This window comes from Polyergus mexicanus, unplaced genomic scaffold, assembly GCF_030449975.1.
Source record: "Polyergus mexicanus isolate NDT 795.1 unplaced genomic scaffold, iyPolMexi1.0 SCAF_24, whole genome shotgun sequence".
In the NCBI taxonomy this organism is placed as follows: domain Eukaryota; kingdom Metazoa; phylum Arthropoda; class Insecta; order Hymenoptera; family Formicidae; genus Polyergus; species Polyergus mexicanus.
The window spans coordinates 3,683,035-3,755,123 of NW_027223344.1; the positions used below are offsets into that span (position 1 = coordinate 3,683,035).

Genomic DNA, 72,089 nt, shown 5'->3' on the forward strand with positions numbered 1-72,089 from the left:
TGGCCCTTTCTACAGCATTTAATTGTGCTGGTGTGCCTTCGAATGCTCTTGTAGGCACAATTTTTGGCTTCCTCCCTAACAGCACACCGCTGTTGTGTAGACCTCCCCCTGTTCAAAGTCTGCATCGGTCAAAATTGCATGTGCAGGTTTTACATACGCGGCAGGTACGGTTTCTGCCACTCTCAGAGCAAACACTTCAGGTAGTGCCTCTGTGTCCCTGCTTGTATCCCAGAATGCCGCGTCTGCCTCTCTGGCTGGTTGTTGTGCCATTGTTCGCTATAATCTCCTTCACGTTGTATGTATAGGGTTCTTTTCTTTGTTTTGTTGGTCTTTTATTTAATGATTTTCTGATCTTGGCATAGTTGGGAGTATTTATAATTTCTTTGTGTAGATTTGCAGGTTGGTCTTTGGCTGGTATTCCAAAAATCTGTCCATCAGGCGTAGCTATTGAGGTTATGCATATGATGTTTGATTTTCCATCTGCAGTCGGTTTCACAGCAAAATCAAACCTCAATTTTTCCATGTTTCGTGAAATATTTGCAGAAAATGTTGTTTTATAATGTGTTTTCACTCTTGGGTTAATCGGAAAAAATGAAACAAAGACGTAATTGCGTTTCTCTGTAAAACGAAAGTAATATTTATGTACAATACTTACAACATTTAATTAATTACAATGTCTGTTAACAAAAGATTCACTCACCTGTAAAACGAAAGAAACAACATTTAAAGCCTTTATTTCAGGTCTTTTTATATCTTAACAAGTATAGAAAATATTATCCTTAAGAAAGCGTCTATTGTTCACCCTCATACCAACCCACTCTCTCCTTTTATTAAATGTCCCCATTCTCAGTCGTGACATCTAGTAGGCTTTGTCGACAGCGCGGCAAAGACAAACTTAAAGAAAAAGCTCATATATGAGTGAAGTGGTTTTCTTTACATCTACCCCCTTCGAAAGAAACAATTACAAGTGACAATGTACGTAATTGTTCATTTACTAACAAACACTGGAGTTAGCTTTGTAATGTGGTAGAGGTTTGATTCCGCTTTCTTGTGTCCGGCATCAACTTCATAGATTGAACTTGAAATCTTTTTCAGAATTTTGTATGGTCCAATTCTTAATTCATCCATTTTCTTCCTGTTTAGTCGATTTCCGTTTTCCACGTAGACTCTGTCTCCCACTTCCAATTTGTATTCTTCTCTATGCAGGTCGAATATTTTTTTATTATAATTGTGAGATTTTATTGTGTTTTCAAGAGCTAGTTTCCTATCTCTTTTCAGATCTTCTTTTGTACATTTTGATTTTAATTCAGGTGGTAGAATATTCACATTTTCGCCTTCTAAAAGGTATTTTGGAGCAAACTTCGTGACTCTGTGTTCTGTTTCGTTATATATTTTCTACACATTTCTGTGCAATAGTAGACCATGCTGTTTTTTTTTCACTTTCATTTATTTTACATCTTATCTTATTTACTAAAGTTTGATTTAGCCTCTCATTAAGCCCATTTGAAAATGGTGTATCCACCGCAGTGAAAAGTATTCTTATGTTTTCCTTCTTCAGAAATTCTTTAAATTCTTTGGAATTTATGCCAGGGTATTGGTCCGTTAATATCATATCAATATTGTAACTTTGTGTCACATTTTTTATTAGTTTAATAAAATCACTGGAGCTTTGATTTCTTGATGTGAAAATATAAGCATATCTTGTGAAGTGGTCAACCAGAAGATGTAAGTATTTTTTTGTCGACCGTGATCCTCCAAAGCCTCCAATGGTATCAATAGATATAATTTCAAATGGGCATGTTGCTGGACCTAAATGTGACATTAAGCCATATTTTGACTTCCTCCTTGATTTGTTTTTTTATACAAATTTCACATTCATCACAAGTTTGTTTGATGTTTGCGATGATATTCTTTGCTGTGTAGAATGGTGTTATTTTATTTGTCATCTGGGTTCTCCCAATGTGGCAGTAGGTATCGTGGACATCTTTTATTAAAATTTTGCTAAGTTCTTCTGATAGTATGATTTTCTTTCTTCTTTTATTCTTTCTGTAGTAAATTTCATTTTCCAATATAAGTTTTCTATTTTGTAGGTCTAGATTTGTGTGTTGGTCATTTTTTATATCTTCTAGGTTTATGAGATTTACTACTTTTAAAAAGTCGTCAGTATTATCATAAGGTTCTAGAACTGGATTTCTGCTTAAACAGTCTGCTTCTTGGTTTGATTTTCCTGGGTTATATTTTATTTTAAAATTATATTGGGATAAGTAATACGTCAAATCCCCTAGTTCCTCATCAGTTCTAGCCTTAATATTCATATTTTCTAATGGTTTATGATCCGAGTATACCATAAATTCTTTTCCCATAAGCCAGTGCTGCCAATATTTCACTGCTTCTTTTATTGCCAGACATTCTAGATATATTGCCTTCTTCTTTTTTTGAGCTTCAGTTAATTTTTTTGAAAAATAAGCAACTGGCTTATTGTCCCCGTTTTTATCTTCTTGTTTCAACACCGCTCCCACTCCTTTGATACTAGCATCCGTATAAATGTTTATTGGTAGTTCAGGGTCAAAGATATTCAGAATTGGTTCTGAACATAGCAATGTTTTTATTTTATCAAATGATTCCTGACATTTTTCGGACCATATGAATTTCACATCTTTCCGTAGTAAATTGTGTAACGGGTCCAGGATAATCGCACTGTGTGGTACAAATTTATGATGAAAATTTATTTTTCCTAGGAATTGACGTATATTTTTTTTTGTTTCTGGAACTGGAAAATTTTTGACAGCGGTTAAATAATCTTTTAGAGGTCTGATTGAATTGTTTTCTATTATGTGACCTAAATATTTGGCGTAGTTATTTGCAAAACTACATTTCGAAAATTTTAGTCTCAAGCCTTCTGTTAATATTGCCTCTAGTAGTCTTGATAGATGTAGTATATGTTCTTTAAAAGTTTTCGAAAAAATTAAGATGTCTATAAAATTTACTGCAAAACCAGAGAGTTTGTATTTTTTTATGATGTTGCTCAATATTCTTTGGAAAATGGCTGGAGCAAAATCTTTAATCCAAATGGGAGACACGTCCATTGAAAATGGCCTTCTTGTGTAACAAATGCAGTTTTGTATTTATCTTGAATCTTCAAAGGAATTGACCAAAATGCTGAATTTATGTCAAAAGTAGAAAAATATTTACAATTTACAGTTTTTACCATTAAATCCTCAATCAACGGAAAAGGTTGTGATTGAGGGACCACAATTTTTTTTTTTTTTTTTTTACAAGATTAAATGTGTTGTGTATATGTTTGATTCATTCCCCTATCGTTCCAGTCTCCTTCTTCTTATAGGTGGCAGATCTTCGTCCTCTTCTTCTGCAAACCGTCTCCTCTGTATATGGATGCCTAGTTTTACCAGGTTCTCTACCGTGGTTTCATCTACTCCTGTTTCCATGTGTAGTGGTTTGTCTGCAAGTTTGTCTATCAGACCTCTTGAGATGGTTGTTTGTACATCTGTCATCTTGTAACGACCTTCCAAACCTAGCTCCTTATTGTGAAGCGCTGTGCTCACAGCCGCATAATAGAGGTCTGGGTATAATCTGTGATTAAGCTTTTCTACACCTGGTAAGGGAAATACTCTTATATAGGGATAATTTTCTTTATATTTGTCCTTTAACTTGTCCACCTCTGTCTTTTGGTCTACTGCCTGTTGCGCTATGGGAGCCAATGTTATAGCTCTACTGGCAGATGTTATGAATCCAAGCATGACTTGAGTCGACTTTAGGCCAAAGTCAGTAAGAATCATTCTCAGTTGATCAAGTACACTTTTCACCAAGGCTGGACGGTCCTCATGTCCGGGGCCCAATGCCAGTTTTAAGAGGAGTGTTCTTAGCTCACCCCTAGGTTTGATCCATTCTTGCCATTTGACTGCCTCGCTCATCATGCCTCCTAGATGGCGAGCCATCTCTGCTCCTGGTGCAAATATATTGGTGATGCCATTAGTGGCACATATTGCCTGCCACCTCTTTGTTAGGTAATCAGTATTCACAGCTGGTCCTGTTGTTCTTACCTCTTTGACTAGGGTTGCAAGACCTGTCATACCGTAAAACACCAACATCTGATCCGCAGAGGGACTTGCTTTGGCCCTTTCTACAGCATTTAATTGTGCTGGTGTGCCTTCGAATGCTCTTGTAGGCACAATTTTTGGCTTCCTCCCTAACAGCACACCGCTGTTGTGTAGACCTCCCCCTGTTCAAAGTCTGCATCGGTCAAAATTGCATGTGCAGGTTTTACATACGCGGCAGGTACGGTTTCTGCCACTCTCAGAGCAAACACTTCAGGTAGTGCCTCTGTGTCCCTGCTTGTATCCCAGAATGCCGCGTCTGCCTCTCTGGCTGGTTGTTGTGCCATTGTTCGCTATAATCTCCTTCACGTTGTATGTATAGGGTTCTTTTCTTTGTTTTGTTGGTCTTTTATTTAATGATTTTCTGATCTTGGCATAGTTGGGAGTATTTATAATTTCTTTGTGTAGATTTGCAGGTTGGTCTTTGGCTGGTATTCCAAAAATCTGTCCATCAGGCGTAGCTATTGAGGTTATGCATATGATGTTTGATTTTCCATCTGCAGTCGGTTTCACAGCAAAATCAAACCTCAATTTTTCCATGTTTCGTGAAATATTTGCAGAAAATGTTGTTTTATAATGTGTTTTCACTCTTGGGTTAATCGGAAAAAATGAAACAAAGACGTAATTGCGTTTCTCTGTAAAACGAAAGTAATATTTATGTACAATACTTACAACATTTAATTAATTACAATGTCTGTTAACAAAAGATTCACTCACCTGTAAAACGAAAGAAACAACATTTAAAGCCTTTATTTCAGGTCTTTTTATATCTTAACAAGTATAGAAAATATTATCCTTAAGAAAGCGTCTATTGTTCACCCTCATACCATCCCACTCTCTCCTTTTTATTAAATGTCCCCATTCTCAGTCGTGACATCTAGTAGGCTTTGTCTACAGCGCGGCAAAGACAAACTTAAAGAAAAAGCTCATATATGAGTGAAGTGGTTTTCTTTACATATATTTTTGTGGCCTATATGCTCTGCGCGGTGGAGACTGGTCTTCGTCGTCGTCATCCTCGCGACCTCTCCTTCTTATGTGTATGCTTAGTAGGGCTAAGTTTTCTAATGTAGTCTGATCTATGCCTGTCTCAACATGCAAGGGCATGTCAGCGTGCTTTTCTATGGTTGCTCGGGAGATAGTGGTTTGTATATCCGTCATTTTATATCGCCCTTCCACCCCTAACTCCTTATTGTGTAGTGCTGTGCTGACAGCTGCATAGTAAAGATCTGGATAAAGTCGATGATTGAGTTGTTCTGCACCTGGTAAGGGTAAAACCCTTATTAAGGGATATTTGTCACCATATCGGGCCTAAAGACCATCCACAGCTCTCTTGAGGTCTACAGCTTGTTGAGCTATAGAGGCTAGGGTTATGGCCTTACTTGCTGAAGTTATAAAGCCTAGCATAACTTGTGTAGACTTTAAGCCGAAGTCAGTTAATATCATACGTAACTGCTCCAGTACACTCTTTACAAGAGCAGGACGCCCCTCATGGTCAGATCCTAGAGCGATTTTAAGGTTGGTATGTCTAAGCTCTGCACGCGGATTGATCCACTCCTGCCACCGTTCTACTTCCCTCATTATCCCTCCAACAAAACCTGCTGCTCGGGCGCCTGGTGCAAATCTATTGGCTACACCGTTCGTGGTACAAATGGCTTGCCATCTCTTAAGAAGGTAGTCTGTATTGACAGCTGGGCCGGTGGTCCGCACCTCCTTTACTAATGTGGCAACTCCCGCCGTTCCATAAAAAACAAGCACCTGGTCAGGGGGCTGGCCCTGGCATTGGCTAGGCTTTCTGCTTGAAGGGCTGTGGGCTCAAAGTTGCGCACAGGTACTATACTAGGTTTAACACCCAGCAACCAACAAACAGCAGTTGTGACTGCTTCTCCAGGCTCAAGCGCAAGGTTCGTTTACGACGCCAAGTAGTGGAAATAGAATATCAGGAGCGAGTGGATCATCGACTATTGACGTAAAAATAGATTGGCTGGTAAAAGTTGTAAAAGAAATAAAAGATGAAACAGCATGTAAGAAGGAAATTAAAATGATGGTCAAGGAAATAGTTCGTGAAGAATTGGGAAATGTTAAGCAGGAACTGCTAAAAGAGCTGAAAAGAATGATACAGGGAGAAGTAAGTGGATCAACAGGAGGAATACAAAGGAGCTATAGTGAAGCGGTTAAAGAGAAAAAAAAAGAGAATGTTATAATTATCAAACTCAAGATTCAACAACAGAGTAAAGTTACAAAAAGTTGATAAAAGAAAATGTAGATATCAAAAACATGGCGATGGGAATAACGAAGCTAAAAAAAGGAAGCAAGGGGACAGTGATCATGGGTTGTGAAACTGGAGAAGAAATGAAAACGTTGAAAGCCACAATGCAGGACAAACTAGGAGAAAATTTCAAAGTTACGGAATTACCACAGATGAAGCTCAAAATAAAAATTATCAATCAAAATTATCAATCAAAATTATCAAGAAGAAATGAGATTGGAAGATGATGACTTAATAACTACAATCAAGAAGCAGAATAGAATTGATGCAATAAATGATGGATTCCAAATGCGAATAGTGAAGAAAATAGTTAAAGAAAAAAGAAATGATAATAATCAACTTAGAAGAAAAGAAAAAGAGAAGGTTCGATAATAATTGAAGTAGATGAAGAAACGCATGAATTGATGTTAAAAAAAGAGAGACAAATCAATTAGTATAAAAAAAAAATTGTTTTGAAGAAAATTATTTACAATGTATTTTTTTAAACAATTATTTGTGTTTTTAGGCACTAATTATTTTGTCTTATTATTCTGTACATAGAAGTATTACAGTAAGATTATCAAAAACTAAATATTTTACGAGATATTTAATTTTTTATATCAAAATATGTCAGAATAAAATATAAAATAACTCAAAAAGTACTTAATAAAAAAATACTTTATTATAGTGTTTTAGAAAGCTCTCGATGTCATCTACAAGAATACTAAATAAAAAATGGGGGTTTCCATTTAATATTTTAAAGTTGACCTTCACATGACCTTCAAATGATTTTCCAAGGTCAAATCATTGTCACCATCTTATGGCCCTCTTGAAGCCACACAACTTTTGTTTGAAACATTTTTCGATTTAAAGCAGTGTTTCTGAGATATTTGAGTGGGTCCTTTAAAATGGGACACCCTGTATATATATACATACATACATACAATGGCACAATACATATAGATGTATTATAATATATAATAACATTTATATGTACAACAATGTATACATATATATATTATATATATTATATATATAAATTTTTTTGATTGTGTAGATAAATGTTTATATATATGTAACAGATTTACAATAATATATTTTTACAATATTCTAAATATTGCAAATATAGAATGGATCCCTCCATCGTCTGTTCCCGTGAGAACGCAACCAATATATAATTTTTGTCGTCTCTCCGATTATGATTTGCAATGGAGTTATGATTTTACGAGTATCACGATACATTTTTTGAATGCATTAATAATCCTTTTTTTTTAGTCACGATGGGGAAATCCTCATGGATACCTTGGGTTCTCGAGGAAGGACCCAGGATTATGTCAGACTCCTACTGACTAAAACCCCACCGGGTGATCTTCCCGGTTACTTGGTTTCCCCCCCCCCCCCCTTCCCCCGGGAAACTAGCTTCTGCACTATTTCTTGGGAGGGGGCGGGTGGTCCTAAACACACTGGAAAATGCAGCAGTTTATTACCTTCTATGATTTTAAAGAAGTGTTCTCTCATGCATTTTACATTCTTGGAGTATTTTTGTTCACAAGGATTGCCTCCTAAAGCTATAGTTGTGGCAAAAGCTGCAGCATAAATCCCACAATTTATGCCATCAGGTTGTGTTTGAACTTTTTCAAAAATAATGTTATCTTGCTTTATTGTAGGATAACGTAGATGTATATAGTTTTTCTCCTTAGCTACCAACTTATCGTATTTACAGCCGGGTAGGCTATCATATACGCAAAGTTTGGTGCCATTAAAGAAAATACATCGCCAGTGATCACTACAATGATTTGTAAGCTTTTGTTACTATCACTGGCTGCAATCATATGAGGGAACTCTAGATATTGGACACTTTGCGTTTCAAAGTCGGAAGTTTCTCTTACGACGCGTAAAAATCGATCTAATAATTCGTCGCTTATTTTGCTAGCTATAGGCAAGATATTATCCTTCACGATAGAGAGAGAAGCAATCAAATTTAAAATTTTTTTATGTCTCTCCATATCATCTTTCGTAATATCATGTTTGTTATTTGAATAACTAACTATGATACAATCATCATCTTGCTCTATATCTATAGCAGCAGCAATAGCAATATTTGCTGCTTCTATAGGCAAAACATTAGATTTAAATCGCTTTCTTTTCTCGAGAAGATCTTCATTTTCTATTATATTTTGTCGAATATTTTTTCGGCTAATTATTTCTTTAGCTGCTTTTTCTTTAGCTTCTGTTATAACGGATCTCTGATTGGCATATGCTTATTATGCCGACTATCCACGATTTCTGGAAGCATGCATCCGTAGTAGAAACGTGTTAGAAAAAGCAGCATTTCATTTTTCCAGAACTCATTGTCTGTACTAATGTGCAATATTTTTATGCTTTTTGGCGTCCAAACAGCAAAAATGCAATATTCTCGCTCTGTTATGTTCAATTGGCCTTGAACTTGATAAAAATATCGGTGATTCCGATTCATTTTATGTGGATCTTTTTTATCAAAGATACCTTTTAAAAGAGGCAATGTCTTTATGGCTTCTTCTGCTGTCAAATGCTCAGCCGACAGAGGACATTTAATTTCCACAAGACCATTTTCTTCAATAAGTCCGTCAGGAGAAGCACCCAAGAATGAATTTTCATTATCAATGAACAATCCGCCAGGTTTTATTTCATTATTTAATTTCATGGCCAATTCTTTCCTTGCTACATCTTCCTTATCGCGACCATATTTCATGACTTCGGTATCAATGACGGAGGATATAAAATGTTTTTTACAGTCAATGCGCAAGACGTTGTCGGTCTCATGCGACATACAGTTCCAAAATTGGATGCTGTCAACATTTCACGTCTCAATGATAACCATAATTCGGACTTATATTGATTTCTGGTCTCGAATTCAATTGTTTGCCAATTTTTTCCATTTTCGAACAACTTTTCTATATGACTTAGTCGCAGTTGCTCGAATATATCGGATGGGTGATCCGGTCTTTGCGACTGCGGACCGTAATAACGATCTGTTGCTGATTCTCGTTTGAATTTTCTTTGCCTTCCCTGCGCTTCTCGAGATTCTCTGGTTTTTGCAACTTTTATTTGTCGTCGCTTTTCCAGATTCTCGACAATAGGCGGAACAATCTTACACATGCTTTGATGTAATTGTGTAAGTACTTGTTGCGTATTATATTGAACAACTGCTCCTGCAATTCTAGCATCGTAGGAACCTCGTTTACCAAAATTAATACGTTTTCCGCCAATTTCTTTGCAGTGTAACGGCAGGGCCGTTACTACAGCAAAATATATATATGTATATACGATAACATGTCCGCCTCGCTTACTCTACCCTACTCTACCTATCCCGCTTGCACAACCACCGCGCACGCTCTCTCGCTCGCGCGCATGCCACACGCACCATCCCGCTCACACTAGGCGCGCTATCTCGCTGGGCATGCGCTCTCGCTCTCAACTCGCCTTATCTCGCTCACGGTCCCCACGCGGAATCGACCCCACTCCCGGGCCGACAGTATGGTAGAAGGCCCCGGCCGGCCGAGGCATCAAGACCAGATCTTGTCCCGACATCCAGCTCCCGATACCGACCTGACCAGTACCTACTACCTCCTCGGACTAAGGTTTCATTTAGCCCTGTCGGGTTTCGCCGACTCCTGTCACCGCTCCTCGGTCTAAGGTTTCTCTTAGCCCTGTCGGGTTTTGCCGGCTACTGTCACCGCTCCTCGGGCTAAGGTTTCTCTTAGCCCTGTCGGGTTTCGCCGGCTCCTGTCACCGCTCCTCGGGCTGAGGTTTCGCTCAGCCCTACCGGGTTTCGCCGGTTTCCGTTGCCAAGGCCGGACCCTACGTGACACTCGGGCCTGTCGGCAATACCCACCTACCTAGCCTAACCGTAGTAATAAGCCACCTGTAGATATCGCGTCGTAGCCTTAAGACCGTTAGCCGTAAGTCCGCTAGAAATAAGCCTGCTAGACCTAAGAGCCTGCTAGTTATAACCGCGCCGTAATCTTAAGCTCGTCTGTAAATAAAGCCGCACCATCGCGATTAAGCCGCGTACCGCCTTACGTTTCTCGCCGCGTACCGCTTTGCACGCCCGCGCCTGACACCAGCTTTCTGCCGACCGCACGCTGACCAACATCGCCTGGCCCTGCACGCTACTTTGTACATATCTTTATTTAAATAAACTATTTTTTCTACTTATATTGTGTTTCGTAAGCTTGAGTCTCCCTTCCTCTCGAACCCGGACACCGACGAGCTGATCCGAGCGTCGAGCGAGGTTACCACGTTACAGCAGATTATCGAATTGAACGATTCTGCAGGGTTATTTGTTAAATTTAACAATAAGCTCTCGGAGTAAGCGCTGAGATACATGACAGCAGTCTCTATTTTTGGATAGAAATCATGTAATTTTAGAAACGGTACAAAATTTTTCTTTATCTCATTGCAATTCTCTTTGCATATACCGCGTGCTTCACATCGCTTATGTTTGCCAAAAATATGACTAGGAATATTCAAAATATCTTTCTGCAATTCCATAGCCAGACAATGTAGAGGTTGCCTTTCTTTTCTTTGTCGAGCGGCTGACTCTATTACCTCTTTTCGTATTTTTAAAATGTTGCTTTTTACAACATTTCGCACTTGTACAAAGCCACGCTGTCTACACATTTTTGGCTGAGTCATCTCTGCCGCACCTTTCAGCTTTTTGCACAAGTTGCGAAGCAAATGATTGGTGCATTCAATTTTTTTGACAGTCACCATATGTTCACGGTATGGTTTGTTATCAATAATGGCCTGATATACGCTACTGTCACCATCGGCAACAACTGTTTTATATATCAGTCCATGCATTTTGAGACTACATTTAAAACTTTCTACGATGGCATCGCTCTCCATGCTTGTAGAGGTCGCATTGCGATCAAAATTTTTATAGCATTTGTGAACTATTGATTCGATACCTTTTTGCTTTGCTACATCACATAGCGTGCAAAATTTATTGCGGATACCGACGAAGAGAATCTTTCTGGTGCGGTAACCAATTATGGCTCCAATACCGGAAAGAGAGTCGTAGGCATTGCCATACGATCTCTTCATCCAACTACCATCCGCTACGACTGTTATGTACGGAATACCGTTTATAACTTCGTTTCTCTCGAGAGCGAGTTACTTTTCAACTTTGCCAGCCATTTTCATCTCTTCCATGGCTGTTTTTTTAAAGTCATCGACTAAATTTTCCCTATATTTGATATAGGTTTGCTCGGACATGCAAGGAACATTTATAGCTGCACACAACTCTTCGAGCTGGGCATAACCAATACCCATTGTAACAGTTCCTGTTACAGCAGCCGTATTAGTGTCCATTGTTTCCGACTCTGTGGGTTCTGACCAGAAGTTGGCTTCATATTTGCACATTTGGCATTTGAAGAACAACTGAGTCATTAACCCACGGCGATGAGAATTTACGAGTTTCCAATCTTTAAATTGGCACTCTATTCCTTGCATATGATTATCAAAGGTTCTGTGGATTTCATTCCACAGAAAACCAATGTCGACAATGCGACGGCCTTCAGGCTTTCCTGGATACGATTTGTATCCAGAAGGCTCTTTTCCTTTAAATTATTGTCATCTTCGCAAAATTCAACATTTTCACACATACCTGTATTTGAAGTTGACTCGAGGCACTGCGTTCTTTGGGTACTAATTATCGAATCCATTATATCGGGAAATACTTCAACCGATTTTTGCAAATTTTTAGATTCGTTAGTACCCTCAGTAATGCTAGTGTACCGGGAGCCATTTGCCTCTTGGGTTAGCTTCAATAATTTTCGCCTGCAAAGAAAAATTAATGGATAAATATTTTTTAAAACATAGCTACAGAAATAAAATATTATAAATAATATATATTATATATAATTTAATATATTTTAGAAAAAAAATAAACCTCTGAAAAATAAGTACAGTCTTTTGTTTATACATTTTTTTATTTAAGTGTTATTAAAAATTAGTTATATAATACAATAAAATGTTTTAACAACATAAATTCCTCTAAAATATTTTATAACCAGCATAACGCACATGCAAAACAACCAGCTCACGAATTGATCGCCTCTGGCATAAATTTTTTAACACACATGCACATCGCACCTAGTGTGAAATAACAACCAGCTCACGAATTGATCGCCTGTGGCATAAATTTTTTAACACACATGCACATCGCATCTAGTGTGAAATAACAACCAGCTCACGAATTGATCGCCTCTGGCATATATTTTTTAACACACATGCACATCGCATCTAGTGTGAAATAACAACCAGCTCACGAATTGATCGCCTCTGGCATAAATTTTTTAACACACATGCACATCGCATCTAGTGTGAAATAACAACCAGCTCACGAATTGATCGCCTCTGGCATATATTTTTTAACCAAAGCGAACATGCAAAACGCATTTGGTGTTAAATATTCTTAAAACTACCAGCTCACGAACTAACCGCCTCTGGCTAACTAACTACTGCACTAACTACTATTATAAAATACAAATATAATAAATTTTCAATAAAAAATCAAAATAAGCAAAAGACTGCGTTCTTATTTTTCAGAGATTTATGTAATATATTGGGTATTACTTATATATATATACTGGATGGCCCATTTTAATCCATCCAGTCGAATATCTCAAAAACCAAGCCCGGAAGAGAAAAATGTTTCAAACAAAAGTTGTGTGGCTTCAAGGGTGCCATAAGATGGTGACAATGATTTGACCTTGGAAAATCATTTGAAGGTCATGTGAAGGTCAACTTTAAAATCTTAAATGGAAACCCCTTCACGTGACCTTCAAATGACTCTTCAAGGTCAAACCAATGGTACTATCTTATGGCCCCTTCGAAACCAAACAACTTTTGTCTGAAACATTTTTCTCTTCTGGGCTTGGTTTTTGAGATATTCGACTGGATGGATTAAAATGGGCCACCCAGTATATATATATGCACACACACACACACACAATATACATAGCTTATCTCGCCACCTCCGTACAATTATGTATTCTAGGGATAAAACAGGGTCAAAAATTGAAATACAAACATTTTTTAGTTGTAATGTTTTGAGTTATAAATGACCAAAGTTTACTATAATATCGCATACATCTCGCGCATTCAGATCCGTAACTACATATATACGTGTACTGATCTGTCATTTGTTATTGATTTTACAAATCAGGTAATCTTGATTTTTATTGCACGGCTGATTTTATTGTTTTTTATGTGTATGAGTATTATGTTATGCAATTAGCTGATATCAAACTATACTTGTACGTAAAATATTTAATTTTTTGTTCAATAATAATTTCAATTATTGATTAATTATTATATTATTATTTGACCAAGTTTTGTATAAATTTATTTATTCATTTTATCTGTCAGCAATAGGAGATGACAGATCAGTATGTGCATAAAGCTTGGATATGAATTGTATGCAATATTATTAGCGAATTTTAATCACATAATTCAAAAATTATTGCAATCTTCATATTTTTGTATTAGTATTTGTGACTATTTTATTTCTAGAATGCATTATGTATATGGAGTTTGTGACCATGTACATATATATATATATATATATATACATATATATATATATATATATATATATATATATATATATATATATATATATTGTAACCGTATATTTCTTTTAAAATTATTTAATTAATAATTAATAATTATCTATGCGGCGGGCGGTTCTCCGATGCCCACGGTACACCTTCGGCGCGTATTCCGAATATCGATCTCGCGATCCACAAAAATTCCCGGAATCACAAATAAACTAAGTTGGGCGCCAGGTACGGTAGGCCGCACCATTCACGAAAAACGCAACACCAAAAATAATCGCGCGATCGATAATTAACGCGACGGCAAAATTCCGCGGCTATTCAGTATACCCGAAATGGTAGAGGGGGGGGGGGGGTCGGGGAAGACGGGAGAAATCTTGAGAGTCGAGAACACGGGAGCCAAAATGAGCATTCGGTCGGTTAAAACAAAGATAACAATAATATATTTAAAATGAAAGAAACAAGAGTATAGAGTAGTTCGTATAAATAATAGCCTGGAATGACAGTAAGTATGTTACAGGCGAATAAGATATATTATCTCCGCGGAGATCGGCACGACCGTGCGCAACAGTATCAAATTACCGGGCGTCTTACGCGCTTTAACTCGACTCTTCGGCCGCGAGGATTTCCGCCGTACGAGACTTAATTAGGCCGCGACAGCTAAAGAAATCTCTCGAATACGCCGGTAACTACTTTACGCACGCTCGTGAATCCGCTTCGATATAATAGAAAATACTAGATTACGCGACTCAAATCGGTCCGTTGGTCCGGCTCGCGGTAAGCCGATATATGTCTCGATAACAATGACGGTGACCTTTGCGTTGAAATGCCCAATCTCTAGCTCGAATGACTCGCGGAAACTAATAGCGGGCTCAAAGACACCCGATAGATTTCTTGTACGAATTTTTAGGATTTCGCTTTCTCCTGACTCTAATTTCTTACAATACTTACAAACACGCGCTAACAATACACAGAAACAATACGGAAACTATCGATAACGACTGTGGTGTACGAGTCGTGCGGCGCAATACTTTGCGCGAGTCGGAATATCGATCGCGTGAACGCAAAAATCCCGATAATTTACAACGTATTATACAGACTAACGCGAAAATAACACTAACGACTGTCGGCGGCAGCGAAGTGAATAGAGAGAGCCTATTTTATCTAATTCGGATGAGCGACATGTGCCCGTCGGCCGTGCGACTTAATTTACCAAAAATATTCACCAAATTAATCCACTAAAACGCGTGGCTCGACAACTATTTAGGGCGCGACTCATCCGAATTAATTACCTACAGTTATTCGGCAACAAAATCGGGTCGACGACGCTCGTCCCACCGGCCGGAAGTTCTCGGTGCTTCTCTTAAGCGGTTCGGTCTTTCGCTCGCTCCTGGAAAAGCCTGCGTCTTCTCGTACAGCTCGCCGAACAGTGCCGAGCGAGAGTCCTGCAGGAGACACGTCGGCGCGATAAATCGCTATCGCGCCACTTGTGGCGCTTTCGCGTTACGCAGGGCCGTCTTGCGGTCCTCGCGATCCTTGTTGTCCTCACGGCCGTGTTGGTGGATCCTCGCTCCGAAATTTCCTAAATCGGTTGTTGATTGGCTGACAGATGCGGAATTTCGGCAGCGTCCGAGCGGTTCTCCTTCCTATTTCGAAGAATAGGTCCATGGTGAAGAATCCTCCCGCCGCTCCGTCCTTGGGACTCCCTCGCTTCGCGCGGGTGGAGTGGCCGCCCCTTCGGCCGGTTCCTTCCGGTCCTTCGCTTCTGTCCCTGTCATTGTAATATTAAATTATCGGTAGCGAGGTATATTGGCCACCATGAATGTGGTTAATATCGAAAGACTACGACCTGATGTCTCCTGTGTCCTGGACTCCCGCTCTTGGCCGTCGCTCTTCTCTCTTCTTCTCCTTCCGCCGGATGGGATCCCGCCGCTCGACCTCGTACCGACAACTAATTCGCGGGCTCATCTCGAGCTTACATTTTCGCTTTTTCCAACCGAAAGTCAGATCGCGCTGATCTGACCATCGGGCCGCTCTCTCCCTAAATTAGGAAGACGCAGGCCCCCCAAAAACCGCCCCCGATCGGGCCATTCGGCCCTTGTGACGGACGTCCCAAAAACGTCACGTCACAATATATATATATTATCAGATAATAACTAACAAGTTCAACTCGGTATTGAATTGAATTACTTATTATATTTTTGTTTTAGACATGTTGATATTAAAAAGTTGATAATTAGAAGTTGGGAACTTTATACAAAAATGAAAGTATATATATATATATATTTTTTAATTTTTATATATATTTATATGTTATTAGTATTTTATTAGTAACAAGATTGATTAAAATTTGATAATTTATCAATTAATTATTGTATATAAAGTAAGTGAAACTTTAAATGCTCGGTTATCAATTATTAGACGCAAAGAATCACAGGCGATCATCTAAATCGTAAGTTGTAAAGTGAAAGTTATTACATTTTGGAAAATACTGCTTAAAAATAATTTGATAAAAATTTATGTTATTTAATATTTCCAGAATTATTCCATTGCAAAATTTAAATCTCGAAATTTTAAGGGACACCTTGTATATAGCATATAATGTGTAATATACAAAGATAATACAATTATTATTAATTATACAGAATAATCTATATAATTCATTTTATATAATGTTTCGTAAAATATAAATCATTTTATGTATAAAATTAATTTAGCAATATAAAAACAGTGTTTTTATTCGGTTATAGAATATTAATTTATAAAGATAAACATTTATAAAGATGTGCATTAGTTTTCATTTTCATCATAACGCGATATCTATAGCAGTCAGTACGTAAGTATGTATGTATCAGGCAGTAGGTCGGCTGTACGCACACATACATACAAACAGACGTACGCGATCATATCAGTGCGCGGCAGCTTAGTCTCAGTTCGTCGCGTATGTTTTGTACATACGCGTAACAAGAGATTATCGCTCAACTGTTATAACGCGTTATAACACGTTAAAGTGAAAAAACTGCGTTTTTGTGTTTTTAATTTATAATATATAGTGTGTCCACATAATGGGACAAAAGTGTAGTGAGAAACGCTTGCCTCTCTCTGTCCGCAGACTTTCTTTAAAAAAGATAAGGGTCACAAGGTTAGTATTATTTATATATAAGGTAAATGTAATACAGATTGACTTGCGTGAAGTTGGCACCCGATTTTAACCAAGTCAAATGTTGAAATTTGTTTCTCATAGAATTTCGCCTGCAGGTGATTGCAGTAATAATTGTTTTGTTTGCAGTTGAAATATAAATATGATAGCGATTTTTAAATGACAGTAAGGAATTAATTTATAATTAGAGCCCAACTGGGCTCAACATCAGATTATAATCTAAAATCGTTTGTAATTGTTTGTGGTACAAGAATTATAAGAAAATCTTTATATCGATCATTCTATTCCGTTGACATTTGATCTTTATATGTACTGACTTGCTATGCGGTGGTTGATTCTTATTTATTTGACTGTTGTACCATTTATCTATTAATTAATTATTTATTTATTTATTATTATTTATTATTATGTATTTATTTATTTGCGATCATTGATTTATAATATTATGTAAAAGTTATCTATTAATTTTGTTTCGCGCTGAAGAGAGTCTCAAAAAAGACTAAAACATTGGCAAATTTTATTTACATATAATTTTCTATTGTCAATAAATCTAATTACGTCCTACACACTGCGCTTGCTCCTGATTGCCTACTTTTTGTTAGTTAACATTTCGTAGTTTCACTAATTAATTTGTTGGTAATTTATTTATTTATTTTTCAACTATAAACAAAAATTCTTGTACTACAAACAATTACAAACGATTTCAGATTATAATCTGATGCCAGTTGCGCTCTAGTTATAAATAAATTCCTTACTGTCATTTAAAAATCGCTATCATATTTATATTTCAACTACAAATAAAACAATTATTACTGCAATCACCTGCAGGCGAAATTCTATGAGAAACAAACTTCAAAATTTGATCTGGTTAAAATCGGGTGCCAATTTCACGCAAAAAGATTGTACCAACACTTGTCATTGCGTAAAACATAGTAAACTGAATGTAAAAGTCCTTTGCTCTACTCGCTCACGAGAGTTGGCACAATTTTGTATTTTTTATATATATACATGGTGTCCCATCAAAAATGGGCACCCTATTTAATCTTATAAATTAAAAATATTAAATTATAACAAATATTTATGAAATACTTTATTGCGAGCATAATGATTGCTAACAAAAATGAAAACGAAAAAATATGCATAATATTTTTTTATTAATATATCAATATTTCGATAAAATAAAAGTTATACTCTTTCAAATACAATGATGTATAATGCTAATATTTTACATATGTTTATATTTTACGAGTTTTACCGGTTTGAAATCTCGTAGGTGACATATATCTTTTCATTTTTGACGATGCGATAAGTCTATTTTCTGCCTCATTTTTATGATCAAATGACAACGTGATATACGTCAATCTGTAAGACACGAATTAGAAATTAAGACACGAATTAGAAAATTATTTACGTAAAAAATTCATTTTATACAGGATGTCCCACCAAAAGTGGCAACCTTCTTTTATATTTAAAACTAAAAGAGGAAAATCATAACAAGTAAATTGTTTAAACCGAACTCTATTGTAAGCGTATTTGTTTACAACAATTATCTGTGTTTATGAACGGAGAAATGTGCATAATTTTTTCATAATGATATTAAATTTCAATATAAAAATAATAATAATAATCATTGTACCACTATTGCAAACGGATACAACAATGTATTATTTAATTTAAATATTTTACACTCCAAGAGTTTTATTGGCTTGAAATTTCGTGGCCAACATTTACCTTTTCGCTTTTGGCCCCACGATATGGCTAATTTCTAATTCGTGTCTTACAGATTGACGTATATCACGTTGTCATTTCATCATAACAATGAGGCAGAAAATAGACTTATAGCATCATCAAAAATGAAAAGATATATGTCACCTGCGAGATTTCAAACCGATAAAATTCGTAAAATATAAAGATAATATATAAAATATATTAGCATCACACATCATTGTATTCGTCTGAAAGAGTATAACTTTTATTTTATCGAAATATTGATATTAATAAAAAAATATTATGCATATTTTTCCGTTTTCATTTTTGTTAGCAACCACTATGTTCATAATAAAGTATTTCATACGTATCTGTTATAATTTAAATTTTTTAATTCATAAGATCAAATAGGGTGCCCACTTTTGATGGGACACCATGTTTATATATATATATATATATATATATATATATAGATTCTAATATCTATGTCAATCGGCTATTTTGACGACGATTTCTACTAAGCATTGGCTACTTCAACGACTTCTGGCTACTTTGACGATCGTCGTCAAAGTTTTAGCAAATTAATCGTATATTTCGACGACGTCGTCAAACTTTACTATAACTAAGAATTAGCTGTTTTGACGACATTGTATACTTTGACGACATTGTATTTATTTATTAGCGATTTCGACGACGCTGAAAAAAATATATTAAAAAGAAAGAAATATGACTTTAGATATGATAACCTGCGATTTACTTCATCTTAATTTTTCATGATTTGATAAGTTACGTGTCGCACAGAAATATAAAAATATTAATTTATTATTAAATATGATTAAGGAAGTAAATCCCGTTTCATGTTGCAAATCTATATAGAATATTTTTCTCGCTCATTTATTTTTTAATTTATGATATCTTTTAACATTTTATATATACATCAGGGGCTATTTTAATCACAATGCATGTATTTCATTAATCACAGATTTCTTAATCATCGAAAGCGTCACACTTACTGACGTATAATTTATTTTATAGTCACAAATGATGATTTTTGTTTTTCAAACTAATTTCTAAAAACATTTATTTTCGCAAAAAGATTCGCAAAAGATTCCTGTAACTAAAATTAAATTTTTAATATAACGTTTATATTTGACATATTTAATAGAAAACTGCGAAATCTTAATCATAAGTACGTTGACATTCAAATAAATGCTTTTAGTACGCATAGCATAAAAAAGAGACAATCATGTCCTTCGCAACTATAATGCTCGATCAATTTTTTAAGTGAAGGAGGCATGCTATGAACATTTCAATATGGCATTAAATTCGGTGTTCGTGATATACAATAAGATAATCATCTGACGTTATTTAGTTTCGTGAAATGTAAAAATTATAATAAAATAAGAGGTAAATCACAAATAATAAAAAGAAAAAAGTAACAAATGACCATAAAATTCGAACTTGAGTTAAAAATTCTCGTAGAGCGTGATAATCGTAAAAAATGATATCTATGGGAGTTAGGTACATAATATTTTCTGATATTTTATTGTAATCTTATCATGATTTTATTTTATATTTTGTATATGATGCTGAATGAGCTACATAATCACACATATGTAGCTACATAATATGATATCACGCATATATATATATGTATATCTTATATGCTGTGTCCATCAGTGTTACACCTCTGTAATTCTTTACCTCCTTCTTTTCTCCTTTTTTGAATATGGGGCATATTACTCCTTTCTTCCAGTCCTCCGGTATTCCTCCTTCCTTCCATATTTTCTTTATCATTTTCCACATTGCTTCTCCTATACTTCTTGGCATGTATCTCCACACTTCATTTTCCAAACCATCCTCTCCTGGCGCTTTTCCTTTCCTCAATCTTTTCAACTGCTTTATCAATTCCTCTCTTGTTATTTCATCCTCTTCCTCTTCTTCTCCCCTTTCCGCTTCCTTTTCCTCTAATACTGCCAATTGCTCTTCTCCCTCCAGTATCCCCATAAAATGCCTTTTCCATTCTTCCTCGCCTATTTCTTCGTTTATCTCTTCTCTTCTTTTTCTGAATCTGTTTATATATTTCCATGCCTCTTGTTCTGACTTGATCTTCCCTATTTTTTCCTCTTCCTGTTTCTCATATTCTTTTTTCTTTTCTTTGCACCATTCTTTGTACTCTTTTCTCATCTTTATATATTCCTCCGTTTCGCATTCTCCCTTCCTCCATTTTCTCATTCTCCTTCTTAATTCTCTCTTTTTGTTTTTCCATTCCTTGTCATGCCATACTCTATCTCCTATCTTCCATTTATGTCTCCTCTTCTTCTTCTTTGGTATTGCTTCCTCTACTTTCTCTTTTATTTCCTTCCATAATTCTTCAATCCCCTCTTCTTTACTGGTCCACTCCTCACAGCTCCTCAAGTATTCTTCCTTTGTTTCTTCTTTCCATTCTCTTCTTTCTATTTCTTTCTCCTCTTCTATTTCTTTTTCTTCTTCCCTTGTTCCATATAATGTCGCTTCCAACGGTACGTGATCCGAGTCCGTTCTTTCTCCTATTTTCAGACTCTCTACTTCCTCTGTAGCCTCTTGGTTTCCTATTATATAATCGATAACTGATGTTCCGTTTTCTCCTATATATGTCCATTCTCCTTCTTCTCCTTTGCTTCCATTTAAAATCACCCATCCTCTTTCTTCAATTTCACTTATTAGTCTTCTTCCTTCTCCGTTTATTACCTTGTCCTTCGATTTTCTTTCTCTCTCCTTTTTTACCGCTTCGTTTATCCAACCTCCTTCCTCCCCTGTTCTGGCGTTCCAGTCTCCTCCTATTAACAATACGCCTTCCTCGTTCTCTTCCATTCCTTCTGAAATTGTGTGCATTGTTTCTTTTACATTCTGACTGTACACTGTCATCACTCTCCACTCTCTCCCGTCATATCTTATTCTCCTTTCCACTATGTTGTCACTCCATTCTTTGTATTCCAAGGTCGTTATCCTTTTACTTATTCCTGTTATAATGCCTCCTTTTGCTCTCCCTTTTTTGTTTTCTCTCTTTGCTGGTCTACACTTCCATTCCAGATTTTTCGGCAGTTTGTCCTTTATTTTATTCCATCCCTCTTCCTCTATCCACGTTTCCATCAACCCTACCATCTCAAATCCGCTTAAGTATTCCCACACCTCTTTATCTTTATTTGTAACTCCTGCTATATTCCAAAAACACATTCTTGCCCCTTTTTCTCCTCTTCTCTCTTTTTTCTCCTTTTCCTATTGCCTTCCTCTTCTTTCTTTCTCTTCCTCTTTCTCTTCATTTAAACAATCTTCCTTTTCGTTCCATTTAAACCATTTTCCATTTACACTTATTTTCTTGTACCCTATTTTCACTTCCTTTCCTTTTTCTTTCTCCTCTCTGGCCCTCCTTCTTAATCTTCCTTGGATCTCTCTTTCTCTCCTGGTTAGGTCATCGTCTATATATATTCCTCTATCCAGATTCTTTTTCCTCACCATTATGTTTCTTTTCATCTCCCATTCCTCTACTGTCACTACTATCCCTTTCTTTCCTTCTCTCTCCTTTATCTCATATGCTTTCTCTACCTTTATTTCTACTCCCAATTTTTCCTTTACAAATTCTTCTATTCTTTTCTCTATATTTGTTTTTTCAATATTTATTCCTCTTATAACTATGTTCTTCTTCTTTTCTTCTCTTTCCTTCTTTTCTTGTACCATCTCTAAATTTTGTATTCTTTCTAGCATCTCTTTCCTTTCTTCTTTCCACTTCCTTCTTTCCTCTTCTCTCGCCTCTCTTTCTTCTTGCATTTCCTTTAATATATTTCCCATTAGTTTCTCCATTAGTTTCTCACAGTGTTCTCTCATTTCTGACACTGTTTCCTCTTTAAAAATTCTCATTATTCCTTCTATCCTCCTTTCCATTTCCTTCTCCGGATCTCTGCTCATTCCGAAATTTTCTAGTGTTTTTTCTTTTTGTTTATTTTTACTTCCCGTGGGCCTACCTACCTTAGCTGCCATCTATCTCTTCCTCTACGCACTCCGACCTTCTTTACTGCTCCCGCTTCTCGCACTCCTCCACCTTAATGGTTGCTGTCCTAACCTAAAACCGCCTTCTCTACTTTCCTCTTTTCTTCTCTGCTCTTCTTTCACCTCCTCTTTTCCCTCCACTTCCTTGCTTTCCTTTTGTCACCCTCTCTCTCACTTCACCCTATTCTCCGTTTTTCTCCTCTTCCTTCCACAATTATCCCCTCACTTTCCTTCCTTCTATAACTACTCTAACTTTCCTTCGTCACTCTCCAACCGGAAGTCTATTCATGTCTTATATAGAAATAATATATTTTACATATCTACTTTATCTTATATCTTATGTGATATCTTATACGGACAAGATTCGCGGATGATAAAATTTATGGAACTATTCCAATTGTAAGTCTCAAATTTATTTATATTTTTATCTGTTATATTTATATATTTATATTACATTCTTCATTGTATTTATTCATTATATTTATTCATTATATTTATTCATTGTATTTATTCATTATATTTATTCATTATATATATATATATATATATATATATATATATATATATATATATATTTCATTCTTAGAGTCTTTGTTGTTGACAATTCTATATAGAAATGTGTGATACATTAAAAAAGAAACCTAAACGAAGCTTTTCAGAAGCTTGGCTTAGTGATGATCGATTTAAATTTTGGATACGCAAAGTATCATTTGACGATAGCCTTTTCCATTGTATTATATGTAATAAAAATTTTTCGTGCGGTTTATCGCACGTTATAAGACATGCGGATTCTGCGTGTCATAAAGAAAATGCATCATTATTAAATAATAACAATATAAGTTCAAATACGATCATACGAAAACGTTTTAAACAACAATGGTTAGAGATCGATTTGTTTAAGCCATGGCTACGCGAAGTATCAGATGACGTTAATTCATTTTTCTGCGCGTTTTGTAATATATCTGTTATTGGTGGTTTGTCTCAAATCTATCGTCACGCAGAATCCAAGCAACATATTATAAAATGTAAAGAAAATGAAACAAACAAATCCAGTGAAGATATGAATGTGAACGAATCACTTTTGTCATTTGAAGAGCGAAAGAAATCAGCAGAAATTCGCTATGCCGCGTTAATTGCTGATAAAAATATTTCGCATCGAACGGCAAAAGATATTCTTACTCTTTTTCAAGAAATAGGAAAAGATTTTAATGTTTTGAAAAATATGAGTATGGGCCAAACAAAATGTACAAGTATAATTTCAAATGTGTTATGTCCGATTGAGACGGATCGTATAGTTAACAGCATTCAAAACACTAAATTTTCAATTTTTATTGATGAAACATCTGATATTTCAAATGAAAAATGGATGACGTTTCTTGTTCGGTATGTTGATTCGAAAACATTAAACATTCGCTCGCAATTAGTAAAATTGATTAATATTGATGCGAGAGACTGCAGCGCAGAAAAATTGTTTAATGCTTTTAAAGCTGAAATGTGGAAATTGAATATTCCATTTTTAAATATTGTTGCTTTATCATGTGACAATGCATCCGTAATGACGGGAAAACATCTTTCATTTAAAAAAAAAGCTGAAAGAGATGTGTAAAAATTTAATTACACTTCCATGTCCTTGTCATTCCACTGCATTAGTTGCGCATGCCGCATGCGCTAAAATACCGGATTATTGCGAGGAATTTTTAAAAAAAATCGTGAATTTTATTAACGGTAGTCCAAAACGTTCGGCAATTTATCAAGAGTTCTGTGAATGTTTTCAGCAAACAAACCTAAAAATTTTAAAGTTGTCTGATACACGGTGGCTTTCTCATCATTCATGTGTTGAAAGACTTCTTGAGTCTTGGGATACTATCAAGTTATTTCTGAATGAAATTACCATAAGCGAAAGAACAAAGTCTGGAACATATTTATTATCTATGATGCAAAATCTAGATATAAAAGCCTATTTCTTATTTTTACAGCATATTTTAAATTTTTTTAATTCATTTAATGCATTTTTCCAAGCTGTGGAAACTAGAATACATTTATTGCAGCCAAAGTCAGTAGAACTTTTAACCACAGTTTGCAAACATTTTTTAAAGTCAGAGCATTTGAATAATTTATGTGATAATATTAAATTTGATGAAAAGGAGAATCAAAAATTGTTAGAAGAAGTTTCTTTAGGATCTGAATGTGAAGACTACCTCGATGAATTAATGAAGGAAGGACATGCAGATATAGTTGCAAATGTTCGAAAGAATTGTTTGCAATTTTATGTAACTGCCGCCGAGGAAATTTATAAAAGATTACCAATTAATGATAAATTTTTATCAAAATTAAAAGTTTTCGAACATAACTTAGTATTATTAGATATTGATAGAGAAACATCATTCAATGATGTTTCTTTTATCGCTGAAACTCTTGGCGGGTTTGACGAAAACGGTTTGAAGAAAGAATGGCTTACTTTACATCTAGATTTTACAATAACAGAAAAGGAAAAGCTATTAAAATTAAGCTTTGATGATATGTGGAAACAAATTTTACAAAGTCAGTATTCCACTAATATTGATAAATATCCCAATCTCAAACGTCTTTTGAATGCTGTTAGATCACTTCCAAATTCGAATGCCGATCCAGAAAGAATGTTTTCTGTTTTAACAGATTTAAAAACAAAAAAACGAAATAAACTTTCGTCTTCCTCTATAAATGCTATTTGTGTTTTGAAATCAGCATTGAAAGCAAGAAAAGAAACCATTCTAAACATGGAGATTGATGAGAAGCATTTATCTCTCATGTCGTCGGACAAATTATATAACACTCCTCCTAAAAAACAAAAAAGCAGTCTTACATTATATGCTGCAGATGTTTGTGATATTGCTGGTCCCTCAACATCTACCGATATGCAATAATAATGTTTAGAAGATAATGACTTATATTTTATGGCCATTATTATTCATATAATATAATATAATAAAAATAGTTGCTTTACTTATTTTCTTGTAAAAATATCATGTCGGTAATAGATATTATGTCTCCAAAAGACACCATATTTGTAAAAGGTGCGTCTAAAAATTTTCATGTCTGTAATAGACATTATGTTTGCAAAAGACATAATAAAGTAAATATGTAAAAAAATATTATGTTTACAAGAGACATCAATAAAATGTGGTACAATAGGGCTCCAGGCGAAGATCCACATAATAAAAAAATCTAACGCGCCATTAGTGGAACCTCATAGGTGGTGTGGAAGTCCATTCACTCTTTGTTCTTATATTATTGTAATATTTATAATTTTACACAAATATATATTTATGTAAATAATTAATAAAGTAATTATTAAAGTAAAGAAATAAGAAATCGCATATGTCCTTACACGTAAATATATCACTTTTACCATATCATAATAAATAATAAAACTTAATATAGCATAACGAAAAAATGTTTTATATAACTATGTATATATATACATATATATACATAATAAAAAGTTCACGAGTCGGAAAAGCATTTAACGCTGTCGTATGTAATAAGCCAAGCGCCAAGCGATCAACATTGCCTTCGTTGCCAGCTCGGTAGAAAGTGAGAAGAAGACGGAAAACATATATCTGTTCTTCTCTACTCTCCGAAACTAACCGAAGCGCAGAGCGCACATGTACGCGGTTCGCGCTTATGTGCGTTATCCCCTCCATTGCTGAGCCGTGAGCCGCGGGACCTGTTTCTGGTCACACTGCCGAGACATCGAGACCAGATCCCGTCCTGCCATCCAGCTCCTGACACCGATCTAACCACTACCTAACACCTCTTAGGGCAGAGGCAGTCTCGGCCGGTCGGGCTTATATACCCGGCCGGCGTCCCTTCCTGTGCGCCGTCGGTCTAGTGGTGGGAGTCGGTACCGCGTGGGGACCCCGCGAGAGAGATAGAGCGTGCCGGGGAGCGAGAGCGCATGCTGTGAGAGGACGCGCATGCGTTAAGCAAGATGGCGGCAGCGAGACAGATAGAGCTGGGTGAATAAGCAAGCCGTGTATAAGTAAAGATATATTTATCGGACGCTACAGATCAGGCCCGTAGTAACGGTCCTGCCGTTACATACCAAAATGTCGAACGTAATCCTCAGACATTGCTACTTTAAAATTTTCCCATAACTCTTTAGGATGTAGTGGCTGACAATGTAATAATAATATATGTATAATATGTATAAATAATCTACGAAGTTGTCGAGGCATCATCCATCCAACAGCTTCGTTCATAGCTCGTTTCCATCCAACATCATCTTCGATTAAACCTAACACCAAACATGCCGCTGAAAATGATTGACAAAATTCTCCATTTACAGTTCTCAAATCATTAAAACTTGTAGCCCCCTTTACTGTGAGCAATAATAATCGTAAATGATATAATTCTGTTTGTGCTGGACTAACAGAATATATTCGTCCTATACAATTATAATGATTTTTACGTTTAACCCAACGCAATATATTTCTACCATTAATTTTCTCTTTTTTAAATATATAATAGCGTGGAATTTCTATATATAAATACTGTCTTGCTTCTTCATCACGTAAGTTCAATGAGAAATAATCTATTAATATAGTAACTTGATTTAAAGCAGAAGTCATTGCGTCATCAATATTTTCATTTTCGATTATAATATTTTGTTCATTAGGAAGATGGACTGGCAAACGCATTATAGCATGACTTTTATCTTGTAATTTTTTACCAAGAATACGCCAACTGGCTTCTACAGGTCCAACATAACGAGCTTCGATATAATTATGTATCTCATCATGATCAATAATAACATTTTCTGTTATTGGTTCAATGGTTATAGCAGCAACATCATGTCCTTTATAAATATATTTATACAGATATTTAACTGATTTGATACTTGAAACTATTTCGTTAATATGACAATTAAATATAATCGATAAAATAGGACAGTATGGAACAACATAACGATTATCAACTATATATCCGCCAAGATGTTTAAAATTTCTACCATTATCTCGTCTACGATAATAAGGATAAGCATCTTCATCCATTCTAGTTTCTTCGAAAAAAGGTTTCGGATAATGTTTCGAACAACGTCCATCTACCAAACACCAATCGCCACAAGGTCCATGAATCATATGTTTCATAACTATATCATGTAAAATACGATTTTCACATGGATCTGGAATTTCAACAGAAATGTATTTATCAACAATCTGTGGAGTTGTTATTTTAAAATTGTAATTTAAAGTAATCAACATATGAACATGTGGCAAACCGCGTTTTTGAAATTCAATAACGTACACAAACGCTGCTACTTCACCAAAGAATTTTTGCTTACCGATTAAATCAATTAAATAATCTTTTTTAATATTAAAAACACGAGCACAAATGTCAGGTCTATCAGAAGCTTGTTGACCGGGGAAGAGGTTTTCTTTGATTTCACGCCATTTTGGATTGCAAGTCATGGTAATGAAAAGATCTAGCTTATTAAATTTACTAACAATTGCCATTGCATCTTAATAATTTTGTAACATATTACGCGGCGATCCAATAAATGTAGAAGGAAGTACAACCATTTTTCCAATACGAGCATTTAAATTATTCGCCATAGTTTGTATATAATCTTTTAAACCTTGATATGTTTCAGTACGTAATTCTTTTTGATGATTTTTGCAATAATCAATTCTATCTTTTTCAATTTTTATATAACTGTCTACCAACCACTGCTGAAATAAGCGATGTCCTAATAAAAAAACATTAAATTCATCCCGAATATCCATACGATATTTAATATACTGTCCTCTAGTTATTCGTCTATCACTATTTAATTTTGTTAAATAACGATTCCATCCTTGAGTGCCATATGGATAAAACAATGGATATATCCATAGTTCAACATTTGGGTCCATAATACTAACTTTTTGTAAAATTTTAGTATTTTTATTACGTATTGTAACATATGATTCTGGAAATTCTCCATCAGCAGTTGTATAAAAAACAGCAGCTACTTCATTAGTTCTCTAAGCATTATATTGACGTCGATCCATACCTGGCCTTAAAGTAAATAATAATTGTAATTCCGGTAATAATTCACCAGATTCCATTTCTAAACGCCGTTGATTTTCTAATTCCTCACCCATCATTTAATACGATTGAGCAAATACATTAATTTCCCGCATTATATGTTCCAGATTTTGTACGCAATGGCGGTAATTTGAGTATTAAAAAGGGCGCTAGGCGCCTCTGTCAATGCCCGGCTGATGTTCGCCGGGCGGCAGACTTCCGGCTGGTCTACTTGTCGGGTAACGATGAGGGGTGCATCGTTACAAAGTAATTAAAAAATTGCATATGTCCTTATATGTAAATATATTACTTTTACTATATGAGACAAATCAATTAGTATAAAAAAAATCGTTTTTAAGAAAAAGTATGTAATTATTTACAATGTATTTTTTTAAACAATTATTTGTTTTTTTTTACACTAATTGATTTGTCTTATTATTTTGTATATGAAAGTATTACGGTGAGATTATCGAAAACTAAATATTTTACGAGATATTTTATTTTTTATATCAAAATATGTCAGATTAAGATATAGAATAACTCAAAAAATACTTAATGAAAATATACTTTATTATAGTGTTTTGAAAAGCTCTCGAGATAAGCTATAAGAATATGCAATAAAGAAATAAGGGTTTCCATTTAAGAAATTAAAGGTATCCTTGACTTGACCTTAACGATGCCATCTAAAATCAAACAAATGACAACATCTTATGTTTCTCTCAAAATCATACAATTTTTGTTCAAAACGTTTTTCTCTAAAATGCTTCGTTTTCGAAAGAAAAGAGGTGTACGGGTGGTCTAGGACGAGTGGCCTTCACTTGGACACAGTACAATTGGACATGGTGCAAATGGACACGTTATAAATGGACACGAGATTGTGCACACGAGTCAATTGGACCCAGTGCATTTGGACACAGTAATTTTGGATACAGTAGCTTTTGGACACATAAGAAAATACGCATCGTTTACTTGGACACCGCTCAATTGGACACTGTTCATTTGGACACCGTTCGTTTGGACACAGAAAGATGCGCACCGTTCATTTGGACACCGTTCGTTTGGACACCGTTATTTGCCCACCGTTCGTTTGGACACCGTTCATTTGCCCACCGTTCGTTTGGACACCGTTCATTTGCCCACTGTTCGTTTGGACACCGTTCATTTGCCCACCGTTCGTTTGGACACCGTTCATTTGCCCACCGTTCGTTTGGACACCGTTCATTTGTACACAGAAACATGCGCACTATTTGTTTGAATATGTAACAGATGGAGAGAAATAAAAATCATTTTGGGAAAATATAATCAGTATTCTTATAACACTTTATACTGGTAAATCTATGTAAAATATGAAATCGTGAAAAGGAGATACATTTGAAGGTTATAATATCTGTCAAAATAAAATATATTCATACTTATATATTTCTGATACTGATGTCATTAATTTTACATTGCTTTTAGCACTTTGTTTAGCTTTTCGCATATTTGGATGTCATGCATGGATACAGTGGGTTCCGCCCCCCCCTGCGGGGGGCTCCACTTCCGGAAGATATAACCTAACCCAAACCTATTTCTTATTTAAAACAAAAATTTGGTGTGGATTACGTTGTATAACTTAAATCAAATTTTGGTGTCCAAACGAACGGTATCCAAACGAACGGTGGGCAAATGAACGGTGTCCAAACGAACGGTGGGCAAATGAACGGTGTCCAAACGAACAGTGGGCAAATGAACGGTGTCTAAACGAACGGTGGGCAAATGAACGGTGTCCAAACGAACGGTGGGCAAATAACGGTGTCCAAACGAACGGTGTCCAAATGAACGGTGCGCATCTTTCTGTGTCCAAACGAACGGTGTCCAAATGAACAGTGTCCAATTGAGCGGTGTCCAAGTCAACGATGCGTATTTTTTTATGTGTCCAAAAGCTACTGTATCCAAAATTACTGTGTCCAAATGCACTGTGTCCAATTGAACCGTGTGTAAAATCTCGTGTCCATTTGTAACGTGTCCATTTGCACCGTGTCCAATTATATTGTGTCCAAGTGCACCACTCCCGTCTAGGACACCCTGTATATACAGGGTGATTCAAAACAACCTTCTGTCCTTGCAATGTCATATACTTGACACTAATCTAAGACGATTTTTCCTTTGCCAAAATTTTTTTCGAGGCTTAGTTTTTAAATTATAAGCCACAATAGTTAACGAATTACGGGCCGCGTACGCGAGGCAGGCAGGAGCGGCGCAACTCACCGTCCCATGCTAGTGATTACGTGAGGCGCTCGCTACGATCAACTATTTGCTACATACGATGAGGTGTATGTGTGAGAGAGAACGTATACGCGTATACACACACATAAACATTCTCTCTCTCTCTCTCTCTCTCTCTCTCTCTCTCTCTCTGGAGGAGAAGACGTATCAAACATCGCTCCGCAAAAGTAATAACTTTTAAACGGTTAAATAGTTACGGGGAGTGATAGAAAGTTATTCAAGTCATAGCGGCATAGACCGGCATTAGCCATGAGTGTTATCTAGCCGGGATATGCTGTTTTGTGGGCGTGAGAAGTGCATTTTCTGTTTGGGACACCAAAGTCTCACACGAAAGGTAGACATTAAAGATGGACACAAAAGTGCTGACGTGTGACAGTGGAACAGAGGTGACTGATTGCTTACGCTGATATTAGGAATATTATGAAAATATGATAGATCTTAATAAAGAAAATCCGACATCTATGTGGAAAACACTAAAAGAAATAATTAGAGGCGAACCAGGAAGTAAGAGGGAAGTAGAGAATATAGATTTTGAAATATTAGACAGCACTGAAGGATGCAGTATAGCAGATAAATTCAATTTATATTATATACAAAGTATTAATAGTATAGTAAAATCTATAAATGGGAGTAAAACTGGAAATGCATGTAAAAGAATTATTTATGTTATTGAAAACGAGGGAATTATGAAAAATTTTGAAATGATTAGTATAGAGCATTTACAGGAAATTGTTATGGGACTACCGAAAAAGAAAGGTACAGAGGAGGGAATAACTAGCGATATATTAAAGGCAGCATTTTGCGTAATAAAAGAGGAATTTGTTGATATAATAAATAATTCTTTGAAGGAAGGTTGCTGTCCAAAAGGTTGGAAAACGTCTACAATAATACCGATTCCGAAAATAGAGAAAGCTAGAAAAGCAAGTGAATTTAGGCCTATAAATATGTTACCAATATTTGAAAAAGTGTTAGAATTAGTAGTTAAAAAGCAAATTGAAACATATTTGGAAGATAACTGTATTATAACAGAACATCAGTCGGGCTTTAGAAAACAGTATTCGTGTGAAACAGCGATTCAAACAGTCATTGATGAGTGGAAATTGATAGTTAGTGAGGCAAAAATGGTATGGGTAATTTTCATGGATCTTAAGCGAGCCTTTGAAACAATAGATAAAGATTATTAGAGAAATTATATCAATATGGAATTAGGGGAATGGTTATAGAATGGTTAAGATCATATTTAAAGGATAGAACACAGCAGGTTCAATTTAACAATAAATGGTCTAAATTAATGACCACAGAATATGGAGTACCGCAAGGATCTGTATTAGGACCTTTATTATTTATAGTATATATAAATGATATAATAAAAATCTGTCCAGAAGGATGTAGTATAAAAATGTTTGCAGATGATACGTTAATATATGTAACTGGAAAAAGCAGCGCGGAATTAGAGGGCAAAATGAATATGGCATTTACTATAGTAGAAGAGTGGATGAATATAAATAAGTTAAAAATGAATGCAGGAAAAACGAAATATATGATTGTTAGAAGTATAAGAAAAGAACTGCGAGGTAATATAACATTGAAATGTTTGGATGGAGCTGAGATTGAACGTGTGGAAATAATGAAATACCTAGGCATAATTATTGACGATAGACTACGATTTAAGGACCACTGTGATTATATGCTAAAGAAAATAGGGAAAAAAACGAGTTTTTTGAATAGAATAGGTAATTATATATCGGCATACACTAGATGTATTGTATATAAGACAATTATAGCACCTCACTTTGAGTATTGTGCGACGCTGTTAATTGATATGGGAGAAACACAGCTGAGTAAATTGCAAAAAGCACAAAACCGGGCCATGAGGATCATATTGCAATGTGATAGACATACCAAAGTGGAGCTGCTGCAAGCACTGCAGTTTATGTCCATAAAACAGAGGCTATATTATAATGTGTGTATATTTATTTTTAAGGTTTTAAGGAACATGTTACCGGAGCAATTAAGAAATAGGTTAGAAATTGTGGAAAATGAGAGTGAAAGGCAAACACGACAAGCTGGGGATATTGCAATAAAATATCGCAGAACAAGGAGTGCGCAAAAGAGTATGTTTTACGAAGGAGTGAAAATGTATAACGCCTTGTCAGCTGAAATAAAGCGGAATGAAAGAATTGTGGCGTTTAAGCAAATGTTAAAGGAGTATATTGTAATTAATGTAAACTAGATTTGTATTACAAATAGCTGAGAAAGCTAATAAAGATCAATCAATCAATCAATCAATCACTCACTCACTCACTCACTGACTCACTCACTCACTCACTCACTGACTCTTACCTTGTATGTAGAGTTTCATTGCCCTCATACGATTCAATAAATAATATTTCCGTATGATACAACGAGTAACTAGCAAACTTTTTTCACTCACAAATTGTACCACTTATCAAACTTTTACGAATTAATCCACGCATCGATAAACTGAATTTATTAAAAAAAACGATGTTATTATACGTCATTATATTTTCATATTTTATAGTTTCATGTTTTCGAAACTATCGAATTTACAATGTCGGAGGCTTTAGCCGATCACAGGACACATGATAGCGTCCGCGTCGATCACGCGTAATGTGATACATTCAGTCGTTCGGCAGCCGGCAGCCGGCAACGCTAGTGCCGACATAACTTGCTTGTCGTCGCGCAGTCTCCGCATCGAACAACGCGTTTCTTTCTTCAAGTTATTTTAATAATTAATCGGTAGTAATCGGTAGATTGTGATTAGCCGTAGATTGTTATAATCGTTAATAAATTCAATTTATCGATAAAGTGCGTGGATTAATTAGTAAAAGTTCGATAAGTGATACAATTTGTGAGTGAAAAAAAGTTTGCTAGTTACTCGTTGTGTTACACTTAGGAAGTATTACTTATTGAGTCGTATGAGGGCAACGAATTATTACATAAAAGATAAGGATCAGTGAGAGAGAGAAAGAAAGAGAGAGAGAGTGTATGTGTGTGTGCGATCAGCTGTTTGCTACACGCGACGGGTGTAAAAGAGAAAGACAGACAGAGAGAGAGAGAGAGAGAGAGAGAGAGAGAGAGAAAGAGAGTGCGTGTGTGCGATCAGCAGTTTGCTACATGCGATGGGTGTAAGAGAGAGAGAGAGAGAGAGAGAGAGAGAGAGAGAGAGAGAATGTGTATGTGTGTGTATACGCGTATACGTTCTCTCTCATACATACACTCCATCGCATGTAGCAAACAGTTGATCGCAGCGAGCGCCTCACGTAATCACCAGCATCGGACGATGAGTTGCGCCGCCCCTGCCTGCCTCGCGTACGCGGCCCGTAATTCGTTAACTATTTTGGCTTATAATTTAAAAACTAAGTATATATATATACATACAGGGTGATTCAAAACAACCTTCTGTCCTTCCAATGTCATATACTTGACACTATTCTAAGACGATTTTTTTTGCCAAAATTTTTTCCGAGGCTTAGTTTTTAAATTATAAGCCAAAATAGTTAATGAATTACGGGCCGCGTACGCGAGGCGAGAAATGGGCCACCCTGTATATATATATATATATATATATATATATACAGGGTGTCCCATTTTAATCTCCTCAGACAAATATCTCAAAAACCAAATCCGGAAGAGAAAAATGTTTCAGACAAAAGTTGTTTGGTTTCGAGGGGGCCATAAGATGGTTACAATGATTTGACCTTGGAAAATCATTTGAAGGTCATGTGAAGGTCAACTTTAAAATCTTAAATGGAAACCCCCATTTTTTTATTTAGTATTCATGTGTAACGATGCATCCCTCCACCGTTACCCGGCCGTCGATCCGCCGGAAGTCCGCCGCCCGACAAACACCGGTCGGGCATAATGCGGAGGCGCCGAGCGCCCATTTTTAAAATATCGAGAAAGTCGTTCGAACTTATAACCGCCGTCAAGATGCGATGTTTACCGGGGATCGTCGCCGCGCTCGGGTAACCGTACCGACCGTTCCCGAAACCACCCGAGTCGCGCGCGGCGGTTCAACTTGAAACAATATGCCTTAAAACAATCAGGCATATTACGCACACGCACCCGCCGGAAAAAGCGGTATAAATAAGAGCCAATTTTCTATCTCGAGACCAGATCTTCCGCAACCACCAGAGTCAGTACGACGCCTGAAATCCAGAACGATCCTGAAAACACGCTCAAAGGGAGAGAAAACGGGGTTGGGAGTACCAAGCCTCCGCAAGCAGTGGTATCAACGCAGAGTACTAATCCTTTGAAATCTCTGTGACCGAGGAACACGAGGTTGGGCGTACTCAGCCTCCGTCGGGAGTTCTCGACACCTCACCCGCATCCGTCCACCTACGTGCAACGGCGATCATCCAGTGGTAGGGAGTTCCCTGCCATTGACGGGTGTTCCCGTCGGCCGTTGCACTCCTGCATCCTACGGGAAAATCATCCCCGACAAAATAATACCGCGATATCCGCGAACTCGCAGTAATTCCGCGACAGCCATTACCGCGATCGGACTCGCCATTAATACGGCGCGCTAAATCCCGCTCAAGGGGGAGGATCTAACCCGGCCGCGACATCGATCGACGCAATCAGATCGATACTGACACGTCTAAGGACCGCCCACCGGCCCGACCGAAATTACCGCCCGGTAGTTAGCGGCCTCTGCCGAAATCCAGATCCGCGCACGTCATCGATAATTGTATCGAATCGCTGAAAGCGCGCTCCGCAACACACTCCGCGCATTGTAATTCGGATGCATCGCGATCGCCTCGACCATACACATTGTAAACCATACGAAATATTTCACGTTCACACACGCACTCGCTCGCTCACCATCTCACTCACATACAAGCGCACACGCTCACACACACACAACCTTTATACACATACACTCACTCTGTATCCACACATACTTACACGCAATAAATTATATTTTATCTAACGTATCTATCGATCGTCTCTCGATACTCTTTCACGAGCCCCGGATCCCGACCGAGTTATCCATGAAACCGCCTCGCGAAAGCGGTTTATTACACATGTAGCTGACATCGAGAGCTTTCCAAAACACTATAATACAGTATTTTTTTATTAAGTACTTTTTGAGTTATTTTATATTTTAATCTGGCATATTTTGATATAAAAAATTAAATATCTCGTAAAATATTTAGTTTTTGATAATCTTACCGTAATACTTCTATGTACAGAATAATGAGACAAATCAATTAGTATAAAAAAAATTGTTTTTAAAAAAATTATTTAAAATGTATTTTTTTAAACAATTATTTGTTTTTTTTGGCACTGAAACATTTTTCTCTTCCGGGCTTGGTTTTTGAGATATTTGCCTGAGGAGATTAAAATAGAACACCCTATATATATATACAGGGTGGGGAGTGGTGCACTTGGACACAGTATAATTGGACACGGTGCAAATGGACACGTTACAAATGGGCACGAGATTTTGCACACGGTTCAATTGGACACAGTGCATTTGGACACAGTAATTTTGGATACAGTAGCTTTTGGACACATAAGAAAATACGCATCGTTTACTTGGACACCGCTCAATTGGACACTGTTCATTTGGACACCGTTCGTTTGGACACAGAAAGATGCGCAACGTTCATTTGGACACCGTTCGTTTGGACACAGAAAGATGCGCAACGTTCATTTGGACACCGTTCGTTTGGACACCGTTATTTGCCCACCGTTCGTTTGGACACCGTTCATTTGCCCACCGTTCGTTTGGACACCGTTCGTTTGGACACCAAAATTTGATTTAAATTATACGACGTAATCCACACCAAATTTTTGTTTTAAATAAGAAATAGGTTTGGGTTAGGTTATATCTTCCGGAAGTGGAGCCCCCCCGCAGGGGGGGCGGAACCCACTGTATCCATGCATGACATCCAAATATGCGAAAAGCTAAACAAAGTGCTAAAAGCAATGTAAAATTAATGACATCAGTATCAGAGATATATAAGTATGAATATATTTTATTTTGACAGATATTATAACCTTCAAATGTATCTCCTTTTCACGATTTCATATTTTACATAGATTTACCAGTATAAAGTGTTATAAAAATACTGATTATATTTTCCCAAAATGATTTTTATTTCTCTCCATCTGTTACATATTCAAACAAACAGTGCGCATGTTTCTGTGTACAAATGAACGGTGTCCAAACGAACGGTGGGCAAATGAACGGTGTCCAAACGAACGGTGGGCAAATGAACGGTGTCCAAACGAACAGTGGGCAAATGAACGGTGTCCAAACAAACGGTGGGCAAATGAACGGTGTCCAAACGAACGGTGGGCAAATAACGGTGTCCAAACGAACGATGTCCAAATGAACGGTGCGCATCTTTCTGTGTCCAAACGAACGGTGTCCAAATGAACAGTGTCCAATTGAGCGGTGTCCAAGTAAACGATGCGTATTTTCTTATGTGTCCAAAAGCTACTGTATCCAAAATTACTGTGTCCAAATGCACTGTGTCCAATTGAACCGTGTGCAAAATCTCGTGTCCATTTGTAACGTGTCCATTTGCACCGTGTCCAATTGTACTGTGTCCAAGTGAAGGCCACTCTACAGGGTGTCCTATTTTAATCTCCTCCATATGTATATATTTATATATATATATATAAAAAGTACTAAATGAAATATAATCTCCATATGTATATATATATATATACATATATGCATAATAAAAAGTTTACGAGTCAGAAAAACGTTTAACGCTATCGTATATAATAAGCCAAGCAATCAACATCGCTTTCGGCTGCGTTCCAATATTCATTACCAGTACTGAAACTCTATAGTGTACGTGACGTAGACTATAGATTTTCAGTACTGGCAGTGAATATCGGAACGCAACCATCGTTGCCAGCTCGGTAGAAAGTGAGAAGAAGACGGAAACATATGTCTATTCTTTTCTACTCTCCGAAGCTAGTCGAAGCGCAGAGCGCACATGTACGCGGTTCGCGCTTGTGCGCGTTATCCCCTCCATTGCTGAGCCGTGAGCTGCGGGACCTGTTTCTGGCATCACTGCGCAAGACTCGCCCAATACCGCTACATCTAACCTCCGTTAAGCGGAGAAAGATAGGCGCTCGCTTGCCTCCCTCATTAGGCGCTCGCTCGCCTCCAGCATCAGGCGCTCGCTCGCCTCTCTCACCAGGCGCTCGGCCGCCTCCAGCATTAGGCGCTCGCTCGCCTCTATCACCAGGCACTCGGCCACCTCCAGCAACAGGCGCTCGCTCGCCTCCCTCATCAGGCGCTCAGTCGGCTCCATCGTCCAACACTCAGTTGCCCAAGACACGCGGCGCTCGTTCGCCACCTCTTCGGGACTCTTTCCTGAGCAACTCTGGGAATAAGGCGAAGAAAACCAAGGCACGGCTGTTGGCAATCTTCGGCGATAGCCCGCCAAAAACCAGACGAGAGCAACCTGGTTTAGGCAAGCCAGAGACCGTCCCAACACTCTCGACATCGGACGGCCACGGAGTACCACACCTCCAATTCAGTGGTTTCCACCACCTCTGATTTCGCCCCTCCGACGGACGCCACGTAAGGAGAGCATCGGCACCCAGACGAGCCCTTGGAAGATCTGCGTCAACGTGGCGACGCAAACAAAGAGACGAGAAGGAAAAGCCCGCAAAAGATTGTTTAACAACAATAATATAATGTGCAATCTAAATAGTAGTAAAGAAAATATTTACATATGTAATAAGGGAACGGAGGAGAGATTCGAATAAATTATTATTTTTGTAATGACCATAACGCTTATTTCTCTACCTGTACGATTAGATATAACTTTGGGTTAAGAACTGTGCATATAAACTACATATAAAACCGCACGTCACATACCGTAACCCATATACTATATTGTAAATTTGAAAACTCCGCGACACATACACAAAATTGTCTCTCAATCAATATGTTTTTCATACATTACTCTGCGATTATTATATATTATAACCTTATTACATCTTATACCATATATTATTCCGCAATTATAATCTTATTATACGTATCATATACATATGCACGCACATACACAAAATTATCTCTCAAGACGTATTTGCACACTCAAGCGAATAATCCTATATGAGCGCTGCAAACGCGCCTTGAGGGACAAAATCGCTTTACGTGTGTGCGTGCGAGCATACGTACGTGAGCGACTGAATCTAAACCTGAAAGAAGAATGAGAAAAAGTGTCACATTTCTGGTATACGATTAACATTCCTCAGGATTGACTGCACCAATCTTATTCAAACTGGTCGCAATCGAAAGCTTGCATCCACATTGTATGAGAAAAATGCCGTCAGATTTTTGATTAATGGCTTTGTTTTTGAGGAATTTTAATTGATAATTTATTAGACGTAAAACTCCGGATAAGCTACTTGGTAGCGGGAGTGCACTTGGACACAGTATAATTGGACACGGTGCAAATGGACACGTTACAAATGGACACGAGATTTTGCACACGGTTCAATTGGACACAGTGCATTTGGACACAGTAATTTTGGATACAGTAGCTTTTGGGCACATAAGAAAATACGCATCGTTTACTTGGACACCGCTCAATTGGACACCGTTATTTGCCCACCGTTCGTTTGGACACCGTTCATTTGCCCACCGTTCGTTTGGACACCGTTCATTTGCCCACTGTTCGTTTGGACACCGTTCATTTGCGCACCGTTCGTTTGGACACCGTTCATTTGCCCACCGTTCGTTTGGACACCGTTCGTTTGGACACCAAAATTTGATTTAAGTTATACGACGTAATCCACACCAAATTTTTGTTTTAAATAAGAAATAGGTTTGGGTTAGGTTATATCTTCCGGAAGTGGGGCCCCCCCGCAGGGGGGGCGGAACCCACTGTATCCATGCATGACATCCAAATATGCGAAAGGCTAAACAAAGTGCTAAAAGCAATGTAAAATTAATGACATCAGTCTCAGAGATATATAAGTATGAATATATTTTATTTTGACAGATATTATAACCTTCAAATGTATCTCCTTTTCACGATTTCATATTTTACATAAATTTACCAGTATAAAATGTTATAAGAATACTGATTATATTTTCCCAAAATGATTTTTATTTCTCTCCATCTGTTACATATTCAAACAAACAGTGCGCATGTTTCTGTGTACAAATGAACGGTGTCCAAACGAACGGTGGGCAAATGAACGGTGTCCAAACGAACGGTGGGCAAATGAACGGTGTCCAAACGAACAGTGGGCAAATGAACGGTGTCCAAACGAACGGTGGGCAAATGAACGGTGTTCAAACGAACGGTGGGCAAATAACGGTGTCCAAACGAACGGTGTCCAATTGAGCGGTGTCCAAGTAAACGATGCGTATTTTCTTATGTGTCCAAAAGCTACTGTATCCAAAATTACTGTGTCCAAATGCACTGTGTCCAATTGAACCGTGTGCACAATCTCGTGTCCATTTGTAACGTGTCCATTTGCACCGTGTCCAATTGTACTGTGTCCAAGTGAAGGCCACTCCTTGGTAGCGTCGCGGCCCCTGTACATAGGCAAACTGTTGACAAGCCAGAAAGAAATTTTTTCATATACTTGGCGTCACGACGCTACCGCGTCGCTTGATATTAATGGAGGGGCCATAGCGCACGCAAGAAGTATCGACAGAGAGAGATATATTTTTCTGTTTCAACTGTGGCCGTACACGCGATTCGCGCTTGTGTACGTTATCTCCTCTATTACCGGAGCCGGTATGTTAAGCCGAGACTTCGTTCTGACATCACTGTCCACTGTGGGGCAGCCATAGTTGAGACAGAATATATCCATTTTTCTGTTAATCCTCTTCGCGCGGACTTGCCTACGGTTGACATATAGACAAGGCCTCTCCATTAGTATAAGCTCTATGCCTGGCGTTTACATTTGCACACGTTACTTTTCCCACGTTTTTACATAACCTATAATAATCACCATCCGTCTCTCCTGGAGACTAGAGGTGCGTTCCGTTTCACGCATGATGCGCATAAGAGCACGGAAATTCGTTCCGTTTCTCTTCATGCGCACTCGCTGCATGCATAGTCCAACCTACTGTTAACTGTGTTGCTCTGCCTCTTCCGGTGCATGAGACTGCATGAAGTGCCTCACCTCGCGAGCTGAGGCAGCTCGTGCAGTTCATGCATTTACGCGCGAAATACATAGATTTCAAGTTGGTCGTGGATCTGCGTACTTATCTGTTGTGTGTGCTTGAAAAAAATGGCAGAAAATACTCTGCAAGTTCTTGTTGGCAAGAAAGAAGAACTATATACAATTGTTGTATCGTTTGAAGAACAAAACCAAATATTGGGCGGAAGTTAGTTGGTTATCAAAGATTCTCTAAACTTAGGTTACGTTCCAGAACATCTTCACCAAGAAAAATTTTACTCGATAGCCGACTCGGGCCCAATCAAAAATGCTCAAAAAAGTTAAAACTTTTTTTAGAACGACTATCGAGTAAAATTTTTCTCAGTGAAGATGGTTTGGAACGTAACCTTAACTTATAAAAAAAATTCTGAGAATATTATGACTTAGCACTTTTGTATGTTTTTGCTTCTTTAAGTGATTTAAGTAAGTATTTTGATGATTTTTTAGATCAAGAGTTATTGCAACGGATAATTGTTAAAGAGATGGATAAAAGAAGTGTTGCTACGATTCACCAGTTTCAAAATTCCAACAAGGATGGTTCTAATCAAGATTTGGAGAGCGTGGAATTAAATGAAGGTGATAATACAGAAGAAGAAGGACATAAAGAAAATGGAAGTGAAAAAGAAGCAATATTTATTTGGCCATACAAAGCTGTCATGCTTTTCTTAGAACTTTATCGTGAAAGGGAACATGAATTTGCTGGACTGAAACGGCACAACAAAATATGGTCTGAGATTGCTTCCGAATTACAGAAATCAAATTATGATATTTCGGGAGTACAAGTCCAGAATAAAATGTCCAGTTTGAAAAGAACATATAAAAAAAATAAAGATTCTAATGCCAAAAGTGGCAATCATAATAGTTCTTGGACTTTTTATTCTACCATGGATTCCTTATTTGGTGAGAAAGCTTGGGTTTCTCCTCCAGCTTTAGCAAGTACTGAAGGACCAGCTGCGCCTAATGTATTAACATCTTCATCGTCATTCTCAACATGTCACTCATCTTCTTCTATGGACAATTTTGATAGTCAGGAATTTTCTCCTGTTAAATCCAAAAAAAGAAGAGTAGAATCAATCTTGGACTCATACATATCAGATATGCGAAACGATAGAGATCAGACGAGAGAAGAAAGAAAAAGAGAACAACTTGAAAAGGAAAAAAAGAGGGAGCAGAGATGGGAAATGAAAAGAGCAGAAAGAAACGAGATGCACAAGGAAACTTCCGAAATACAAAGGTCCCTTGTTCACCTTTTAAGTAAACTTGTTGAAAAATGAATTTAAATAATTTTAACACAATTTTTTTTATTAAACAAGTTGCTTCGATAATTTGAAAAAAATTGTAATGGCTAAATTCAACAGAATGCAGCGCTTAATCAACAATTTTATTGATGCATTTTAAAGTATTTATTTATTACATCGAATCGCTTAATAAGCACTGCATTTTGTTGAACTTAGTTAATTTTTTTTTGTAGTTAAGTACTTTCTTAATATTATTAAAATATAATTTGGATTTTTTTTGTTATGTTTCTGTTCAGAAAATCTCGCGACTTTTGCGCAATCTCCTCAATATCATCTCACTTACTCTGGTCCTTCTCTTTAGTGTTCTCTCTCTCTCTTCCTTTTCTCTCTTGTACGTGACTTTAACCCAATCTCAAAGCCTGTCCTATCAATTTAACCGACATCGCGCCATGTTATCACCCAATCATAAGCACGCTCTCAGGACCTTATCCGCGCTCCTGCGTCGATATCGACCCTTCCGGTGATTCTCGATCATTCTGTGAGTATCGGTCTTTCGTAACGCACGTCGCCTTTAGAAAAGTCTACAAAAGCTCTCGGAATTCGGGTTTGTGATTCGGATCGGATCTAGTGATCAATCTCACGATGTTCTCAAGGTTCTCGGTGACCATAAGGACATTATCAATCGGAAATCAATCATCAAGTAAGTTTGAGTGAGAATATTCGCGAGGTGCGGCTCGGACCAACGTACGTGCGCGTGGATTCTAAGTGTTCTTCCCGACACCCCCCGAAACCAGAAACTCCTCGGGCACTTTATCAAACATTAAGCAATTGACGACTTTGGACGGAGTAGGTACTTGCATATCTAAAAAAAAACTGTAAAATTGCAACGTCTCCAAAAATCGGGATGTTTTTCTGGTTGTACACCCTGAAGTTTATCAATTAACTTCCGTGGCATGTCGACCAGCAATTCAGTAGCAATTACTTGTAATTGCTCTGAAAAAGTCTCAGAGTTGGATTTTGCGAAAAATTTATTTGGTTGGAAAAAATCCCCAATGACTTCTCGTTTTTTTTCTATCAGAGATGAGCAATTTTTTTCGCTTTTTTAAAGAATTTTTCTTAAATACGGATTTACATAATTCATTAATTCCTGCAATAGCATTGTAGAATCAATATCGGCATCAGAATTTCCGATCAACGTTAAAGTGACCCTCGATTGTTATGCTGGAATATTATCAGTTAAAATCAATATGTGTCTAAGAATCCATCCAATCGTGATGAATTTGTCATGTTCGTTCTTGTTTGTTTAATGGCAAGTACGGAACAAGACAATCTTCATCTTGAAAAAACATGCCCGAGCATTTGTCAAAAAAGATGTTAAATAATTCCTTCGTGAGGCCACCGCCATCAATTTCTATTTCAACGATAAATTTCACGTTTAAATTTTTGCTCAAAAATTGCTCGTCCGCATAAAGGTTTATCAGTTCAGTTGAGACAATTGGTTCTGGACAACTCGATAGTTGCAGTTTCTGCGTTTTCAAGTAGCGATGGGAATGAAACAAAATTATTTGCGGGATCAAATTCTTCGGTAAGACCTAAAAAAAATAAATTTTGGTTTTTACCTTTGCGTTAATATACAAAAAAATTATTATTCACTAGCGATTAAATAGCACATTTTTTTAAACTTTTGAAAACTATCTCCTTTCGCTATAAGAACATTCTATAGAACAAATAATGGTTGCATACGCAAATGATAATCGTCATCCTCATCTGAATTCTCTTCGTTCATTTCTTCAATCCTTTCTCGCCATGTCTTTGTAGAATGACGGTGTTCGCGAAGAATGGCATTGGGTAATGTTGAAGATGAACTTTGTTCTGTATTATTTACATTTCATGCGAGATCTCTCGTTCGATTTACGATTGAAGCATGAGTTGGCGATTGAATAGAACCAGTGTGCGATGATGGGCGAGGAACGAAATCTTCATTTACAAGAATTGGCAAATCGTTTGAAAGGTCTTTCAATGGCAATACCACTATTTTACTCTGTCCAATTTCAGCCTCCAAGTTAGATCCATTGTCAAAACTGACGATGCGAATAATTCTTTTATTTTGTTGCATTCTTGCTATCTCGATTCCGCACATTCGCAACATATGCTGAATGTGCGGATGAAAAAGGAGAATTATGTTCTTTTTGATTTCCTCGCAAGAATTATCTCTTTGTATCTCTAGTACTGTATTTGCTTTATCTAGATATAACAAGTCTTTAAAATCATGACACAATGCATTCTTTTTTAATATTATATTTCTTAACACTCTCTCTTAATTGTGTGCAGGTTCACAGAGCAGTTTTTTTTTACAATTGCCAAATTTTTCTACATTCAGCGGTTTAGTTAAAATATCTGCTATTTGATTATTGGTTGGACAATACTTGAGCTTTATTATATTATTTTTAACTAGATTGTGTACAAATCTATACTTTACGTATATGTGTTTAGATCGTCTGTTGACCACTCCGTTGGTCATCAGTATCATCGCACTTTGATTGTCTATATTGAATTAGATCGAGATCACTTCACCTGAGAATTCCTGTATGAGTGTTTTTAGGTACAGCACCTCTTTGCAGCACTCTGCTGCTGCCACGTATTCTGCCTCTGTACTCGACAGTGTTATAATTGATTGTCTTCGAGAGCACCAGCTTATAGGACCACCTGCATAGTATATGACGTATCCTGTCGTGCTACATCTTGTTTCTTGATCTCCGGCATAGTCTGAATCACAATATGCTTCAAGCAGATTTGTCTTTCCGTTATTAAAGAATGTAATTCCTTGTTCTGTGTGTCCTTTTAGGTATTTTAATGTGTTTCACATCGTTTATATTCTCTTGTGTATAGTTTTCTACGTGTCTGCTACAAAAATTTACTCCATATGCAATATCCGGTCTTGTTTTGGTTGATAAGTACAGCAGACTTCCTACCACTTCTCTAATTTTTATTTTTAACTTCTGTTTCATTTCCTTCTTCTTTCAATAATGGAATTTTTACGGGTTTAGCATTGTTCATATTGTATTGTTTCAATATTTTATTTATATAATCTGCTTGTAGAAGTTTTATATCTCTTTCTTCTTTTATTATCTCAAATCCTACAAAGGTTTTAGGTTTGTTTACTACTGTCATTTTAAATTCCGACTTGAGTTCTTTAATTATCTGCTTCATCTCTTGTTGATTTTTTCCCATAAGGATTCCGTCGTCGACATATATTCCCAGTATCAATTCGCTGTTGTTTTTTGTAAACAGACACTGTTCACTTTCCAGAGACTTGAATCCTTTCCTTTTTAGAAATGTCGTGAATCGTATATTCCACTTCAGGGGAGCCTGTTTCAGTCCATAGAGAGCTTTCTTTAGTTTGAAAACTTTGTCCTTGTATCCATCTGGAGGATACATGTATACATCTTCATCCAGAATTCTATACAGGAATGCGGATTTAATGTCAAATGTCATAGTTACATAATTTTTCATTGCAGCTATTGCAAAGAGACTTCTTAATGCGCTCGTGCTTATTACTAGGCTGAACGTTTCTTCATAGTTCACTCCGTATTTTTGTTCACATCCTCTTACTACTAATCTTGCTTTGTACATTCCATCATGCTTTATTTTAAATACCAATTTTCCTTGCAGTGGTTTTTGTGATTTTAATTTCCTGATGTCTATCATCTCCCATGTATTATTTTGTTTGAGTGAAGTTTTCTCTTCGTTTATTGCTTCTATCTATCTATTTTTATCAGGATCCGTGATTGCTTCTCTGTACGTCAAAAATACATAATTACCGTATTTGTCCGGACGTTTTGTTTTTCTGTTTGCGGATCTTGTCGGAGTTTCCATTGGGTTTTCTTCTTCCTGCTGGTGTGCTGCATCGCTGTCTTCATCATCTTCTTGTTGTTGACTCAGTGGTTCCCCGTTTTCAAGCTCTTCTGGTTCTTCTGTTGCGTCTTAATATTCTTCCGGTTCTTCTGCTGCTATTTCATTTTGTTGTTCTTGTTCTTCATCTTCGTTTCGTAGTGTCAGTCTGGTTCTGTGTATTTCTTTCTTGCTATAGTCTTTCTTATTGAATTTTCCGAATTTGATATCTCTTGCTATGATTATTTTTCTTTTTTCAGAGTTCCATAATCTATATCCCGTGGGTGCATAGCCAACGAATGTGAGCTCTCTACTCCTTTCGTCTAGTTTTTTTAGTGGACCCATTACTTTTGTATATGACTTGCAACCGAACATTTGAAGCGATTTCATATTTGGCTTCCGTTTTTCCCACATTTCATACGGAGTATTTTTCAGTGATCCCGTAGGAGATCTGTTCAGTAGGAAGACTGAAGTGTAGAGTACTTCACCCCACATTTCTTTGTTCAGTCCCGAATCAAACAAAAGTGCTCTTGCTTTTTCCATTAGGGTCCGATTTAATTGTTCGGCTTTCCCGTTCAGCTGTGGTGAGTACGGTACATTGTTGTCTATGATTATTCCTTTCGTTTTGCTCCAGTTTGTGACTTTTTTATTTATGTACTCTCTATCATTATCACATCTTAGTTTTGACACTCTTGAATTCCAGTGAGCTTCTGCCATTTCTACGTATTCTTTTATCTTATCAGGAACTTCGTCTTTGCTTTTCAACAGGAATGCTACAGTGAGGTGCGTATAGTCGTCCAGGAATGTCAAGAAGCATCTTTTTCTATCCCACGTAGTAGGATCTATTGGACCACATAGGTTCGTGTGTACAATTTGCAGCGGCCTAGTAGCTTTGTTTCTCTGTTCGTCAAATTTAATTCTGGCTTGTTTTGCCTCTTCACATACTGTGCAAAGCGATTCCTGTTTTCTTATGTCTTCTGGTGTTATGTCTAAACCTTCACACAATTTTGTCAGTCTTCTCAAATTTTTATAGCTCAAGTGTCCAAGTTTTCTATGCCATGTTTCAGCATTGGTTTCCTTATTTTCAGTTAAGTAAGAGTTCTGTTTTGTTTCATCTTTCAGATCCACCTGAAATAAGCCATTTGATGATTTTTGTCCTCTTAATGTAGTTTTATTTCCATGCCTTATTGCTACTTCGTTCTTCGAAAACAGAACTTCTCCACCTTCCACCTTATTGCATTCACTGACAGCAGGTTCATATTTAATTCCGGAACATACATAACCTCTTCCAGCCTGCAGTTGTCAAATTCTATGCTTCCATGTCCTTTGGCAATCATTGTTTCAGAGGACTTCGCCACTCCAATCACCGAGTTGATTTTTTTCATATTCAGTATACTGTTTTTCTTATTCGTCATGTTTGATGTACATCCTGAATCAACAATCCACGTGTCTGACGCAATCGTTTTGCCTGTTAAGAAAGCTACTTTATTTTCATTATTATCTTTCTCTCTAAAATAACAATTTTTCTCGATGTGGTTGGTTTTCTTACAAATGCTTCACTTTTGTTCGCTCGACCCTTGGTTATCTCCGCACGACCTTGCCATGTGTCCTATCTTATTACATTTGAAGCAACGTATCTGTCTTTTTTCGATTGCCGTTTGTGTTTTAGTGCACTTCTTTGCTAAGTGTCCGGTTTTATCGCATTTAAAACACTTTCTATCTGTGGCCTTGAATGCCACAGCCTTTTCCTCTTGTTCCTTGGACTTGTTTCTCGTTTCTTCAGTTATAAGCCTGGCAGTCAGGTTCTCCAGTGTTTTTTCCTTCTGTTCTGCAGATTTCCATGCGCTCGCAAAGTATCTATATTCCTCAGACAGTGTCGCTAATATTTTTGAAATTAACATTTTATCATCTAGCTTAGTGTCTAACGCATTTAGTCTAAAAGCTAAATTTCTTAGTTAACTTATATATGTCGCGATATCTTCATTCTTGTTGTATGTGGTACTGTAAAATGTTTGCAGCAAACTGCATCTTTGCTGTTCGGAATCTCTTTCGCATATGTTACATATTTTTATCCACATTTCGCGCACGGTATTGCAATCTAATACGCGCAATAACGGTTTCTTATCCAGCGTTGTAACTATCAATTTCTATGCTACAGCGTCTCGTTTTTTCCATTGCTGGGTCCTTTCATCTTCCGCGACATTTTGCAGTGCCACTTCATACAACTCATTAGCTTTAAACACTATATTCATCTGGAATTTCCAGATCTGAAAATTTTCCGCGTCGGTTAATTTTTCAACGTTTATCATGTCTTCTGACATTGACCTCGCCATTTTTGTATTTTATTTTATATTATAGTTTTTTGTTATTTTTCTTTTCTATTCTTATTTTGTCTTACTTGTTTGTCCTAACACGGTCTTATTTCTTCGCCCTACCTTTGTGTACACTTTATTCACTTCTAGATTAGCGGCTGTTGTGCCTCTAGCCGCTAAGGAAGAGGTCTTTCGGGATTTGTACGCCCAAAGGATTAGGATCCACGCTCGAAATAAGACACTCCCGGACGTTAGGTATAATTTAGTATATTTTGCAAGATTTAATACACTTTCACTTATTCGCGATTATAATAGTCGGGCGCGATACGTACGGTACTTCGATACTATTACTGAGCGAGCGAGTAGCCAGCGTCGGTGCATTTCGCGCTTATTATATATCTTAATTAATTAGGTCGTTGATTAGGGAGGAGTGTGGTGTCCCTGACCGGAGTATGTCTCGTGCTCTGCTTGTCAGTCTGTCTCGTCAGCTGCTTACTCAGCTTCCGAGAACTTGACCGTGACTTCCTTCTCTTTAGTCACGTATCTTACTTTTATTTTATTAATATTCTTTTATTACTTTACTCTTCCTTAATTATCTTTCTTTGATCTCTTTTCTAATTTTACTGCTTTGCTTCACTCAGCTCTTTCTTACACTTTTCTGTTTTACTTTATTGTTTTATCCTTTAATATATTAAGAAATTGGTCGGGTTACGACACGGCGCTCAGTCCACAGTTTGGCTGTTTTTGCTCTTTCTCTTTCTCTCTCTCTCACACATGTTCTCTCACTCTTGCTATCTCTCTTTTATGTTCTCTATTTTAGAAATTCTTTGTAATTACTTCATAGCATACAATTGGCCATACCTGGACCCATAACCTGTTAAATTTGAGTATATTTAATGACGAGCCTTTTCTAGTAAATCAGTTTTATTACGAAGTATTTCTGTTTGTGCCTGCAAGGTTAAACCGCAGCCTGCCGACACGTGCACAGTGAAAGAGACAAATAAGCAAAGTACAATTGATTGTTCTACAATTAGTTGCTGTAATAATTACAGTTGTTCGCGACAACTGGTAATTGTTTCAATATTCTGATCTTAGTGTTATATCACTATTTATTCTCTTATACCTAATCGAGAGGGTTTTACTTATCGTATAACGATCCGCACGCTACCGCTGTTCGCACCAGAGAGCGAGCGAGTCACCGTGTCTCGCTGAATCGCTATCCCTCTGAATCTTCACTCTCGCCACTTGTTCACATTTCTACGGCAGTTCCTTTAATAGCGCGCGTTTTAAGTCAATACACCTAACAAGGGGACCCCGCAACATGATACAAATGGATTTTGATGGGACTCAGGTATGTTGTAGAGGTATTTGCCCTAAGTACCAGGCTAACGGGAATTTATGCACTACGGCTTAGTTTCCGAGAAAATATACGGTAAAGTTTCACGGTATGTATACCAGTAACTGTGATGCGTTGTCGAGCAAGCGAGCGCGGCGCAGTAGGCAAGGTTCACGGCTGGCAAGCGTGCCATTGCATTACAAAATTGTGAGGAAAAAAATTGCTATACAACGTACGGTAGTAATTTCATTTATTTTATATTATATATACATGCAGGCGTTTCAATTATTCGCTATCACTGTGTACATCAGAAGAACAATCGTTTGGGTGGTATTTATCATAAAAGCACGCAAAACATAACACGGTGTCACACCATGCACATTTTATGAAGCCTACCGCTTTGCAGACGCACGGCTGTTTCAAAAGTGAGATCGGGAAACAAAGCTCGTTTACATTCAAAAAAGAGGGCAGATCGTTGATTCTAATGGTAAACGCAGGTAGCGAACGATGCCGAAATACTTGGAATTTCGACAAGGGGCCGGATCGTTGATTTTAACAATAAGAGCTCGTTTTAAAATTGTACAAAATCTTACCAAAAATCGTACGTTGTATAGCAATTTTTTTCACCACAATTTTGTAATGCAATGTTTGTTATTGATATTAAGTAAGATTAGATACGTAAACGAGAAAAAAAAATAAAAAAATAGATAAAATAAAAGTCGCGCGCCGACGGGACTTGAACACGGGCCAGCAGCGTGCCAGCGTGCCAACCTTGCGCCGCGCTCGCTTGCTCGACAACGCATCACAGTTACTGGTATACATACCGTGCGTGAAACTGTACCGTATATTTTCTCGGAAACCAAGCCGTAGTGCATAAATTCCCGTTAGCCTGGTACTTAGGGCAAATACCTCTACAACATACCTGAGTCCCATCAAAATCCATTTGTATCATGTTGCGGGGTCCCCTTGTTAGTTTCATGCTCCTCGCATATTCACTTACGCGTTTATTCGCGCTTCTCTCTCTCTCTCTCTCTCTCTTTCTGCTCGTTCATTATTGTATTCTTTTATTCCCATTATTATATTCTTTTATTTGCTCAACTTTTATTCTTTCTATTCTCGTCTTCCTATATGAAGATAAATAAATTTATTTATTTATTTTTATTTTATAAAGCATAAATGAGATACACAATAATAAATTATTTTCTTTTTCTATTTAACTATAATTAAATACAACACATGTACAAAAATACACATAATTAAAAACTTTCTATTTATAAGATACACAATATGTCATTTATACTTTATAAAATAAAGATGAATAAATTAAAGATTAAACTAATAATTAATATCATGTAGGAAGACGAGAATAAAAGTTGAATAAATAAGAGAATATAATAATGGAAAAGAAAGAATACAATAAAGAACGAGCAGAGCAAGAGAAAAAAAGAGAGAACAGCGTAAATGACCTCTGTGAAGTTGGCCCCCCATTTTTAAAATTTTAAAAAAATTGTTAGTGTTCTGAGTGCCCCCCGAAAAGTTCTAAAGTTCTCTATCGATTTTAGAAAGAGTTCCGTCATTTAAAGCACCGAAAATAGCACTTGAAGATATGGGGGGCCAACTTCACATTTTTCGCAACTTTAAGACGGTATAACTTTTTTGTTATCAACTTTAGCACTTTGATTGTTAAGGATAATTGATAGAACTCTTTGGGGGGCTACCAGAACTGTCAATAAAACAGCCGGTTATCGATAAAAATTTTCACCCCTATAATTCAAGACCTATAGAGGTAAAATTTTTTCTCGGTAACGGGCAGTTCTGTCGACAGTTGTGGAAGCTCTCCGAAGAGTTCTAACGATAATTATTAGCACTCGAAGCGCTACGATGCAAAATAAAAAAGTTCTCGCTGGTCGAAGTCGCAAATCCGATAAATTTCTAAGTCCCATAGAGGTAAAATTTTTTCTCCATAACGGGCAGTTCTGTCAACAGTTCTGGCAGCTACATGTTGCTCTATTTTTTTTATTGTATATTATTGTATTATACTATACTTATTATTATACTTTATACTTATATGTACTAATACTATTATAATATATGTATTATCTCTCTCTCTCTCTCTCTCTCTCTCGCTCTCTCTCTCCCCCCACACACACACACTTGTTATATTTAATATACTATTTTTTATATTATTATACTATTATTATACTATTTTGTAATAAACCGCTTTCGCGAGGCGGTCGTGGATAACTCGGTCGGGATCCGGGGCTCGTGAAAGGGTATCGAGAGACGAACGATAGATGCGTTAGGTAAAATATAATTTATTGCATGTAAGTATGTGTGTATACAGAGTGAGTGTGTGTGTATAAATGTTGTGTGTGTGGGCGTGTGTGCGCTTGTATGTGAGTGAAATGATAAGCGAGCGAGTGCGTGCGCGAACGCAAGATATTTACGTGTGGTTTACAACGTGTCGAAAGTATATGGGCGAGGCGAATGATGATGTGTATGTGACAAAACGCACTCGTGTATGCGTGAGTGTCGGACTTGGCTAGCGGTGTGGTCGTGCCGGTCGCGATGCATACGAATTACAATGCACGGGGGTGTGTTGCGGAGCGCGCTTTCAGCGATTCGATATAATTAACGATTACATGCGCAGATCTGGATTTCGGCAGAGGCCGCTAACTACCGGGCGGTAATTTCGGTCGGGTCGGTGGGCGGTCCTTAGACGTGTCGGTATCGATCTGATTGCGTCGATCGATGTCGCGGCCGGGTTAGATCCTCCCCCTTGAGCGGGACTTGGCGCGCCGTATTACCGCGAGTCCGATCGCGGTAATGGCGGTCGCGGAATTACTGCGAGTTCGCGGATATCGCGGTATTGTTTTCGTCGGGGATGGTTTTCCCGTAGAATGCAGGAGTGCAACGGCCGACGGGAACACCCGTCAATGGCAGGGAACTCCCTACCACTGGATAATCGCCGTTGCACTTAGGTGGACGGATGCGTGCGAGGTGTCGAGAACTCCCGACGGAGGCTGAGTACGCCCAACCTCGTGTTCCTCGGTCGCAGAGATTTCAAAGGATCGCCCTTAGAGATGCCGCAAACTCTCGGCGGAGGCTGGGTACTCCCAACCCCGTTTTCTCTCTCTTTGAGCGTGTTTTCAGGATCGTTCTGGATTCCAGGCGTCGTACTGACTCTGGCGGTTGCGGAAGATCTGGTCCTGAGATGTAAAACGTGCCCTATTTATACCGCTTTTCCGGCGGGTGCGCGTGCGTAATATGCCTTAATGTTTAAGGCATATTATTTAACGGTGAACCGCCGCGCGCGACTCGGGTGGTTTCGGGAACGGTCGGTACGGTTACCCGAGCGCGGCGACGGTTCCGGGTAAACACGCGTCTTAACGGCGGTTTACAAATCGGAACGTTTTATAAATCTTTAAAAATGGGCGCTCGGCGCCTCCGCAGTATGCCCGACCGGTGTTTGTCGGGCGGCGGACTTCCGGCGGATCGATGGCCGGGTAACGGTGGAGGGATGCATCGTTACAATTTGATGCTAATTTTTTTTTTAATTTTTTGAGGAATTAAAAAATTTTTTTTAGATTTTCCATTTTTTAAAAATTACTTAAAATTGTTGATTTGCTTTACAGATTGTTCGCAAATTTTTGTTGCATGCATCCGAGATGTACTCGAGATGTATGTGAAAATATTTGGATATTTTTAATGTTTCACGTAAATTATTACATGTGGACATATCTCTTCTGTTCCATTTGGAACAGATCGTTTTGATGCCATATCATCATATTTGTACCAATTTATTCCTGTATAAGTATACGCAACGTAATGTCCATTGCTGAACCCACTGCCGTATTTAATATATGACACGACGCCTGACAAAATATATTGAATGTTATCAACGACAACAAGTTTTGTTACGTTGTGCAAGGCATAATTATGTTTTTCTATCATATTTTGGGTGTGCATATAGTTGGGGTCACTCAAAATGCTGCTATCAATAATGAGATGAGATCCATATAAAATGGTACGGCTAATGCGCTTTTTGCAATTATTGCATCGTTTCTTTTTGAGCAATGATATCATCATTTATTGCTTGTTGCTTATTATCTAACCTATTTTTTATTATTATATCCACATTTATGTTGCAGATCGGTGACGGTCTTTTATAATTATGACCGCAATTATCACAACTGTATGCAGTTGTACAATTGGGGATATTTTTAAACAAATATTCTGCAAGATGCGCAGCATTGCAATTTGTATTTAAAGACGTTATATTTCGAGTGAATATTTTTTTATTGAAAATTGGTATATTACACAGGATTGTTGCTCGTGTGCAGTAATCACTCGCAGCAATTTTTCCGCGTGTTAAGATATCCGTTCTCAGTTTTATAAACTGATTGGAAGGATTTAACGGAATAACATCTTTCTTATAAGCATTGCGCATACCTATACCATTTGCAACGACTTGAAAAATAGAATCAAATACGCAAGTTTCTCGCACAACGATTCGTTCTTTTTCAATCGTCGTGGCATTGCATAAGCTGCCATTTTTTAAGGTTGGGATACCTACAGTCTTATTAATACTAACTAAATCCCAATCAGCGCATGGCGTTAGGTAATTTGGTTTGACTCGCTTCGCAACTTTTTCATTTCCGCTATCCGATGTTTTTCTTTTGATTTTACAGCGCCAATTTTCTATTTTATTTAATGTATCTCGCGCATTCTCGTTTTGATTTTCTATATCTTTATTTTCCTCTATATCTTTATTATCTTCTATATTCTCATTTTTTCCTTCGTTCTCATTTTTTATTGAGAATAATTTCTCCTCTATAGGCGCATCTGAGATCTTTACCGAACTCGTGATATCTTTGCTTAAGATATTTTTTTGATCAAATGTAACAGCCGTTAATAGAGGCCTACCTTCTAAATATTCCAAATGGCGAAAAACAAATTTATCAATGCGCATAGGTAATTGATTTTTAAACGCCCTGGTCTTTAGATCCGAAAATTCAGCTTCGACAAACGATGACGTGGCAATTTGCGAACCACGTTTAAAATGTGATCTCATTATACCTGTCCATAAAGGTAAATAAGTCATGAGAGATTTTATTTTTTTTGCAGCTTCGGGATTATAATACGTATTAACAATACTCCCATTATGCGAATTACGGGCAATTTCTTGAGCATTAAGAAATACATTTTCGGTCCAAGTTGTCCAGTCTGCTTGTCCAATATCCTCATCATCGTTGTCAAGAGTATCTTTTTCAACTTCATAATTACGCCTTTAATAATATTATTTATGTCTCTCAAATGTATTTCAGACGATAATGATATTCCATTTTCGTCTAGGCCTATTTCCTCGCTCAAAGCTACTATTAGTATTGATTTTCAAAAATCATGCAGTTTCGTAAAATTTTCTATTTGATAGGCCTGTCCTAAACATCTTAAAAAAAAATTGTCGGATTTTAAGCGCTTTTCCTCTTAAGCACTCCCATCTAGCAATTATACCTATAAAATGGCTAATGTCCAATCTTATATAACATTGTAGGACATTATCAGAATATATAGGTGTATTATTAATAATATTGTAACAGATTTGCATGTAATGATTTAAATCGATGCAATTTGCGAATACACGCGCAACTGCTATAAGGATTGCCTTCTCAAAATCTGTTACAACAATTTTAGGTATTGGTGCACCATCTCTTACAATTTCTGAGAGAAAATAATTTATTGTTGATGCATCCTGCTTTGCAGAGACTATTTGGAAAGCAGGAAAATTACCAAATTCAGAAACGCAAACATATTGGTATAAAAATAAATGTGGCGACTTTTCTCTATTGGGGAGCCGTAATTTTTTTCCTATGCTTCCAGTAGCGTCTATAGTTGAAAAATAATTAGCATCTTGCTTATGAGCTTTTTTATACATAAGTTGTTGTTCCAATGACCAATACATACAATAAAACGGATTTAATCCTATATTATGTATTGTACGCTGGAATCCAGTGCACTTGGCGATATGTAAATTATGTAAAAGATCAGTATTGGACAATTGTAGACGTTTGTCCAATTCCGTTTGTTTTGCCTTGCGCAAAATTGTCGCATTGAATAAAGTTGGTGGAATATTATCGCCAAATGTCATTAATTTTTTGGCCTCTTCATTGCGCCAAACATTAGCACTTTTATGACCGTCTAATAATTCGTTCGCAATTTTTTCACATAAAAATCCTTTTAATGCTCTTTTTTTCTGATGTACAGTTTCCGTTGAAAATCCAGCGAGAGTGCATTCAAATATTACATCATTCGCTTTCATAGGCTTATTATATAATATGCCTACAAGATGCGCGCCACATTCATTGCACATACCTTTAAATCGCGCATAACACTTAGCATCGCTATTAATATATACCTTAGCGCGTTTAAATGTAAATGCGCACGGTAATTTTGTTTGTTCCCATATTTTGTCAGCAAAGACATGTGTCGATTTGCCTGCTTGTAAGGACATATGCCTCCGTTTGTCACGTTCGTATGTTTGGCGCGTAGGTTTTATTTGCGCCCACTTTTCTTCCGAAATAATAAGCTTAAAATTTTTTAAAGATTCAGAAGTGGAAGTGTTATCGCTTACATTAAGGTGCTATCTTTCGAATCGTTATATGTAGCCTTTTTGTTAATGCCAAACGCTTTTAATACGGCGCTGTACATACCGCTTCTATCATTTTTTAGAATGGTATAAATATGTTTCGGCGTTATGTGTGATCCACTATTTATAAGTGTTTCAGATATTGTACGATAAATGTCATGAGATGGTGGAAAAATTTTACCGTCATCATCTACGGTTTTATATTCGTCATTTGTTATGACATCACGCAATTTCTCTTTATCGTACATATTGGAAGAAAATATCTAAACAATTTAATACAGAAGAAATAAAATAATACTTTATATATAGCTATAAATATAGCTATAAACTAAGGAAAATTAGTAAATTAAAGAGAACTCTTACAGCTAAAGAAACCTAAATCTAAAGTTCAATGAAATAAAACCTAGAACTAAAATAAAATCTAAAATATGAAAAACCTAAGCTTAACAATTAAATTCTAAAGTATGAAACACTTAAAGTTAAAAAATCATAAATCAAAAGATAGAATAAGACAAATTAGTAAAGTCAATGGAAAGGAAAGTCAATGGAAAATCAATGGAAAGTTAAGGAAAGTCAATAGAAAGAAGACAAAAATACGACAATGATGATACTCGTTGTACGTATCAAAACGCCAACTATATCGTAGCTCTTTTAATCGTTATGCCGATAATAGGAATAACACGACTGAAAAGACAACGTTCGCTTCGATCGCTCTGATAAAGGATTAACTCTCGTTGCGATTCCGCTACTCTACTCCTTCGCGTGGCTTGCTAGCTCGTGAGTCAGAAGCTTATGCCGTATGCAGTGCCGCACAGTATGACGATGGTGGGGCGAGTGATGGGCGGAGCAATAAACAAAAGAGCAGCGCTACTGAAACGAAGATAGCGTTAAGAATGAAAGAAGATAGCGCTAAACAGCAGAGAGAACTTATCTAATGTCTCTTTTTATGTTTAACGTTGTTGCTTTGTTTATCGTTTCCACCAAAATCTCATCTCTATCAATAGTCTTACATATAGCTCTACTCTTACTTATCCCTATTAACATATCTATAGAATATGTACATAAGTACATATCCAAAAGTAGTAAAAGAAAGAGTATCGCAACGAGAGTTAATTCTTTATCAGAAAGCGATCGAGGCAAATGTTGTCTTTTCAGTCGTAACTTCTATTATCGGCATAACGATTATGAGAAGTGCTACGATACAGTTGGCATTTTGATACGTATAATCATTCATTAATTCGTATAATCATTTCCGTAGTTTTGTCTCCTTTCCATTGATTTTCCTGATTTTTCTTATTCTTCTTTTGATTCATGTTTTTTAGCTTTAAGTGTTTTATACTTTATTTTAGGTTTTCCTTTTTAAACTTAGATTTTTCATATTTTAGATTTTATTTTAGCTTTAGGTTTTTTTTATGGTACTTTAGATTTAAATTTATTAGCTGTAACAATCCTCTTTAATTTACTAATTTTCCTTAGTTTATAATCATATATATATAAAGTACTATCTTTCGAATTATATGTAGCCTTTTTATTAATGCTAAACATTTTCAATACGGCACTATTACATAAAGTATTATTTTATGTCTTTTACATTAAATTCTTTAGATATTTTTTTCTATTATGTACGATAAAGAGAAACTGCGTAATGTCATAACAAATGACGAATATAAAACTATAGATGATGATGGTAAAATTTTTCCACATTTTCATGATCTTTATCGTATGATATCTGAAACACTTGTAAATAGTGGATCATACATCACCCCGAAACATGTTTATAAGATTTTACGGCTTCCAAAACTGTCGATAGAACTGCCCGTTATGGAGAAAAAATTTTACTCCTATGGGACTTAGAAATTTATCGGATTTGCGACTTCGACCAGCGAGAACTTTTTTATTTTGCATCGTAACGCTTCGAGTGCTAATAGTTATCGTTAGAACTCTTCGGGGAGCTTCCAGAACTGTCGACAGAACTGCCCGTTACCGAGAAAAAATTTTACCTCTAGGTCTTGAACTATAGGGGTGAAAACTTTTATCGATAACCGGCTGTTTTATTGAGAGTTCTGGTAGCCCCCCAAAGAGTTCTATCAATTATCCTTAACAATCAAAGTGCTAAAGTTGATAACAAAAAAGTTATACCGTCTTAAAGTTGCGAAAAATGTGAAGTTGGCCCCCCCATATCTTCAAGTGCTATTTTCGGTGCTTTAAATGACGGAACTCTTTCTAAAATCGATAGAGAACTTTAGAACTCTTCGGGGGGCACTCAGAACTCTAACAATTTTTTTAAAATTTTTAAAATGGGGGGCCAACTCCACAGAGATGCGCCTCACGTAATCACCAGCATGGGACGGTGAGTTGTGCCGCTCCTGCCTGCCTCGCGTATGGGGCCCGTAATTCGTTAACTATTTTAGCTTATAATTTAAAAACTAAGCCTCGGAAAAAATTATAGCAAAGGAAAAATCGTCTTAGAATAGTGTCAAGTATATGACATTGCAAGGACAGAAGGTTGTTTTGAATCACCCTGTATTACTTCGTCATTTACGGGTAATATATCGGTTATCTCATGCTCGGCCTTCGTCAATAACGTCAGAAAACGTTGCAGCGTTCTCACAACCTCGGTATTCGGTATTGGCACGCTTGCCGAATTTTCCCCAAAATAAATTTAAACAGAGTTTTGCAACCGAACGTAAACCGGGGTTCAGCGCAACGTTACGCTTATCGAGAACAATACCTTCGGTTTTTTCGTACTCCCGCAGATATCATTCTTTAGCGTCATCGTTGTCACCGCATTCCCCCGGCCATCCGCTTGCTTCTTGTTTTAACTGTAAAAATGAGTTTATATATTCGGCGAATAATCTTGCCGCGACGTGCGATCGAATTGGTTAATTTTATATTGTCAAATCTCGCTTACTGTCGTCACGAGATAACCCTTTTCGATTGCTTTTCGTAATTTGTACGGCACCCACATACCCTCGAATTCGCGCTCATTAACGTTGTCGTGCGTGCAAGATGTCTGCGCAAATGTTTCGCAACAACTGCAACATAAAACAAAAAGCAAATTTCCGCGCACGCGATACGGGAGTACAGGGTGAAAGAGGTTGCGAGGAGGAAGCACAGTACAGCGTACGAGGCCTTCGAGCGAATCAAAATTGTAATTTGGAGCTATTCCGATTAAAGAGGCGCATTCTTCGCCAACCTAAATATTTGGATGTCCGATCGGGAAAGCGTCTGTCTTCAATACATACGGGTATAAAAAGCATACGTCTACGTAATATATTTTCTCAGCACCCGTAACTTCGTATCGAGTCACGATATTTCCCGTACGGCCGCCGAAAAATGCATCGCGAGGGTCGAGCGGTGGTGTTTCCACCATCTGATGGTTTTTGAGATATTCTCGTATTTCGCGATTTTCGAGCATATCTCGATCGAAAACGCACTCCTATTTTTTTGTCACCATGTACCGCCGTTGTCGAAGGCGGCACGAGATCGCGAGAATTGTATCGCGAAGCAATCGTATCTCTATGATCCGAAGTCGAAGAAAGTGCTCTATCGCGATTCGAAGGAAAGCAAGTCGGACACCCGTGCCAAAAGCATCCATGAAATTGTAAAATGTGACGCTGTGTCGTCTCAACAACGGTAGTTTCATAATATCCGTCGACGAACGTGCCATCAATCGTGCGATATTTACGCGCACATTCTGCATGATTTATAGGATGCCCGATTTCGTGCTCCACTCATACCAGCCATTGTAGAGCTTTACGAATAATTGCTTGCTTTTCTATATCCACCGGAAGGAATAATATCTATTTCCTTTTCGCGCAAAAAGTTTTTACATTTGTTTTTAAAATTGTTTTTAAAATTGTCATACACGTCGAGGCAATAGTGGTGCATTCCTCGAACGGGCATACGTTGCCGCGGTTTATAAAAATTTTTCTAAATGCTATACACGCCTATCGAAGAATGTCAACATCGGTACGACAACAGCGAACAATTTCTTGTTGAAAGTCGAATACGGTGTTTTTTCGCGTCATGTCCATATGCCATGCAAGAAAGCGCTCGCGCTCCGTTGTCTTCATGTTTTCAGAAGAATAATATTTCACGTCTGGTAACGGACCGACGTACGTTTGATTTTCGGCAGTGTTAAATAAATGCGGAAAAGTGCCTTTATCCAAAGAGTCCCCTAGGCCAAAAGCTTTCGGTAATTCAGATAATCGCATTGGCATATAATTAGCTCTGTCGATGAATTTTGTATTTCCCGCTAATAACATTACAATTTTTGTACTGCTCAAAATTATTTTCGGCTCTAAATCATTTCGATTTTCTACGATATACTGAAGAATAAACTGAGCGTCGAACGCTTTCGCATTATGTGCTATGCACATTATCTGGTTAAAACGTCCTTCGCGTTGCGAATTCGACAAATTGTTTCACTTGATCATGACTGAATATGAATTCGCGTATCCTGCACCAACGGCATCGCACGGACATGTCGTTTTCCTGCGCGCACGCTTCGCAAATCTGTTGCGCCACGCAGAGGGTAGGTACGTGTTTTTTCACATTCATCGTACCTTCGAGCGTCTCGTCTTGCTTCGAAATCATAAAATATAAATGCCACGACGTTCTTTTCGCGCTCGTTTACCTCTTCGCCAGCAGCTTCTTTACTCTTTGTTGTTTCTCGCGTATCCGATATCAACGTAGTCATCGTCGTTGACGAGGACGGATCGGTAGAAGAACTAACCCTTTTGCGAAGAGGTTGCATATGACATAAATAATTTCGAGATTGCGGCGTCCAACATAGCCTGCAGTAAGAAATACCTCATTCGTGTTTTGTATCCGATTTAAGTGCGCATCCGCATTCATTGCAAAATCTCACGACCTTACAAACATTCGCGAGCGATCTACCGTTATACGATTTTTTACTATGATGACGATCGAAACATTTTGCATCGTAAAACGCTCGATTACATGAATCATATTTCATAGGAGCATCAGAATTGGTGCATGCCGGCTCTACAAAACAGCGCGGACATTTATTCGAGCATCGATGACCTATCTCGTCCCGAAAACTTACATTACACGGCGTACAATAATTACGAGAACCAGCGGCTGCTTTTAAATTTAAAATAGGAGTGTAATGTCGCGAGCTCTCGTAATACATTATATTTAATCGATGCGCCGATTCACGTCCGAGAGAAACGAGTATTGCTATTCCGTCGTACATAGCTTTCTCTCCTCGACCGAAAGTGCTAAAATTGTATACAACTGTAACGATGCATCCCTCCACCGTTACCCGGCCGTCGATCCGCCGGAAGTCCGCCGCCCGACAAACACCGGTCGGGCATAATGCGGAGGCGCCGAGCGCCCATTTTTAAGATATAGAGAAAGACGTTCGAATTTATAACCGCCGTTAAGACGCGTTGTTTACCGGGAACCGTCGCCGCGCTCGGGTAACCGTACCGACCGTTCCCGAAACCACCCGAGTCGCGCGCGGCGGTTCAACATTAAACAATATGCCTTAAAACAGTCAGGCATATTACGCACGCGCACCCGCCGGAAAAAGCGGTATAAATAAGAGCACATTTTCTATCTCGCTACCAGATCTTCCGCAACAACCACCAGAGTCTGTAAGACGCCTGGAATCCAGAACGATCCTATAACCGCTCACAGAGAGAGAAAACGGGGTTGGGAGTACCCAGCCTCCGCCGAGAGTTTGCGGCATCTCCGAGAGCGATCCTTCGAATCTCTACGACCGAGGAACACGAGGTTGGGCGTACTCAGCCTCCGTCGGGAGTTCTCGACACCTCGCACGAATCCGTCCACCTAAGTGCAACGGCGATCATCCAGTGGTAGGGAGTTCCCTGCCATTGACGGGTGTTCCCGTCGGCCGTTGCACTCCTGCATTCTACGGGAAGACCATCCCCGACGAAACAATACCACGATATCCGCGAACCCGCAGTAATTCCGCGACCGCCATTACCGCGATCGGACTCGCCATTAATACGGCGCGCTAAGTCCCGCTCAAGGGGGAGGATCTAACCCTGCCGCGACATCGATCGACGCAATCGAATCAATACCGGCGCGTCTAAGGATCGCCCACCGGCCCGACCGAAATTACCGCCCGGTAGTTAGCGGCCTCTGCCGAAATCCAGATCCGCTCACATAATCGATATTTTATCGAATCGCCGAAATCGCGCTCCGCACCGCGCATCCGTGCATGTAATTCGGATGCACCGCGACCGACACGACCACACCGCTAACCAATTCCGACACTCACACATACACGAGTGCGTTTTGTCGCATACACATCATCATTCGCCTCACACATATACTTTCGATATATTGTAAATCATACGTAGATATTACACGTTCGCACACGCACTCGCTCGCTTATCATCTCACTCACACACAAGCGCACACGCTCACACCCATACAGCGTTTATACACATACACTCACTCTGTATACACACATACTTACACGCAATAAATTATATTCTATCTAACGTATCTTTCGTTCGTCTCTCGATACCATTTCACGAGCCCCGGATCCCGACCGAGTTATCCACGACCGCCTCGCGAAAGCGGTTTATTACACAACTATCGCGATATTGTCAGCGGCGAGATAACGTTGGAAGCGTTCGATTTCCCGAATTCCGCATCCCTCTTCAGGTATCGTAATACCGACATCCCTTGCTAATTGTAACGCGAGTTCCTGTTGAAGCGGGGATCGCGAGCATCTTACATCGTTCCATTTTTCATGCAATTCTCCCTTACGTAAATTACCGCGTTCGCAATAAATTTTTGCAAGAGTCCGGGGAAAACATAAATTATTGGAATTTTTTATTGTTAGTATCGAACGCTTCGCAATATCTTCGCGTGTTAATTTCACGCGTCCCCGACTTGAAGGAACAGTAACGTTAAAAACTCGAATATCGAAGCGTTCCTCAATATCGAGGCCTCCCGCGCTCTGCGCTACCGAACTTACAATTCCCCAAATATCTTCATACGTCAAGTCACACGCAGGACGAAACGATAATCCGGCAGATCCATGAGATAAATTTGCAGAATGAAAAGATAACCCCACATAAAGCAAACCTCTTGTACACGGGGTGTTTCGATCTATAGATTATGATTGTTCGAAACCGAACTAATACAAATTGCCTAATAGCAATTAGGAGCGATAACGATCGCTACAATAAAGAGCGAATTAATCGCGCTCGAAATCTGGCGCCCCAGCCGCCATCTCGCGCGTCGCACGGCGTGCGACAAATAGGAGCGCGCTCCAACAGCGGCGCTACGCGAATCGCGCCAGGCCTGCGGCACCGCTCGTGCCTATCAATGCGGGCCACGCAGCGGTCACCCGGGAAAGCCTAAACTACAAACAAATTGTAATAACAACGTTCAAATTTTAACTAATCATCGAAAACAACAACCGGCGCGATCCTATTAGACAAACACGTAGAAACTTCGAGAACACTAAAAGGAACGTTTGTATAAAAGCTCTCTCGGGGAACCGCCGGGCGCACTCGATCGAGATTCATCCGTGACAGTGTGTGATTATATCGTTTAAAAGCTCGCAATAGAAAAGTCGCTCGCTTTTCTAACTCGTACGCTCGATTACGAAACGCGAAGTTCACGATTATCATTAAAGAGATTTCTCGTCGCTCGCGATTAATCTCTCGTTGTCAAAAACGCGCCGTTTATTCCGTCGCTCGCGGAATCGTGCCGTTTATACCGCCGCTTGCGGTATTCGCGATATATCCGTCGCTCGCGGAGCCTATCGTAACGCTCTCGGTTGCTCGCCGGAGTAATCATTCGGTTAAATTTGGCATAAATCTAATCGACAAAGAACTTGTTAACTATTTATTGTGCTTAATAAATTGGCTGCCTTTTTTACAAAACACTATCGTGTCCATTTCACGCGATCCTCGCGCTCCCGGGTTCAATCGCGCACAATGATAAATATATAAATTTAAATTAATCAAAGTCTCTCGTATTTGATTACATTACACTCTCCCTAATATAAATAAAACATTCTGCTTACCGTTTAAGAGGTTTTTTCGATGTTTAGATAACAGGAATTTTATAAGATCTCCTGCATCCTCCTCCTCAAATGCCTCCCGCATTTCTATTATTTCACCCGTAATATGCAGCAATTCATCATAATCGGCGAAATAGCCTAGCCTATATAGCACTGCTAGTACGGTGTTCGAGCAAAAGACCGAAAAACAGCGTAATTGATTTCCGACGATTCATCCCATAACGCGGAAATATCGCTCTTTGTTTAACGTAGCTGACAAATTTGAGCCTATGATTACGAATTTGCATAATATTTTTTTGAGCCCAGCCATTTTTATCAACGCTCACTCGCGATATCCCTTTTCACGATAAATATAACTTTTCGCGGAAAGACGCGCGTTACTTCGTTCGACGGCGAATTTGGAAATAATTTTTCTACTGCACCGTGAAGCATTTATTTAAACTCATATCCCCTCTTTTTTCCAAAAAGGAATACCCCCGAATAGTTAAAACTTCTCCTTTCTGCCGAGAAGAAACGGACAAAAAGAAAAAATAGTTTCTTATTTTTATTACACTATGCAGGCATTGCATGCAATAGTTTTATTGCTTAGGTACTTGTTCAAGAAAGTAAGCGTTTTATAAATTATATTATTACTTTTGTTTCTCGAACGTTCTAAAGCGAGACGTTACGTGCGAAGCCTTGTTTTCATTCCGTTTTTGTAGTTTCTTCGTATCATTCGATTCTGACAAACACCTCGTTGTCGATAGCCGATTGGCTCTCGGAATCGAACGATCGAAATTCCTCCTTTTTTGTAGTACCCGTATCAACCGGGATTCTTGTGCGTGGATCGGAAAGAAGGGCTTTTCGTTAAGACACTTCGTCGCAAGCCTTCACCGGGAGCACACCGAACGCCTAACGCTCATAAAGTTATAATTGAACGATAATTCGCGTGTCCGCTCATATCTTGCTGTCGCGTGCGATTACCTAAGACGGTCCGGGAGTTGGTGTCGAAAGGAATAAACACTTTTCAACAAACTAAACCCGGACAAATCATTTACGTCCTATCTCTCCGATCGACGAAACAAATAAATTCTGTTAATGTGGACGTGTAATTCGAAGGCGCGGCTAAATTAAATGGTCCTTCGAGCCGGATTTTGGAAAAACAGATAGTGATTCTGTAATCAGTTCGCGGAGTGCGAGTGAGAACGTTGACACGCTAAGGTAACAGCACTTACAAAAACTATCGCGAGACGGAGACGGTGCGCGATATCAAAACATCTATCCGCATTCCGCTGCCGTAAATAATAACGCGAGTGCGTTGAAAGGACTTCCGGGAAAATAAAGTGCGCGTAGTCAACTTTGCATTATTAAAGTTGTGCTCTTAAGCACAACGTATCATTATTATTTGCGCCCTGCGTAATCCGCAGTGCCGCGCAAATCTCGCGCTTCTTAGCGCTTTGCACAGCTTAAGTGCAATCTTTGTGCTCTTTAGCACTCCGCACTTCAAAGTGCGTCCTGCGTAATCCGCAGTGCCGCGCAAATCTCGTGCTTCTTAGCGCTTTGCACAGCTTAAGTGCAATCTTTGTGCTCTTTAGCACTCCGCACCTCAGAGTGCGACCTGCGTAATCCGCAGTTACACATAGTTGTCGCACGCTTTAGCGCGCTGCACTGTTAAGTGAAAATTATAGTGCGTCTTCGCACATCCGCATGCGACGGACCAGTCGTCACGCTTCAGCATCTCTACAACCAAAAGGTGGTAAATTGTTGCTGAAAGGCTTCATCTTATCGGCCTACCGTCATGACGGACTCGCAGCAGGGCCTCCTCATCGAGCAATCTATTACAATAAGCTCGATGAAGCGAGTGTTCCCCAACTTTAAGAAAATGGGCGACGTCACGCAATATAAGGCGAAGAGTCGACTGGACGCCTTGGAGACATTATGGGAAAGGTGTCAACGTCTCAACGTCCAGCTTCAGCAAATAGCAACGGCCGACGAACAGCGTACAGTCCAATACTTCACCGAGGAGGAATTCTTTACGGCCGAGGACGTCTACCACGAAGCGGCGGACTACCTCGCAGACGTGATAGGTAAATTCTCCCGGTGCGACCCGACTGCGGCATCATCGGTAAGCGACATTTCGTCTCGCGAATTGTCTGGTGCGGTTTCATTGCAATTACCACGAATCCCGTTGCCGAAATTTTCCGGTAATTTCGCGGAATGGGAAAACTTCCGCGGAATATTCGAATCGCTCGTCGCCTCGAAAGAATCGCTGTCGAATACGCAGAAATTACATTATTTAAAAGCCAGTGTCACGGGCGAAGCCGCTGTATTAATTAATCACGTTAAGATTGCAGACACAAATTACGATGGTGCGTGGAAATTACTTATCGAAGAGTACGATAATCAAAACGCGATTTTTCATGCGCATATTCATGCTTTCGCTAATTTGCCTATTATGAAAACGGAATCCGCTGTCGAACTCAAAGGTTTACGCGATACTGTTGCCGCGTCATTAGCCGCGTTAACAAATTTAGGCAGACCTGTTGAAAAATGGGATAACTTATTAATCTATATTGTTTCGCAAAAATTTAGTCCACGCACACGTAATGAGTGGAATCTGCAACGCGGTAAATCAACCGCATCTCCGACGTATGAAGAGATTCGAGATTTTATGACGCTGCGAATTCGAGGACTAACCGATCATTCTAAGTTAAATGCCGATACTTCGTCTCATAAAAATAAAGGCTCTAATCGGGCCTCGGTGAATAACGTAGCCACCGAAAAATGTTTGAGTTGTTCCGGCAATCATAATTTGATGTTATGCGACGAGTTTAAGCGTAAATCCGTCGAACAGAGAACTCAGTTTCTCAAATCGCACAAATGTTGCTTTAATTGTTTAAAGGTCGGCCATTTCCCGACCTCTTGCAAGAGTAAAAAACGCTGTAATTTGTGCCGACGAGCACATCATACGCTCTTGCATCGTGACTCGAAAATACCAGTACAGAAGATTAGTGAAAATTCTGTTTCGGAAAACAAAACGCTTAACGCTCAACCGAGCGGCTCAGCCGCCCCTGAGATAAAGAACGAGACCGCCGTCGCTTCCGTTCAAACGATTCATTCGCCGCTGAAAAATCCGCCGAACGTGTTACTAGCCACCGCATGGGTAATACTTCGTACCATCGAAGGACGTAAATTTAGAGTTCGTGCGTTGTTAGATCAAGGCTCGGCTGTTAGCTTTATCTCGGAATCGTTGTGTCAAACTATGCGCACGAAACGTTCCCGCGCGAGCCTCCACGTACAGTGTTTCGGCGAACGATACAGTGGCGTAGCGAAATCTCAGGTGTCTCTTACTCTCGAGTCTTGTAATGGGCGAGGTTCCTCAACCTTTTCTTTGACTGCTTTCGTATATCAAAAAATTACGTCATACGCTGGCTCAAAGACTAAAACTGTAGATTATTGGCCGCATTTACGAAAATTATCTCTCGCAGATCCGGATCCGTTTAGCAATCATCCGATCCATCTGCTCCTCGGATCAGATTTATATGGATCGTTATTAAAGCAAAAGGTAAAACATGGTCCGACCGGAACTCCGACGGCCCAGCTTACTGCTTTAGGATGGATATTATCCGGTCCTACCGGCACTTCTAATTCTATCACCGGTTCCGCGACTTCATTAAATTGCGTAACAATTCCTTCGCTCGATTCTCTCCTTCAAAAATTTTGGGAGATCGAGGAAATTTCTTCCGAAATTCAGCTGTCGGAAGAAGATAAAAAATGCGAACAACATTTTATCGAAACACATCAGCGTGCCGAAGACGGCCGCTATATAATACGGTTACCATTTAAAACCAACCCTCCGCTCGATATAGGATCTTCGCGCGAAACTGCCGCGCTTCTTTATTCGAAATTAGAACAACGCCTACGAAAAAATCCGGATCTCGCGAAACCCTATCATTCTTTCTTAAATAAATCTATGGGTCATATGGAACCTGTCTCTGACGAAAATCCGACGCTTAACCAAGCGGTGTATATACCGCATCATCCGGTACTACGCGAGTCTAGCAGCACGACGAAACTTCGCGTAGTATTTAACGCGTCGTGCAAAACGAGCAATGGTTCTACATTAAATAATCATTTAATGACCGGGCCTAAATTACAACGCGATTTGTCCTCAATTATCCTTCGTTGGCGTCAATTTCGTTATGTGTACACCGCCGATATCGAAAAGATGTTTCGACAGATCCGCGTTCATCGAGACGATGTCGATTTTTTACGGATTTTTTGGCGATCTAATATTAATTCTCCAATACAATCTTATCGATTGCTTACAGTTACATACGGTACTGCTCCAGCTCCGTATTTAGCCATGCGCGTTATCAATCAATTAGCTATCGACGAAGGTCATTCTTTTCCAGAAGCTTCCTTGTTTTGTCTCCGTTACGTGCAATAACGTCATTTCCCATCCGAAATTCAAGCGTTAAACGATAATTGTTTACTGCCAAGATCCAGTTCTTTGTTATCGCTTTATCCCTTTCTCGGGAAAGATAAATTAATTCGCCTTGGCGGGCGGATTGACAATTCGTCACTCAGTTATGATGAACGGCACCCTATAATTTTACCGAAACATCGAATTTCGGATTTATTAATCGCTCAAGCTCATAAAGCCTCTCTTCATGGAGGCACTCAATTAATGTTAAAAATTTTACGCCAAAATTATTGGATAATTTCAGCGCGCACCAGTGTAAAATCTCTTATACGTAGTTGTGTAAAGTGCGTACGCGAACGCGCACGTACCTCGCAACTGATGGGGAATCTCCCCCTGCCCCGCGTCACGCCTTCGGCTCCGTTCTCGCACACAGGCGTCGATTACGCCGGGCCGATGAATATAATTCCGTCAGTCGGCCGCGGTCAACGATCCAAAAAATATTATGTTGCCGTTTTTATTTGTCTCTCGACAAAGGCCGTCCATTTAGAATACGTAGATGATTACGCTACTAACGGTTTTCTCTCCGCCTTTCGGAGATTTGCAAGCCGTCGCGGTCTTCCATCCGACATGTACAGTGATAACGGCACTAATTTTCAAGGCGCGGACCGCAAATTAAACACTACCTTTCAGCGACTTGTCGCCGACCCTCAAATACAAGACGCTATCGCTAATGATAACGTAAAATGACATTTTATACCTCCCTCGGCTCCGCATTTCGGTGGACTTTGGGAAGCCGGTGTCAAAGGATTAAAGTTTCATTTGAAACGAGCGATTGGTTCCCGAACATTATCGCAGATCGAGTTCGCTACGCTGCTGTGTCAAATCGAGGCTTGCCTAAATTCCCGCCCGATTTCCGCGTTACATGATGATCCGAATGACTTTTCCGCGTTAACTCCGGGTCATATTTTAGTCGGTCGCCCGTTAGTAAGCCCGCCTGAAGAATCTGTTTTAGATATCGATTCGAATCGGCTGTCTCGATGGCGGCAAGTGTGTGCGATTTTAGAACAGATCTGGCGTTCTTGGTCTTCTGATTATTTGCATACATTGCAACAAAGGCGTAAATGGCGAGAAAACAAACTGGAGCTCAAAATTAACGAGCTGGTATTGTTGAAAAATAATTTGGCACCTCCTTCGAAATGGGAACTTGCCCGAATATTAGACATACATCCGGGATCGGATGGGCATGTCCGAGTAGTTACATTGCGTACTGCCAAAACCACTCTAAAGCGACCAATAACACAGATCTGTCAGCTACCGATATCAAGTGACACTGGCTCTTAAATTAAATTGCGTTTTCTTTATGCGTTAATCATTAGGTTTGAATTTAAGTATCGTCACGTTCTGGGTATGTATCGTTTATATATATCTATTCTAAGAACGCCTATGTAAATAACCCTATGCTAAGATTTACTGATTAAGTTAACTCATGTATTTCGATTGAATCACCAACGATCTTTATCTGTACTCTTCTCCGATTATTGTATGTTTAAAATTTTGCTGTAGAACTCTTCGGACCGTCTGATCGAGAATTATCATTAAGTTGCCGTGTATCGATTATGTTGGTAGGATTTAACCAGTTATTTCGTAACCTACCCGGTATACGAGGCGAGCGGGATGTTCAAGAAAGTAAGCGTTTTATAAATTATATTATTACTTTTGTTTCTCGAACGTTCTAAAGCGAGACGTTACGTGCGAAGCCTTGTTTTCATTCCGTTTTTGTAGTTTCTTCGTATCATTCGATTCTGACAAACACCTCGTTGTCGATAGCCGATTGGCTCTCGGAATCGAACGATCGAAATTCCTCCTTTTTTGTAGTATCCGTATCAACCGGGATTCTTGTGCGTGGATCGGAAAGAAGGGCTTTTCGTTAAGACACTTCGTCGCAAGCCTTCACCGGGAGCACACCGAACGCCTAACGCTCATAAAGTTATAATTTAACGATAATTCGCGTGTCCGCTCATATCTTGCTGTCGCGTGCGATTACCTAAGACGGTCCGGGAGTTGGTGTCGAAAGGAATAAACACTTTTCATCAAACTAAACCCGGACAAATCATTTACGTCCTATCTCTCCGATCGGCGAAACAAATAAATTCTGTTAATGTGGACGTGTAATTCGAAGGCGTGGCTACAGTACTTTTATTATAGAGGTATCAAAGTAAAGGCTTTGTTGTGAAAATCTTTTAAAATTTTCGTAGAAAGGATAGGATTATTTTAGAAACTCGTTCTTTATAACATTTTCCTCTTTATAAGCTATAAAAATTTATTATACGATTGATAAACTTTTATTTACGTTTTGTAGTCTATTGTAAATGTATTTAGAGAAAAAGGTTAGAGAAAATTTTTCCTTATAACGTATCTAATTTCTAGATGTTTCTAGATGTTTTCGCGTAATCTTTCGCGATGAATAAGTTTGAACGTGAAAAATCATGATTTTTCCTGTTATTTATATAGCTGCGCAAACTCCCCCCCCCCCTACTTTTCTTTATATTTCGATATATAAGCCGAACGAGAAGACGCGAATTCTTATTCATTCGAGTTTGGTCGTACGAAATCTTCCTTTCAACTTCGATACAAGAATTCGTCATCGTTGTGATTAATGTTCATCCAATTTTACTCAAAAGTGATAGCATTGGCTGCCGCGAAAGAAGTATTCAGTAATCAGAAGAATCTAGCCGAATTTATTAAATCTACACACGTTTGTGATATTAGCGGGAAATCGGACGCCAAGACCGCCATCGATAGAAGAAACGAATAACACTATTTATTACTATCGACAACGTATGGTCTTAATTTATCTTACACTAAAAAGCT

At 38.2% G+C, this 72,089-nt stretch overlaps 3 protein-coding genes and 1 pseudogene across 3 annotated transcripts; 1 reads left to right on the top strand and 3 right to left on the bottom strand.

Moving 5' to 3' along the window:
* Positions 1-7,444: 7,444 nt before the first annotated feature.
* On the bottom strand, positions 7,445-12,206 carry LOC138942961 (uncharacterized; annotated as a pseudogene).
* Positions 12,207-20,466: 8,260 nt separating this feature from the next.
* Positions 20,467-22,047, bottom strand: LOC138942962 (golgin subfamily A member 6-like protein 22). Its single transcript, XM_070313459.1, has one exon. It carries the CDS (start codon positions 22,045-22,047, stop codon positions 20,467-20,469), a length of 1,581 nt encoding a protein of 526 aa, XP_070169560.1.
* Positions 22,048-22,089: 42 nt separating this feature from the next.
* Positions 22,090-22,848, bottom strand: LOC138942963 (uncharacterized protein PF3D7_1120000-like). The gene has a single exon (XM_070313460.1). It carries the CDS (start codon positions 22,846-22,848, stop codon positions 22,090-22,092), a length of 759 nt encoding a protein of 252 aa, XP_070169561.1.
* A 43,742-nt stretch (positions 22,849-66,590) lies between these two features.
* On the top strand, positions 66,591-69,242 carry LOC138942964 (uncharacterized). Its single transcript, XM_070313461.1, has one exon. It carries the CDS (start codon positions 66,591-66,593, stop codon positions 69,240-69,242), a length of 2,652 nt encoding a protein of 883 aa, XP_070169562.1.
* Positions 69,243-72,089: the final 2,847 nt, after the last annotated feature.

Coding starts and splice junctions, on each gene's coding strand:
- LOC138942963 (XM_070313460.1), bottom strand. CDS start 22,848: ATGGCAGCTAAGGTAGGTAGGCCCACGGGAAGTAAAAATAAACAAAAA.
- LOC138942964 (XM_070313461.1), top strand. CDS start 66,591: ATGACGGACTCGCAGCAGGGCCTCCTCATCGAGCAATCTATTACAATA.
- LOC138942962 (XM_070313459.1), bottom strand. CDS start 22,047: ATGTGTTTTTGGAATATAGCAGGAGTTACAAATAAAGATAAAGAGGTG.